Source organism: Lissotriton helveticus, chromosome 5_1 (genome assembly GCF_964261635.1).
Source record: "Lissotriton helveticus chromosome 5_1, aLisHel1.1, whole genome shotgun sequence".
NCBI classification, from domain to species: domain Eukaryota; kingdom Metazoa; phylum Chordata; class Amphibia; order Caudata; family Salamandridae; genus Lissotriton; species Lissotriton helveticus.
The window spans coordinates 1,543,634,417-1,543,706,505 of record NC_136065.1 but is presented as its reverse complement, the minus strand read 5'-3'; the positions used below and the strand labels follow the sequence as shown (position 1 = coordinate 1,543,706,505).

General features: G+C 47.9%; 1 protein-coding gene across 1 annotated transcript; it reads right to left on the bottom strand.

Moving 5' to 3' along the window:
* Positions 1–18,634: 18,634 nt before the first annotated feature.
* On the bottom strand, positions 18,635–67,311 carry LOC144755556 (uncharacterized). The gene is made up of 4 exons (XM_078644610.1): positions 67,158–67,311; positions 48,068–48,139; positions 45,702–45,726; positions 18,635–19,715 (listed from the first exon to the last, which is right to left on the bottom strand). The coding sequence occupies exons 2-4, from the start codon at positions 48,123–48,125 to the stop codon at positions 18,815–18,817; spliced, it is 984 nt and encodes a 327-aa protein (XP_078500736.1). The 5' UTR covers positions 48,126–48,139; positions 67,158–67,311; the 3' UTR covers positions 18,635–18,814.
* Between the last annotated feature and the right edge of the window lie 4,778 nt (positions 67,312–72,089).

The following is a 72,089-nucleotide window of genomic DNA, read 5'->3' as shown; positions in this document are numbered from 1 at the left end:
TTTATGTGGGCTCCCTGCTTACGAGCGCCGTCACTTGCAGCTTATCCAGAACCAAGCTGCTCGCCTTATCTACAGACTCCCTAAATCGAGTCATACCACCCCTCTGCTTAAAACTCTCCACTGGCTCCCCATTAGGGAACGCTCGCTCTTCAAAATGGGCTGTCTGATCTTTATGTCTCTGGCCGGCACTGCTCCAGCATTCATTAGAACTAAGATCAATGCTTATGTTCCAGCTAGAAATCTACGCTCCTCCTCCCAGTTACTTCTCCACGTCCCTCGCTTCCGCAAGAAGAAATCGAGTGGTTCCAGGTTCACTTGCCCCCCTCTTTTGGAATGCACTCCCTCTGGCAATTAGGTCCATTCCCTCCTATCTGGACTTTAGGTCAGCTCTGAAAACCCATCTTTTCTCCTCTGCCTATTCCTCTTAATCCCACACCCCCCTCCTTCCTCAGTTTCAGTTCCCTTCTGCAGCGCCAAGAAACCGTTTGGTAGTAGAGCGCTCTACAAAACCCTTCAACTTCAACTTCAACTTCATGGTAGATAGCCGTTTAACACATAAACTAATGCTATTTGACAAACTGATGAGGCCAGAGGTCCTAACTCTATAGCAGAGAATCGATATACTATATACATCTACAGTGTTCGTTATAAACATATGGTTCAAAAAGGACTCTTTCTTTCGGTGTCTGACTACAGGAGTACGAAACTCAGAGCCTACAAGCAAAAATCCAAATTCGCCGGCATTTGTGTACATACCTTTCCACTGATAGGTGAAATCGTATAGCCAACACACCCCGTACGATCCGGTCGGAGAACGCCGTATTGTTTGTTGTCCTATTTGAAGCCGGTTTATAAGCGGATGGAGGCGCGAAACACCTCCCTCGCTAGGCACTTTGACCCGGAAGTGATTTAACTCGGAACAGCCACAACATGGGGTTTAATGGTGGCTCCAGCCTCATGCCTGGACATTGCCCGTCCTCACCCTTGGAGCATGCAGCGAAGTTTACGAGTCACACATCCTCTGTTGCTTGTTTTACTGCCAGTCCCTGCAGGGCTTTTCTTCCCGTTTACAATCTGCCCTCCCTCCAGCACAAAGCAGGCCAGCTTGCGAGCGCGCTGACCTCTGACTCGGAGGTTACACATTGGTGCAATAATTACACACCATCACAGTGCGCTGCGGATGTTTTACATTTCCAGCTCGGTGAGGAACATCAAAGGGCAGCGGCGAGGGGCCTGGGGCTGGCCATGAGGTGGCACCGGTGATACCCATGCAGGGAAGGCGCAGGGGGTGAAGGAGCGCTGGGTGGCACTATGGCGTAGCTCACTCGGTCCGTGAGTGAGAGGGCTGCCCCGTGTCTCTTTCGGCTGGGCTCGCTCTCGACCTCTCTCGACAATGTGACATAACAGCCAGAACTGTCGACTTTGGAGTTAGGGAACCGGGTTCGAGCCTGGCGTCCGCTCAACATCCTGTGATTCTGGGCAAATCACTTGGGGAAATATTAACAAGGACATTATGTCTGCTTTTTTGGCTTTAAAAGCCAAAATAGCTGAGATAATCATTTCGCCCTATATACAAGTGGGTGCTAACATGCATTAGCGAACGTTAGTACCCTTTTACCCGACACCTCCTCTTGCATCTCTAATGAGATGCAAAGTGAGCGTCACTGGCCAGTACAACTTTGCAAAATATCGCTGATGTGCACATCGCGATATTTACAAGGCTGCCCCAGCATTTAAGCAGATGTTAGTTTTTGGTGAAAACCGCTGTTTTTGCTAAAAACTAACGTCTGCTAAAATGCAGACTTGCATATCCCTAACATTGGGGTGGATTATGCTGATACCACCCCAGGGAAAACTAGCAATGTTCCATTAAAAACTGTGATTTCCCCGCTATCGCTGGAATTTTTAGCGCCCTGGAGAAACACGTTGTTAATAACGTGCTACCAGGGCGATGAGGAAAATGCTACTTACCAGTATGCATCTGTTCTTGGCATGTAGGGCTGCTGACATTCATATCTTTGCATAGATCGCCGCCTAGTGTTGGGTCCGGATGATTGCACTTTGTTGTCTTGGAAGAGTCTTCGAAGTATCACGAGATAGGGGACTCCTCCCTTGGACCATAGTGCGCATGGGCATCCACTCCATCCTTAGATTTTTTTTCGCCATTGTGGCAAAGATGGAGTATAGTAGAGTAAAGATGGCCATGCAAAGAAAACCCTGAAGCTGCGACAGGCCCCGGGGAGGAGGGGAGGTGATATGAATGTCAGCAGCCCTACATGCCAAGAACAGATGCATACTGGTAAGTAGCATTTTCCGTTCGAGGCATGTGGGCTGCTGAATTCATATCTTTGCATAGACTGTATAGCAGTACCTCCTCTAGCGGTGGACGCCTGTCCCAGCTGCAGCAGTTTGAAAAAGAGTTTTGAGGACAGCTTGGCCTACAGCAGCTTGCTGCTGTGCTTGCACATCTACACAATAGTGTTTGGTGAAAGTGTGTATTGTAGTCCATGTGGCTGCCTTACAGATGTCTTCTAGTGGAATGTTTCCCAGGAAAGCCATGGATGCCCCCATTTTGCGCGTGGAGTGCGCTCTTGGGGGTACTGTTAGAGTGCATTTAGCTTTGTGGTAGCAAATTTGAATGCATTTAACTATTCATCTAGCTATTCCTGATTTAGAGATAGGGTTACCTTTATGTTGTGGTGAGAAAGCAACAAACTGTTGCTTTGTCTTTCTGAATGGTTTAGTTCTGTCAATGTAATATAACAGAGCTCTTCTTACATCTAGTGTGTGTAAGGCTCTTTCAGCTACTGACTGCGGGTTTTGGAAGAAAACGGGCAGTTCAATGGACTGATTGATATGGAAAGTGGAAATGACCTTTGGCATGAATTTAGGGTTAGTACGTAGTACCACCTTATTTGCATGTATTTGCATGTAAGGTTCCTGAATAGTTAAAGCCTGTAACTCACTTACTCGTCTGAGTGAAGTGATGGCAATTAAAAAAGCCACCTTCCATGTCAGAAATTGCAGTTCACATGAGTGGAGTGGTTTAAAAGGAGGTCCCATAAGTCTGGTAAGTACTATATTTAAATTCCAGACCGGTGAAGGTGGATGTTTTGGGAGGGATTATCCATTTGAGCCCTTCCATGAAAGCCTTGATTGCTGGAACTCTGAACAGAGACATGTGTTGTCTGTTTTGGAGGTAAGCTGCTATAGCTGCAAGAGGAAGTCTTATTGAAGAGTATGCTAGATTGCATCTTTGAAGATGCAACAGGTAACAGATAATGTTTTGTATTGAAGCGTCTATTGATTTGGTTATTGTTGCAATAAATTACAAATCTTTTCCATTTGGCTGCATAGCATGCTCTAGTGGTTGGGCGTCTTGCCTCTTTGATAATGTTCATGCAATCAGGAGGCAAATTGAGATATCCAAATTCTAAGACTTCAGGAGCCAGATCACTAGGTTCAGTTGATTGGGATCTGGGTCCCTGATTTCTCCATGGTTCTGAGTTAGGAGATGTGGCGATAGACGCAGTCTTTGGTGTGGAACCACGGAGAGTTCTAGTAATGTTGTGTACCATGGTTGTCTGGCCCATGTTGGAGCAACCAGGATCAGTGTCAGAGACTGCTGACGCAGTTTGCGTGCCACTAGCGGAATCAGTGGGGCTGGTGGAAAAGCGTACACAAATCTACCTGACCAGTTTATCCATATCGCATTGCCCTGTGACAACGGATGTGGGAACCTGGTGGCAAAGTACTGGCATTTGGAGTTTTCGTTTGTGGCAAACAAATCTATTTCTGGATGCCCCCATTCTTGGAAGAATGGTTGGAGAGCTTGAGGATGAATCTCCCATTCGTGTATCTGTTGGCTGTGTCTGCTTAACAGATCCGCTATTTGATTGTCTTTCCCTGGCAGGTGTTGTGCTAGGAGAAAGATGTTCTTTGGAATTGCCCACCTCCATATGCTCTGCGCTAAGAGGGAAAGCTGTAGAGAGTGAGTCCCTCCCTGTTTTTGGATGTAATACATGGCTGTCATGTTGTCCATCCGGATCAACACTGCTTTGTTGTATATGTGGTTTTGGAACGCTTTCAGTGCCAGAAAAACCTCTAGCAACTCTAAGTGGTTGATATGCAGTGTCTTTTGCTTGGCTGTCCAGAGTCCCTGGACTGTGTATTGATGTAGGTGGGCTCCCCATCCTGTCAGTGATGCGTCCGCTGTCAATACTACTTGTGGAACTGGCTCTTGGAACAGTCACCCCTTGGAAAGGTTTTGAGGATTCCACCAATGCGCAACTGTCTACCAACACTAGGTCTTTTAGTTGTCCTTGAGCCTGGTTCCACTGCCTTGCTAGGCATTCTTGTAATGGACGCATTTGAAGTGTGGCATGTGGGACAATGAATATGCAGGAGGCCATCATGCCTATGAGTTGCATGAACACTCGAGCTGGTAGGGAGTGTTGTGGCTGAAACCTTTGGATTAGTGTCTGCATGTTGGCTATTCTGACTGGATTGGGATATGCCTTTGCTACTGATGTATCTATTGTAGCTCCCAGATATTGTTGTATGTGGGAGGGTTGCAGATGAGATTTTGGGTAATTTATTGAGAAACCCAGACTGTGAAGCAGCTGGAGGGTTTGAGACGTATGACTTGTACATTGGATGTCTGACTTGGCTTTTATGAGCCAATCGTCAAGATAGGGAAACACGTGGATGTGTTGCCGCCTGAGGTGTGCTGCCACTACAGCTAGGCACTTGGTGAACACCCTTGGAGCTGTAGTTACTCCAAAGGGGAGAACTTTGAATTGATAGTGTTGTTCTTGTATTGTGAACCTGAGATATTTCCGGTGAGCTGGGTGTATAGGAATGTGGAAGTATGCGTGTTTGAGGTCTAATGTGGCAAGGAAGTCGCCCTGCTGAAGCAGTGGGAGAACTTGTTGTAAGGTTATCATATGGAAGTGCTCTGATAGTATGTATTGGTTCAGAGGTCTGAGGTCCAAAATGGATCTGAGCGACCAGTCCTTTTTGGGAATTAGGAAGTATAGAGAATATAATCCTGTTCCTTAGTGTTGAAAAGGGACTGGCTCTATGGCGCCCTTTTGTAGCATGGATTGGACCTCTTGCTGTAACAGTGTTATGTGCTCTTTGGACATAGGACGGTGTTTGGGTGGTATGTTGGGTGGAGTAGAAGTGCGTTCCAGGCAATAACCATACTGGATAATTTGTCTCACCCACCTGTCTGTGGTAATTGCGTTCCAGACAGGTAGGAACTGATTGATTCTGCCTCCGACAGGTGTTGTGTTTTCTGGAGAGAGTGTGGTGAAGTCACTGTTTGGTGACAGTGGAGGTTCTGGTGTTATTGCCTCCACATCCTCTGCCCTTATTATTGTTTCCTCTGTAACCTCCTCTATTGGAGCCTTTGTTAAAAGTGCTCTGGGTATTGGACTTGAAGGTGGAGGAGCTTTGTAAAGTGCTGCCCCTTCCTGCACCTCTATATAAGGAGCGACAAAAGGAGCCCCGGTGTTGTTGGAACTGAAGCGCCCCCATTGATTTGGCAGTTTCAGTGTCTTTTTTCATTTTATCTAAAATGGTGTCAACTGCAGGGCCAAACAGAAAGTCTTTGTTTACTGGCTGATTGAGGATGGTGGATTGCACCTCATTCTTAAATCCAGAAATGCGTAACCATGTGTGTCTGCACAGTAGAACGCTGGTGTTGATAGACCTGGCCGAAGTATCGGCTGCGTCTAGCGTGCATTTGATGGAGGCGTTTGTTATGAATTTGCCTTCCTGAATGAGGTTGTTGGCCTGCGCCTTAAAGGGTTCTGGTAGGTGTTGCATTAGAGTTTCAAGTCGGTCGTAGTGTGCTCTATCATATCTCGCTAATAGAGCTTGTGTATTAGCGATTCTCCAAGAATTCGCAGCTTGTGAAGCTACTCTTTTTTCTGATGCTTCTAAAATTTTAGATTCTTTATCAGGAGGGGGGAGCGTCTCCTGTTGTTTGCGAATTGGCTCGTTTACGAGCGTTTGCAACGCAATGACTAAAGAATCTAAAGGCAACTGTTGTTTTATATAAGTAGGGTCTGCTGGTGCTGCCTTATATTTTTTCTCTATTCTTGGATTGAGCACTCGTGCCCTAGCAGGATCTTTAAAGATATCTGGCGCGTGCTTGAGGACCCCTTTAAGCATTGGAAGAGTTTTGACATTTTTCTCAGAAGTGGGGAAGGTGTCGAACAAGAAATCTTCCTCTATAGGGTCAGTGTGCATATCTACCTTGTGATATTTAGCTGCCCTATCTATAAGCTGATTAAACATGATTGTGTCGTCTGTAGGTGATGGTTTTGTTGGGTATGGGGAAGTATCTGGGATGGGCTGTTGCTCGTCATCATCTTGGTCATCCCATGTGTTATCTTGTTGATCAGGATCCCCAGTGTCATCATAATTGTATTGAGGATCTTCCCCCATGTCCTCTCCCTCATTGTGATCAGAGTGTGTGGGAGAGTAAGGAACGAAAGGCATATCAGGTAGGAAAGGAGGAGGAGTGAAAGGCCTTGAGGGAGATGTGCCAAAGTCTTTTTTCTTTGGAGGAACTGGAGAAGGAGTGTCTTGTGGTAAAGGCCTCTTCTTCCGGTGGTAGACTATGACGTGTCCTGTATCTGGATCGATATATAATTTAGCTTGCTCCTCGGACACTGGATGTGGGTGGAGTAGTTCTTCCTCGACAGTCCGTGGCTTTGGCGTCGAGGGTTTAGGTTTATGAACCTTTTTTGGAGTCTGTGGCTCGGTGCTTTTTGGTGTCGGAGCTCCTTTGGGCTCGACAGCTGATTTAGGTTCGATAACCTTTCTTGGTTCGACGCGTTCCTTGGCTTTAGAGTCTTTCTTTGGATCGGCGGCCTTTTTAGGCTCAGCGACTTGTTTTGGATCGACCGGGGCTTTTGGTTCAGTACGTTTTTTGTCCGAAGCCTGGTGTTTCTTTGGGTCGATTGTCTTTTTTGTGTGTTCGGCAGCCTTTTTAGGTTCGTCTGTATCAGTTGGATCGACGACCTCTTTCGGTTGTACGATTTTCTTCGGTTCCGATGTCTTCGGTTCCGATGGTTTTTTGGGCTCGACGATTGTATTTGGTGCTAAGCCTTTTGGTATCGAGTGTTTTTGCGGCGTGACGCTCTCCGGTACCGAGGGTTTCGGTGCCGATGGTCTTTCGGCGTCAACAGCTTTCTTAGGCTGTACACCCTTTGGATCGACGACCTTACTCGTTGGGTCGATGATCTTCGGTCGGGCCACCTCTTTTGGTTGTGCGCCTTTCGGGTCTACCAGTCTTTTTGGTTCGATGACCTTTGGCTGGAGAACTCTTTTTGGCTCGATGACTCTCTTCGGGCCTGGGTTAACTGAAGGCGTTTGTTTGTGCTTCGGAGCCGGGCCGAAAGGTGGGGTCTCCGAAGGAATGTCTCAATCTTGGCTAAGGCCTTTCGGCGATGCTTCGACCGGAGCCTTCTTTGTTGGGCTGAGTGGAGTGGGGGGCTGGGTACTCACAGGTTTTTGCCCCGGTGTGATCTGCCCATCGGAGTCCGATTGGTCCTCAACGGTGACGATCTCGAGATCGGAGTCGGCAGCTTCGGGAAGCTCTTGGTCGTCCTCGAAGATATTCTCTGGTTCCGGTGCCGACTTCTGCATCTCTCGCCTGGCAGCCTGTCGATTCCGGATAGTTTTCTTGGATTGAAATTGGGCACACGCCGGGCAGTCCTCTTCTTCGTGTTCAGGTGACAAACACTTGTTGCATACTGTGTGTTTGTCAGTATGTGGGAACTTTGAGTGGCATTGTGGGCACCTTTTAAAAGGACTCCTTTCCATCAACGGAAGTCACGCGTGGTGTCGATAAGGCCCAACGGTCCGCGTCGACGACCGGATAAAGATGAAAATCTGGATGGAGTCGAGGGGTACCGAGCGAAAACAATACCGTCGAGTTCGAAGGCCTTTTGGCCTTAGGGAGTAGTTAGTTTCGATTCCGAGCTGGAGTGTAGGAAATAGCATCCGAACCCAATGGCGGAAAAAAACAATCTAAGGATGGAGTGGATGCCCATGCGCACTATGGTCCAAGGGAGGAGTCACCTATCTTGTGATACTTCGAAGACTCTTCCAAGACAACAAAGTGCAATCATCCGGACCCAACACTAGGCAGCGATCTATGCAAATATATGAATTCAGCAGCCCACATGCCTCGAACATTCCAGAAATAGACTGAGAAAAATAAAAAAGCGCTGAGCGCGCTTTGCGTTATTTATCGCCGTCCCTTGATGATATGCCCCTTAATCTCCCCATGCCTACCAAAAAAGGAATGTATCCTTGTGTAATGCAAGAACGGTAGGAATCGAATGTACTGGATTCAGAGACCTAGCTTGTGTGATGGTCACTGATCAGATTATGTCAGTACAACCCAATGAGAAAGAAAAATTTCTTTCTAGTGTCCCCTCACTCACCGGGGTTTCCCCACGGTGACATGCTTAATCATTGGGGCCATCCCAGTTCTCTACGAAAAGGGGCGTGCTGCGACTAGCGAACTACGTAGGAGCACTTTTTTTTTTCCTGGGAATAGGAAGGTTTTTTTTTTTACAACTCTTTATTCGTGACTGTGACTAGTATTACATTTTACATACAATCAATGTACATTCGGTCAGTCTTTTCACCTTTTCTTAACTGTAACTGTCGGCGTATTAACATTCATACATTTCCAGTACATCTTATCTTATAACTTCCAAATTATCTTTCCGCTTCAGCATTTTTCCTTTGCATGTAAATTACAGTATCGCATGTGTGTTAACTGTCTCCTAACTCCCTCCCTCCCCCCTCCCCGTCTCCTGGCCGTACCCTGTGTATACTCTGCATTCTCGGTATACTGACTTTATTCTGTTCAGAGAATGTTCAGCCTCATGGCTTGGTTAACCTGTGTATCGTGCCTGTGCCTTTACATTCGCTATCACGCTGCATTCCGTAAGTGCAATCATGTGTTGGTTCTCTGTGACAACTCTAGTTCTACACCCTCCATCTCTATCAACATTCGGTCCCATTCTAGTGCTATAGGGTATTTACGTTGTCCCTTCTCCTCCTCCCTACGTAGGACCGCAGATTCCGCTTTGCCCCATTTTACCAAATCAGAGCGCCATATTTCTACATTCGGGGGCCTAGCCGATTTCCACCTCATAGTGATGACCCTGAGTGCCAACAAGAGTGCTAAGTCTAATAGTTTCAGTTGTGCTTTGCCGGCCTTGGGTCTCTTCCTGTGTCCTATCAGGCAGGGTAGTGCCCCCTCAGGTATCTGCATAGCTGTGACAGTGTGTAGTGTGTTTCTGATCGTCACCCAGTAGTTGCGTATTCTCGGGCACGTCCACATCATATGGAGGATGCCAGCTTCGTCCTCCTGACATCTAGGCCAGTTGTGGGGGGAATCAGGGAACATCCTGTGGAGTCTTTGGGGGGTGAGATACGCCCTGTGTAAAACCATGGCCTTTATGAATTTGAATTTAACGTTTCTGGACACTCTCCGGTGGTGTCCTAGGATAGTCTTCCATTCCCTGTCCGTTATGGCCTCCCCTGTTTCCATAACCCAGGCCTCCCTGAGTGTGGTGAGGGGCAAAGCTGCGTGTTCCCTTATGCCCAAATAGAGCCATCTTACTAGGTGTCCCCCTGCCCCCATATAATGAAGGAGATGTACCAGTTCATGTTGTTCTGGCTTGGTGCGTTGTGGAGCCCATGTGCGTCGTACATAGTGGGTCACCGAGGCATGTAGAAGGTACATTCGTAATGGGGCTCCCGTAGACTGTGCAAAGGAGGCATGATCCAGTAGGGTGTCGTCCCCGAACAGGTCCCCCACTCTATCCACCCCCGCGTCCGTCCAGGGCTGTAACCTGAGTTGTGTCAGACTTCCCTGTGGCGTCGGGAGCTCCAGGAGGGGAATGTTGCCTGCATAGGGAATGGACCCAGCTGTGTACGCCAATGCCTTTCGCCAGCACCGCGAAGCAGTGAGTAGTAGGGGGTGGCAATCTCTGGGGATCTTGGCAGTGGGTAGCAGAAGGGAGTGTAGTTCTCCGCGTGACAGTTTGTCTGCCGTGAAAGCAATCTCGTGCAGGTTCCTGCCTGCCACCCAGCGTGGCAGCCATTGGAGTTGGCTTGCATAATAATAACCTCGTAAGTCTGGCACTCCTACGCCTCCCTGTCTGGTATTCAACTGTAGTTTCTTAAGGCTTATTCGGCGTCTTCCCGAACCCCATATGAGGGTGACCAATAACGTGTTCAGTGTGGCAAAAATTTGCTGTGGGAGTAGAACCGGTAAGTTTACAAAGTAGTACAGTATCCGGGGAAGTAGGACCATCTTTGAAATCGCCACCCTTCCCATGACAGACAGGGGCAGGGATGTCCAGAAGTTCACACTACCTTGAAGACCATTGATTGCCCTCCGTACGTTACCCTCAATCTGGTCTTCCTGACTTCGGTATGCATTAATGCCCAGGTATTTAAATGTGTTCGGCGCTATTTGGATCTCATAGGTACCAAACTGTTCATGGGAAGGTCGTTGTCCTTCCCGGAAGTAAAAGCCTAGGGACTTCACCGGGTTTATGGCCAAGCCAGAGATATTCTCGAAGCGTTCAAAAATAGTTGCTAAGTGTGAATGATCTCCCTGCAGATCTCGGAGGAACACTAATATATCGTCGGCATATATGGAGATCAAATTATGGGTTCCTCCAACCAGTATGCCCGCCTCCGCCGCTCTAGCTCGGAGCGCGATCGCCAGAGGCTCAAGTGTGAGCACGAACAGTAACGGCGACAGCGGGCATCCCTGCCGGGTGCCCCTATGGACGTCATAGCTGTTCGAGGTACACCTGCCCGTACGTGCTCTAGCTGTTGGGTTCGTATACAGCAAACGGATCCACTTCACCAGGGCATCCGGGAAGCCGAAGCGTCGTAGGGCTTCAAACATAAAGTCCCACGTCAGGGAGTCAAATGCTTGCCGGAGGTCCAGGGCAGTGCAGCCGGCGTGTGGTAGATCCTGTGGCGTGGCCGACATAAGGGCGTGGAGTCGTCTTGTGTTCTGGGAGGTGCTCCTCTTTGGGAGAAAGCCACATTGGTCTGTATGAATCAAGCCTGGGAGATGGGCTTGTATACGCAGGGCGATAGCTTTGCTAAGGATTTGTATTCCGTGGGGAGCATGGAGAGGGGTCTATAGTTACTGACATCGAGGATGTCCCTGCCGGGTTTTGGAATAGAGATTACCAAAGCCTGCATGGTCGTGGCAGGTAAATGACCGACTTCGTAAGCAGTTTTGTATATTTTCTCTAGGACGGGTGCTAGCGTGTCAGAGTAAGTTTGATAAAATTCTCCAGGCAGTCCGTCCATGCCAGGGGTTTTGGCCCGGTTGAGTATGTGGATAGCTATTTTTATTTCCTGCTGCGTTATGGGACTGGCTAGGGAAGCCTGTACCTCCCGGCTCAGGGTAGGGATCGTTAGTCCCCTTAGGAATTCCGTCATATCATCCCCAGCGCCCTCGGGGGGGGGGGCATATAGCCGTTCCAGATGAACCTTAAACACAGTGTTAATTTCCAGTTGTGTGTTTACCTCCCTGCCTGTTACATCCCGGATGCTCGTAATTACGGGGATATCAGGAGTGTCCCGGATCAGACGAGCTAGTAGGGCCCCGGATCTATCCGCTTCCGCCTGCTGGCGTCTCAGATAGTCTCCATAATCTGTAACCCTCAAGGTTTCCAGGAGTTCTGCGTGTTCAATATTGCATGATAGTAAATCTCCTTTGCGCCCAGGTTCTATTCCCACCGCCGTCTCTAGCTCCCTCAGGCGGTTCTCCCCATCGCAGAGTTTTCCATGGATTTCTTGTCGGGCCCCCACCAATCTGCCAATCGACTCTTCCCTTATCACAGCCTTCATAGCGTCCCACACTATCAGGTTCGAAGACGTGGATTCCCAGTTTTCCCTGAAATAATTATTTAACGTGTCAGAAAGGTGTGTGCGGAATGGACCATCTTCTAGCAGTGAGGGGTTGAGCCTCCAGGTGGGCACTGGTGAGGGTATCTTTCCCCAGTGTATGTCAAGTGTTAGAGGTCTGTGGTCCGAAAATGTTTTAGCGAGGTAGTCTGAGGACGTACATTTGGCCGTTAAGGAGTTAGTACAAATAAATCTGTCTAGGCGGGTGTGTAGGTTATGCATTGGGGAGTAGTATGAATACTCCTTATGTGTTGGGTGTAATGCACGCCATACATCTGTCAGTCCCCACCCCTGAAGCCACGTCCCAAAGGAGTCAGACAGTTTGTGTACCCCTGTCGCCTGGAGGGGAGGGTGCGATCTGTCCAGGTCCACATCCAGTATCATGTTCCAATCTCCCCCCAATATCCAGGGGACGTCTACCCAGTCCGTCAGGGCCCGTCCCACAGTTGCAAGGAACCTGTCCTGATCAAAGTTCGGGGCGTAGATACTACCCAAGACTACCATTGTACCGTCGAGCGTGCCCCTCACCAGGATATAACGTCCTTGGTCGTCCATCCTCCTCTCTAGTGCCACTAAAGGGGTACCATATCGCACCCAAATTGTGGACCCTCTGGAGAAGGCGGAGTACGTTGTGGAGAATACAGTACCTCTCCATCTTTTCCGCAATGTGTTTATCTCGGACTGTGTTAGGTGGGATTCCTGTAGGAATACTATGTGCGCTTGTTGGCGAATCGAAAAGCCGTGTATTCTGTGACGTTTTTGTACTGCCCCTAGCCCACGCATATTCCAGGTAACCAGCCTATATTTCCCTTTCATGTCAGCCATATCCAAATACAGGTGTCATAATGGGTATCTGTCCATGTTGCAACGTGTATATTATCTGTGCTAGCCAGGAGACGGTTCCCACCCCTTCCCAAACACGAACTCTAGAGGCGCAGCCCCGGAACTGTGCTGTGCCGAACAATAAAATGCAAAACGTAACCAAACAATCTACGGTGCATATGCTTTTGGGGGGTCGGCTAAGCATGGGACGTGTCCGGAGAGCCATACTTGTCTGCGCTGCCGGCTCAACGGTACCGCCGGGAGAGTTATTATACAATCAACCATTACCAGTAGCCATTGTAGTTTTGGGGGGGGGGCATATTCTTGTCCCCACCATGTTGTGCCTCTGTGCTTCACAAGAGTGCGGGGTGTGAAGACCAGCACCTGCCGTCAGTATACAGCAAACATAATTTAGGTACATCGAACCTCAGCATACCAATAGTTCAACGTGATCATTAATCCCCTCTGTGGGTCCCACCACCCCCTCTGGGCCCCAGCTGTGTGATCATTATAAAATAGAAAGGATATCATAATGTCTTGAAATCTCAGGTCTCTTCCATTTCCGGAGTTATTCCTGGTCATTGTCTAGAAGTTCATCTGCCGCTCTAGATGTTACTGTCGGGAACAATACCATACTGTGGTCCGAGTGCACTGTGCTGTCTTCAGTGTCCGTATTGATTGTCCCATGTTCCTCTCTAAAAGAGCCCACCATTGCGATTGCATCTTCCTGTCCTTTCTTCTGTTGAGAGGCATTAGGTTTACGCCGGTTTGGTTCCGTATTCCGTGCACTGGACATGTCCCCGGTGTGATCTGATCCATCCTTGGATCGTTGACCGATGAGCCTTGGGTCGGTTCCGGGTTCTCTTCGATGTCCATCACTTCCAACCACTCCTCCACGTCTGTGGGGCTCTCAAAGAAGTGAATTTTATTGTCATGAATCACCTTGAGGCGGGCAGGGAATAACAGGGCGTAGCGGAGTTTGGTCCTCTGTAGTTTCTTTTTAACCTCATAGTAGGAGGACCTCTGTTTCTGCACCAGGTTGGTATAGTCGTGGTACAATGAGATACGTTTGTTTTCATACTCGATGAGGGATTTTATTCGGGCCTGTCGAAGCAGCACGTCTCTGTCGCGATAATTTAGGATTTTGACAATCAGCGGCCGTGGTGGTAGTCCCGGTCTCGGTTGGCCAGTGGGGATCCTGTGTGCTCTCTCCACACAGAAGAATGGAGACAGGCCTTCCGTGGCTACGTTGTCTCGAAACCACTGCTCCATGAATTCCGTCGCATGGGTACCCTCACTGCGTTCCGGAAGTCCAATGACGCGAATGTTATTGCGTCTATTGCGGCCTTCGGCATCCTCCACCCGTTCCATAAGAGATTTTCCTTGGTGTTGAATTTGTTGGACGGAGTCTGTGTGTTCCGCCACCGTCGGGGTGAAGTCCATCAGCGTTGTCCCGTGCTCTTTAACTTTGTCCACCAGTTTGTCGTGGTCGGCTTTTAACAGTGAGAGATTAGTGGTAAGGGTGCCCATCTGTGTCTCCATCGCGTTCCTGGAGTCCCTGATTTCCTTGAGTATCAGATCCAATTTATCCATTTGCTGTTGATCCGAGATGGTAGAGTTCAGTGTCAGTGGTGTGGATCTTCCCGGGCCTGTCTCCAGAGAAGGTCCCGCAGTTGTCCCCTCTTTGCCGTCCACAGCTTTCATGCCCTTCGGACCATAGTTCTTGTCTGTGGGCTCACACAATGTCCAGGACTATGACGCAGGGCGGGCGCCCGTCACCTCCTATACCACTTCCACTCGAGGTCTCGTCACAGCATTGCTTTTCCTCAAGTCTTTTCGGTGGGTAAACAGCCCCTCGGCAGGGGTCCAGTCAGGCCTCCCCTCTGCGTGAGCTTGCAGGCTGCACTCACCACCCTTCACCTCAAAAGGGGCACCAGGAACCAGCCCGAGGGGTGTGTAGCCAACCTTCACGACTCCTCATTCTAGGTCGAGCGGTTATGCGCCTCCCGCCCAGGGCGGCAATTGCGATCCCCTTCGCGCCCGGGCCCGCCACTTAGGCCTGTTCATGTGTTCCCGTTAGGTGTGACTTCGGTCCTCCTTACCTCCGTACCCCTGACGTGGCGCCACTCAGGGCTAGTGGCCTCTATTTCTTCTTTCACCCAGGGTAGTGGCAGTGACTTTCCCTGCGCCCCTGCCCCCCACCTCAGGTCGTCGGCGCATGTCCAGCTACGCCGTCTCAGCCTCGAGTTCTATCAGGGTCAGTGGGGGAGGAAGGGGGGGGAGGGAAGGCGGAGGGGGCCAGGTCTGTTCCCCCACCGCGTCGCCGTGCCTCTCTCTCACCCGCCGCTGCTCCACCGGGTCTCCGGTCCGGAATGCAGGCGCGGCCCGGGGCCTCCCTCAGTCAGCTCTCACCTCGTCAGGCCAGATCGTCCTCCGGAGCGTCTGCTCCCAGGCTAGCAAGATCCCGTCGCTGGAGTGCAGGATGGATCAGTCTCGCACACCCCCGTCTCCGACTGCAGCAGGGGAACAGGTTAGTCAAATGCGCCGCAGCAGTCTCCTGGCGCCGCGCCGGACCGCGTCCAGCAATCCGGATATGGCCCACACTCGAGGTCCCGGCTTGCAGCATGGGGCTAGGCCTCGGGCATCTCCTCTCTGTCCGCCACAGAACCCCGACTCCTGAGGCCCTCAAACTTTCGCCGAGTCGACCGGAGCACCACAGCAACAGATGCCAACCGTTATCAGCGCAGGGCAGCCCCGTATCACGGCAGTCAGGGTGTCTCTTCTCCCGGCGGCACCGGAGCTCTAGCAGACTCCGTCCGCCATGTTGGCCTGCTAGCCACGCCCTCTCCTACGCAGGAGCACTTAATTGTGAAAGACTATGTGTGGTGTAGGTGAGATAGTGATAGAGTGGGTGTGAGTGATTAAAAATACTGTGCTAGTGGGCCTCAACAAAAAAAGATAGGTATATTAAAAGGGGGTTTGCCACTGCAATTTAACCTTTAATGAGGACTAAATCAGTGTGCGGTCAACATGTTTCAAGCTCCCCAGGCTTTTCATCAGGACCATACAGGGACCAGCCCTGTATTTACCACTCCTATAAATCCTTATTTAGGATGTGCAAGTTCAATCAAGATCATTCAACGCTGTTAATCTAAAAACATGCGTGTTATACATACGTTTGTACTGTTTCGTTTTTATGTATTGGTGCCTATTAGCACTGCATGGTCTCTGGTAGGGGGCAGGATCGCCTTATGGAAACATTGTTCCTGCACGGCGAAACCGCACCGAATTACCTAGTTGTTACCCCTCCGGACTGCATTTTGTCTTTGTGTAATGCAACTGGTGCTCACATAAAGCTCTCTAATACCTTAAGATTTTAAAAATGAAATAAAAAATAAACAGGGGAAGGAATCCGGAATGGGCCTGGGCTTTTTGTTGTGTGTTATACACAGGAACCATGCCTCAGTGTAATGGGGTAGACGCATTTACATACGTTGGGTACCTTTTGTAATCATACAGGCAAGCTAAAACAAACATTGGCACAATCAATTGCGATGTCCTTTGATAGAGAAAATATTTACCCAAGCTTTACGACACTCCATCTCACTACCAAATCAGTTTATATACTCCCACCTCCCCACCCCGGAAGTGGTGACAGGCGTTGTGTTTCATTACCAACCACCTCTAAACAGCTGGAGAACAGCATCAGGCCCAGCAAGCACCTGTGTTTACAACAACCACAAAAACAAGCATTGGCATAGCTAATAGATCGAGCCTTTGGGACCTTAGCCATGCAACAGCTGATGTTGTTGCACCAAGGATATTGTGCTGGATAACTAAACAGTTATAAGGTCCCAAAGGCGAGACCTATTGGCTGTGCCAATGCTTGTTACGACGTTCCTGTTGCAATAAGCTCTTCACCTTATTTACAAGTTGGTATTGAGAATAAGGCCCCCTTACACGCAGTGCGAAAGGGAAGTGCAAAGGGTGTCATGGTGGGCGTTCCGCCACAACACCCATTGCTTTTTGATACAGCGCCCTATTTACAAGGGTCGCATAATTAGAATGCAGCGCCAAAAATAAGACCATAGAAAGCCTGGCGAAAACCAGGAGAAATGATTAATTTCTCCTAGTTTTTGCTGTTTCTTTGTGTGCTGCATTCTGCAGCATTCTGCAGCACAAGGAGATACAGCAAATTGCCATGCATGATTGTTTATGTGTAGGAAGTTGTCCCTTCCTACACATAAGCAATCATTAAAAAATGACGATTGCAACTTCAATGTGTGCTTCACAAAGTAGCACAGATAGAAGTTACCAATCGCGATTACTGATTGTTTATGTGCAGGAAGTGGGACGTTCCTGCAAAATCTTTCCCCTCAACGAAGGTACCCTTGCACGATGATGCAAGGGTGCCTACGTTGGCGCTAGACAGCAAAATTTAGTGCCAGCGCTAGGGGAAATGCAGGGGTGCGCCGCATTCTTGTGAATACGGTGCATCCCTGCGTTTTCAAAATGGAAGAGCGCGGCATTAGCAATTTTAGCTCAACGCCGCGCTGCGCCAAATTTCTTGCAAATATGCCCCTAAGTTTGAAGGCTGTGCAGCTGCTGAACAGCTGATGCAAATTAGTCTACCGGAGCCTCAGATGAGATAAAGCTAACATTCTCCTACATCACAGCCAAGACCTGGAACGAGCTCCCGGTTAACGTCAGATGCTCCCCAACCATACACATTTTCAGAAAGGACATCAAGACCTGGCACTTCGACTGATCCGGAACTGCTCCCTCCCGCCCTCACACCCATCACCTCCCCAACGCCTTGAGACCCTCACGGGTGAGTAGTGCGCTCTACAAAACCCTGATTTCTTGATTGATTGATTGACTTATTAAAAATCCAACTTTAATTGAATTGTATTTTTAGTAATTATTAAAATAATTGTTTAATTATGTTTTTAGCTGACCCTTAACTGGAGATAGCAAGGTGAATATTTTAATCTGTGATCTGCTTTTCTGTATATGTCTATGTAGCCAGGCCTGCCACAGCGAAAAAAGCTTTTGGGGCCTTGTCACTGTTGGGAGAGAGTGTCAGTTCTACATGTCCCACTATTAAGTACCATGCATCCTACCTTGTGGGCTTCAAGGCCTACATAGGGGTAACTTAATTCATATTTAAATGGGAGGTCTTTGCCTGCCTAAAAGGGTTATTTTGACAGGTTGTAATGAAGGTATTACACTGCTGCAGTCAGGCTACAGTGGTAGGCTGTAAGCCATGTTTTGTAGACCCCCTCTGTGGATGGCATAATTGGTGCTGCAGTTCACAAGAAGCATTTAACTCTCAGGCCCTGAGTGCCTTTCCTTCATGATGTATTAGGGACTTGTAGGCAAGATAATATGTCAGTTAGGAATAAGCCAATGTTAACATGTTTTAAAGGGGAGCAAAGGCCCTTTACTCTTGGTAAGATGTTTTAAAACCAGCAGGAATATAGTCCAGAAAAAGGGAAAGAATCTGAGGTGACCAAACAGAAAAGGCAGATTTGATCAACGGAATAATTCCCCAAACCTGAAGATCGTCAATCTTAAAGTAAGAAATGAAAAAGAGTCAACAGGATGAGCTAAACAACAGCATTGAATAGAATATACTGATGCAAATCATGTGACAAGTCTTCGTTAATGTTTTTTACAGAAAAAGCAGAACAGCAGCAAAAGTATCTTGCAAAATCAGACATAACCAAAGTTCAGTTTGGTTACAATGCAGTCCTCACTGTTCTGTCAGCATTCGAACCATCTAGACTAAAATATGCAAAAGAATCAACGGGATGAGCTAAACAACAACATAGAATAGAATTATACAGATTTATTTCCGGGAATTATCAATATATATCGCGTGACCAGTCTTCATTAATGTTTTTTACAGAACAAAAACAAGCAGCAAAAGTATTCTGCAAAATCAGACCTAACAAAATTTCAGTTTGGTTACAATGCAGTCCTCACTGTTCTGTCAGCATTCGAACCATCTGGACTAATTTGAAAGAACCTGGTCTAAACTTTGGATGACCTCCTCGATGTTGGAGGCCACGTTGCGTATGTTTTCTGCCAGTTCTGATCTGGCCCCTTCATTGAGATGTGTGATTCCGTTGTATAGCTCTTTTGAGTTCTGGTAGAGGTAGGCTGCCGTACTAGCTGCCTGGGCGGCCTGTATCACCCTCGACGTCCGGCTCACTTTTGTTGATAGTGCAGTTTCTTCTTTAAAATCTCCACCTTTGGTGGGTTGGGAGGCAGGATCCGGCATTTCTTTGGGTGATGCAAAAAACTTGTCTTTGGTTGATTCTATGAGTCCAGATTTCTTTGCCGCAGTGACAACAAAGCTGACAAGTTTACGATTGAGGTCCATGTGGTTCCTCTTAATCTTAGCTGGTAGAAAGTGGGGAAATCTGGTTTTAATTTCAATGAGTTTCTTCTGGAAGATTATGCCATGATGTTCCTCTTCCTCTTCCAGAAACATGAATCTTGCCTGAATTATGAGATACATGTCTGATATTTCCTTCAAATCCTGTTCACACAAGTCCAAGATTTTGTTTGCAAGAATCCCGTTCTTCATTTCTTCTTCCTGTTCCTTTGACGAGGCAGTGTATTGGCAGTAACTGCCTAGCAAGGAAATGGCTTCTCCAGTTAAGCTGGTCAGTGGTGAGGCCTCCTTGAACACTTCCAATGCTATCCCAGTGGCGGTTATGAGGCCACCACCAACCGCTACCCCAGATCCAACGACTTGACCCGTAGTGACCTCCTGATGAACTTTGTCAATTTCAGCTGCAACAACTCGGAGGCTGGCTGCATGCTTTGTCAAAGAAACTTTCTTTATAGACACAGCATGGTTGAAATCCTCCAGCTGATCAGAAAACTTTTCTAGTTTTTTATACAACCTGGAAAAAATGAAAGAGTTAATAAAAAGTGTGCAACTTACAGACCACCACTAAAAATATAAAGGCATAATTTGCACCCTAGAATCTTACAGCGCAATTATAGAGAGTGGCGTACCTCTCCTGTTGAACAATTATATAGGCTACTTTCCATTCCTACATATATCCACAATAATCACAAATAAAGTTAACCTTGCAAAGCGATATGCTCAAAAGAGAAATGCTTGTACATCTGTAGAAAGCCCTGTTTCAATACCAACTCTTGCAAGCCCTTGGCGGCAACAGTAACGCCGCCTCACCAGTAAATAAAACATAAATCTTCCAGGTGAGCCTAGAGTTGATCTATGTTTTAATATAAACTACAATAAAATGAAATAGGGGGTGATCAGGGGCGTAACAGAGGCCCCCGCAGCCCCTGCTGTGCGGGGGGCCTCTAGCTCAAAGGGGCCCCCTCTGCACTGCACTCTGGTCGAAGAGCTCCTGATTGAGCCCGGAGGGGACCCCTCTAGTACCGTGCAGGGAGGCCCCCTCACTTTTCGTTATGCCAGTGGGGTTGATACGTGTCTTACGACATGCAAACCATCATCGGAAAACATAAATGCATTATTTGTATCTTAGAATGTGATGAATGGGCAATATTTGAGGGTGTGGATTAATGCTCCTGAATATTTTGACTAAGAAGACAGGTTATGTTCCTTTCTTACCTATCTCCATACTGATCACAAGTCAAGTTAAGCTTGCAAAAAGATTTTCTTATAGAAGAAATTTGTGCTGAAAAATATTCATCTTGGTAGATTTGTTGCAAGCTCTGTTTTATTCCTATGCTTGCAATCTCTTGAATGGATCATAAACTCTGTGATAGCAGCAAACTAAGGGAACCCATAGCATGTCCATTCTCCTGTACTAAATCAGTTGTCTGCACACCGCTTGCACAGAAGCCTAGAAACATGGGATTGTCTGTAAATGGTTGTGTTGAGATAAATGCAGTATCACTTTCATTTTAGATCTATACATTAGCAATAAGTCGATGAACAAATAATGACCTCAGAACCTTCAGTGTCAGTTTATGGAGCTCACACTCTGCAAACTTAGGGGCGAATGTACAAATTTCCATTTGCAAAAAGTAGTTGCAAATTGCACACAGACTTTTGGACACAGTCCTATGTACAATTAGATAAGTTAATCAAATACTGAATCATAGTGAGTCCGTGTTAGACATGTCATCCTTGTTGTCGTCTTCCTCCATACTTTTTTGCCTTCACCCCTCTTGTTTTCCTAATTTTTTTATTGGTTTTATGGCTCTGTGCACTTTACCACTGTTAACCAGTGCTAAAGTGCTCTTTCCCTAAAACATAGTACAATTGCCTTACATCTGACCGACATATTTGCTTATAAGTCCCTAGTATATGGTACTACGTGTACCCAGAGCGTATAAATTAAATGCTGTTAGTTGGCATTCAACACTCATTGTGCCACCCACTAAAGTAGCCTGTCAAAACATGTCAGCCTGTAGTACAGTTGTAGGACTGCCAATTCATCCCTAACCCTTAATTTTTAAGACCTATAAGTCACCCCTAACCTTCTCCCTAAACCACCCACAAAGCAGGCGCATTGCATTTGAAAGGTAAGACATGTTTTAAAGTTTTACATGTCCTGAAGGTTTCAATACTACAAGGCCTATCTCTCCCATTAAATAACATTGGGTTATCCTAATATATTTAATAAGTGCTAACTTTTGATTGGGACCAGATAGGAATGTCAAGTTTGAACATAATTAAATTATAATCTAAAATCCTCTTTAAAGGTAAAGTCAGATTTTAAGTCTGAATTCTGAAAATGCCACTTTTAGGAAGTTTGCACTTTCTTGTCCTTGCCATTTGGGGCCTACTGTCTGGATCCTGGATCACATAACTGTGGATAACTTGGCAATTGGCCTCTGTGTATTCCTCCCACAGACTGAGACAAAGGGGCACTAGATGCTAGCAGGGTGGGCCATCCTGCCAGGACTAGTGTACACCTTTTACCGGCCCCACTTACATTTCAGAGGGCTGCCTCCAACACACACACAAACGGACTTGACACCAGCCCTTTGTCTCCCTAGACTACTTGGAGCCTTGACAGGGGAAGACAAGAAGTTTCCAGAAAAGGATGTGGGGGCAGCCAGGATCTTACCGCCACTTAAAAGGATGCCACCAGGTATAAATATTGGACCTCCTGAACCACCCTTGAGTTCACTCCTGGACCTGTAGAAGACACCAGGAGGACTTCTTTGTTCCAGAGAGGAGTCATGCTGTTACCAGAGTACTACCCTGCTGCTAGAAGCCTGCCTTTCTGAAGGAGAAATGGACCATCTCCTTGTTCCCAGGTTACACGAGTGACTCTAATGATCAGTTGGCTGACCTCCTGTTCTGAGCTACAGGGACACAACAAGGTCCAAAGGACTCCCATCAACTGCTCAGCTGACCTGTTGACGTCCTGTAGAGTGAGTCCCTGAACCCCAGACATCAGTGTTTGCTCCTCTCCAAAGAAAGGTAAAACCATGAAGTTTTAGGCTCTTCATGACATCGAACTTGCCTGTTCGCACCGAGAGTCTCCGGCAGAGATGACCAGCAGCACAAGATCTGCACTTTGTCCTCCAGCAATGGCAGTGCGCAGTGACCGCCAATGCAGAGCTCCGACAAAGACCGTCTGAGACATCCGACTGGACATTCGTGCTAAAGTGACGACCGGCTGTAATGCCAGGCTTGCTCTTTGTGCAACAGTGACGACCATTCATCTCCTTTCTCCTAATGGCCTCCCCCACCGCGGACAGAACCCTGGACTTTGATAAGATAACTTTTTCAGGGTGGGACTAACCCAGTCCCTGTATGTGGAACGCTCTCCCTTGTGGTCAGCCTGAACTTGTGACTTTCCTCTCGTCTAGCACAACTAGATGACCGCAAATGGAGCTTTGTGCTTTTAGGCGCTATGCTTGCCTAAAACATTAAAATTGCATATCTCTGGTTTAAGTGATTGGACTTTTGTTGTTCTGGTTGTATTTTATTTATTAAAATGTATTCTACTTTTCTAAATTGGTGTGGGGCTTTTCCTGTGTGTATGACGCATCCTCGAAACAAAACTTTAAATTGTAGCCATGCACCTCCCCAGAATCACAACTGTGTGACGCATCCTCGACGCTGGACTTTGCATCACAGCGCAGAGTCCAGAAGAACCGCCGCTGTGTGAAGCATCCTCCACGCAGGATCCTGCAGCGGGCTGCAACCTGGATTTATGGAACTTTATTCAGCAGGACTAACATGGTCCCTGTATTCGGCCCATGGTCCGTCATGGTCAGCCTGAACTTGTGACTTTGTCTCGGTCTGCAGGATCAAATAGCCACAGTTGGCGCTTTGTGCTTTTAGGCAGTATTTGTTGTTTTTATCTCAAATTATGTTTCAAATTGCACTCAATTTTTCTAAATGATGTGGGATTTTTCTTGTGCTGTGTTTTAATTTTATCTCTGTTTGAAGTGCTGCATAAGTACTTTAGATGTTGCCTCTAGGTTAAGAGTGACTGCTTTTGGGCCAAGCTACCAGAGGGTTGAGCAAAGGTTAATTTAGTGACTTTTGTTGTTCTCCCTGACAAGGATTGGGTTAGCTGTTTCAGTAGGGTTTTCACTCCCCTCAATCAAAATCCCAGTTTTTTTAGAGTCAGAATCTGACCTACCTCATCAATATTCATGAAGTATGTCCTGAATTGTGCCTCACTGCATTTGGCTGCCATTAGAGGGATTGTGGCCTGCTTGGCTCACCAGACTACCAAGTCTGTGATTGCTTTTAAATGCGGTTAATTTTCATCAAGCGAAACAGAACTCAATTTTTTAAGGTAACTGTAAGGAGAGGCCTCTTTTTGAATGGTCACCCACCAGTTTTTTTGGGCTGATGCTGCTGGTATTTCGGCTCTGAGAGTGCATTGAGGCCTGCTAACCAGACCTCCTTGCCTGTGACCTTACCCATAAACAGGTATGTTACCCAGTTGGCTAAGCTAATTAACCTGTTGTTCCCTACTAAACACTACCCAGAGCATGTAGTTATAGGGCCCCCTCCAGTGTTTGCAGAACTGGTTGGGCCAAACGGGGGGTGGCACGAGTAAACCAAGACTTCCAGCTCGCCGTTTAAAGGCTGGAAAAGTAGTTTGAGCTGCTGGCCTGACTTTGCCATTTAAAGAAATGGCAAAGCCGTACTTCCTTTGGGAGAAATTACCATTAAAGGCTCTTTGCTCTTCCCTAACACTTCACTACCGGTCTCCCTTGCCCAGGTTAACTAGCACTACTAGTGCCGAGACACCTCAGTTGGAAGTAGTCATGCGCTTTTCAAGCTATCTATTATTACTATTATTATTATTATTATAAATGACGGCATTACACCCAGCCTAAGTGTTTTAGTGAAAACGTTTCTAAGTATAACATTTGTTGATTTTTGTCAATCCCAGTTCGCAGTTGAGTGAAATATTGTGATTTATTATACCTTGTAAATTCTCCATCTGCGGTACCCACTGATGGATCTTTTTCATTGTGGTGTCGAAAAATACATAGAAATGCACTCTATTTTTTATAACTGGGTGTCAGATTTCTTTGGGGTCATGTCAATTTCTTCTTCAATTGTTTTGGTGCTGTTTAAACACTTTCAACTTGTTCCTTAGTTAAGTCTTGCTGCTCAGAGCCTCAGCTATCCCAGTTTGAGCTAAAGGTCTGACATATGAAACCTATAGGGTCCTACAGGGGCTGGTGAGTGCATTACACAGTGAAGTTGCACGACCGCACCATATAATGCACTAAGTTCCCTCACAGTAACTTTCCTATTTTTTCTAAGATTCTTTAAGAGTAGGCAGTGAATCCCAGTGAACTTCTTTTTTCACATTCACAAAAGGGAAGGTGCTCAAGAGAACCCCTTCTATTTTGTGAATAAATGTATTACCACCCCAAGAGTCAGTAACTTTTCAGTGTTTTGCGACCAGAGGACAGTTGCAAAACATTGATACATGCCTTAATGAACCGCCCTTGTAAGCGACTCCCTAAGCACACCCCTTTAAAAATGGGATTTGTTATGGGGTTCTGAACCCATTTTGTGATTCAGTAATCTGTTACCGACTCGTAGAATGGATTTAGTGCATAACAAATAGTCGTTTTGAGGTAACAAACCCTGTGATGTTGTCAATAGTAGGCTATGCGACTGCAAAATAGCTTTTTGCCTCAGGGCAATGGTATCCTAAGTTTACGTACATGTAAAAGCTGTTCCTCCACACCTTTTCCTCCATCTCTGGATCCGAGGTGGCAGCGCTGTGACCGGTGGCTGAGTGGGATATGGGTATGTGAGTAGGTCGAATTGCATACGCGAGGAAGGGAACTAAAGTGTCTTTGTCCCCTAAAATAAGTGCCTGCGGAGCCCACAAATGACCCACTAGGGGCTCCCATGATGGTGACATTTCCATAATTGAAGCACGACACCACCAGGGCTTGGACCGCAAGGCAACCTCCGGGAGCGGCAGGATCAAGTTTACATCGTTTGTGGAGAATATTGTGTCCCTGGCGGATTTTACAGTGTGGGTGATCTGTGAGTATATTGATAAAAAGTGATCAAGCCAGAAGCCGAGGGACTTTACTTTATGATCAATGGGGAGTGAAGCCAGCATATTGGTGGATCTTAACACCTCCTTAGTTGGAATTCACAGCGGCTCCAGGTACAGATCAAACGCTTGAGAGAAGCCGCAGTGAGAGTGGTGGGGTCAGAGGTGCTGTGGTTGTTATAGAATGAGATGAACCAGTGCAACACTTTCATAGTGAGGAACACGCGGAACTCTAGAATGTGGACCACGGGGTGGTGGAAGATGACGGGTGTGAAGCCAGGAAGCCTATGGACACAGGCGCTGGCCTGGCTAATGTGGCGCTGGCGAAACCCACCATGTAGTTCTGTGCTGAGCTGCAGGGTGGATTGTTAGGGGCAAGGAGGTCCCTCTTAGTGATATCTTTAGGGGCGTATTTATGATGAAATTACTTTGGGTCATTGCTGCTACAGTGGTGTTGTAATTTTAGGTGGTTGGTTAGAGATTTTTCCTGATTTTGCACATTGGTTTTTATGAGATGATAGTGAGTTTGGTCCACCGGCTGCTTGCAGCAGGGGAGACAAGGTTCTGTTATTGTTTTGTTTCTTGTACTTATGAAATTCACTATATTTAGATTTTATCGTATTTGGTCTCCATCTTCTCTCTATCGTCCATTGAACCTTTCTTCTAAATGTCTGGCCAGAAGATGGTGGGGTCCCCCACTTGAGTGGTCTTCCCAGTGCTTCTGAAGGAAGGAGGCAGAGTTCTTGTTTCCAGTTTGGAGATTTGAGGAGAGGACTGCAGACATTTAAAGTGCCCCTCAGGATCTGTGTCAAAGGGTGTTTTTGGAATGCTCCTGTCTTGGCATCTGCAAGTTTGAGGCTTCTGAAGATATCTGTGCTCAACCAGCTGATGACGTGGTCAGGCCAGTCTACGTAAGCGACATGCATCAGGTAACTTTGGCATGGTTAGTAATTGTGTAATTGTGTAATCTAATATCTTGTGTTTGTGCATGTGCTGTTGAAGAGCTGTTTCAGGGTGTGTGTTTTAGCAGATTTGGTAGTCGTAATTAGACTCCGGTGTCTCTCAGATTCCCCCAGTTTAGGTTGAAATTGTTTCCTTATGCGTTTTGTCACAGAGTTTTACATATTTTGTGAATTCATTAAACAAGGCAATATGATTTCTTGGTGGATGAATTTATAAAATAAAACCACCTCCTTGTTCTAGGCCACTTTTAATACCTCAAGTGAGCTGAATGTATGGGCGAGTGTTATGGCGATGCAGCCTTAAACCACTGGCTACAGATGTTGGTTTGCTCCTGCATGTCGCATCTCCTAACATTACTTAAGAACAGACTTGCTGTAACATACTCAAGTCTGAAGAAAGGCTGTCCTGAAGAAGTTCTGTCATGGTGATGAAACATGTCAACATTTCAAGAGCAATAATAATAAGAAAGTGCCTGGAACCCTTATGTTTTTAAATGAGATGTTGTTGCCGTACAAGCATTACTGAATGAGGTCTCTGATTATAGTAACTTTATCGTTACGAGGGGACCCTCTAGACATATATAATGTTGCACTTATGAATAAAACCTGTAACATAACGAGCCACAGTATATATCTGGTTATTTAGCTTCTAGCTACACCATTTATAGATCTTAGAGGTGCCCATAGCATTGCTTAGAAGCGTATGTAGAGGAATCCTGGTGAAGGCAAGTCTATCCATCCACATACCGACACGTAGTATATCGCAGGGTACAGCCATGTTTTCATTTCTCTTTGATATGTATGTAAAGCGATTCAGTAACCTTCTGTGCTAATATGGAGTTGAGGCGCTGCCCTATGCAAACATGATGCGGCTATTACCACTGGGAAAGAGCCTTGGGCCATTCATGGGCGAATGACTTCTAATTTTTGAAGGACAAGACACAATTCTTGATCGTCACTGGAGTAAATCTCCGTTAGGTTAGGGAGCTGTAGTCCACCCAGCTAGGACCTGCTCTGTGTAGGGTTCAAGCCTGGTCACCCGCAGGGGGTTGGCTGCAAGGCCCTTAACCCTACACAGAGGTAAAGCCGAATGAGTTACCATTGTCTTTAGAGCTAGCGTGTCATCATACACTCCTCAGAAAAGTCTTCCTTTTACTGCTAATCTCTTTATTATTTTTCATGTTTTGGATTTGATGTGGGAGTGCGCAGTAGAGATTCATAGCATTCCTGCCAGAGAACCCTGGTAGATGTCATCAACTGAGCAAACAAGAACATTTTGTAGAAGTCAATATATCCAAATTAATGTGGACTAGAGAACGTGTTGAGAATCTGAAGAGGACACTGGATACAGGAGAGTAGCAGAGGCTTTGGGTATCAGTAGGAGGGCACAGATCCAGAGTGAGGTACCCGAGGATGCGGCAGTCCCGGGAAGAAGAAGAAAGAAAGAGAAAAGAGGTCCAAGAATGAATTTGTGTAAAAACCATCACAAGGGCAGAGGGACAATTGAGAATCCTTGCAGCTAGAAATCAATCAATCAATCAAAACATTTGTAAAACGTACTACTCACCCTTGGGGGCCTCAAGGCGCTGCTACTGATCAAATAGCCAGGTCTTGAGTAGTCTTCTGAAGGTCAGCAGGTCCTGGGTCTGCCGTAGGAGGATGGGGAGGGTGTTCCAGGTCTTGGTGGCGAGGTAGGAGAACGATCTGCCGCCGGAGGTCGCTCTTCGGATTCGGGCGATGGTGGCGAGGGCGAGGTCGGCAGAGCTAAGTTGGCGGTTGGGGGTATAGAATTGAGTCGTCTGTTGAGGTATGCTGGTCCGGTGTTGTGGAGTGCCTTGTGTTTGTGGGTGAGGAGCTTGAAGGTGATCCTCTTGATGACGGGGAGCCAGTGCAGGTCTCTCAGGTGAGGTGTGATGTGGCTGCAGCGAGGGATATCGAGGATCAGGCATGCAGAGGCGTTTTGAATGCGTTGAAGTCGTTTTGGAGTTGACTCCTGCGTAGAGGGAGTTTCCATAGTCCAACCTGCTGCTGACGAAGGCCTGGGTGACCGTTCTTCTTGTTTCAGTGGGGATCCACCTGTAGATATTGCGGAGCATGCAGAGGGTGTTGAAGATGGAGGACGAGACGGCATTGACCTGTCATGGAGAGAGTAGGAGAGAAGAGAAGTAGGGGCAGCCATACCAGAAGTAAGAGGATGTGGGTGAATAACCCTGGGAGCAAGGAGGGGACCCTCAGGAGATTCCAGGTCGAGAGAGTGACAACAGAGTGAACAGAGAGTTGAACAATAAATGTGGTGTTTATTGTGGACCTGATAAAGTTTAAACTTGGTGCAGAATTGCACAAGATGGTCTGAATGTCTCAGTTGACCCGGAAGGAGTTCTCAGAGGATGGAGGCGCAGCCTTGCCAGTTCTGAAGTTTTGGGCTCAGGTTTTTAATTATCCAGGTTTGCAGTATATTTGCCAACACCAGAGGATTAATGGATGAATGAAGGAAGAGAGGACGCTGGTGCTACAGTACTTAAAGCTGAATGCTATTTCATTCCATGTAAAGAATGACCAGTGTGGTGCAAGAACAGACCCCCGAGGAGCACCACAGATGAGAGGGAACTAACCCCGGTGTGCGAAGAGTTTACCACCGAACTTCGAGGGTCCGAACGCACTTGCCACCGCCTCGAAAAGGCCTGGAAGAACACCAAATCCACAGAAGCCTACAACAACTTCAGAGCCGCCACCAATGCCCACCAATAACTCATCAGAAAAACGAGGGAAAAAATCGATTGAAGACAGACTCTCCACTGACGCACACAACAGCAAAGATCTCTTCAACATCATCAAGGAGTTAGCCCAACCCACCAGCGAGTCCACTGACATCCCTACCTCACAAGACCTCTACGACAAACTCAGCACCTTTTTCCACTACAAAATCAAGAGCATCTATGACAACTTCGATGAAGACAACCAATACACTGAACCCTCACCAACCACCCCAACCCCCTGGAGCCAGCGATCAACAACTGGACAGCCCTCACCACCGAAGACACACTGAAGACGATGAAGTCAATCCACTCCAGGGCCCCCACAGACCTCTGCCCCCACATATTTTCAACAGAGCCGTCAACACCATCGCACCCATGCTCTGCCACACCATCAACCGCTCCCTGGAAACCGCCACATTCCCTGACGACTGGAAACACGCAGAGGTTACCCCCCTCCTGAAGGAACCCTCGGCGGACCCCACTGACCTAAAAAACTACAGACCCATCTCCCTGCTCCTGTTCCCAGCAAAAGTCATCGAGAAAGCCATCAACAGCCACCTCGCCACATTTATTGAAGAGCACAACATCCTCGACTCCTCCCAATTTGGCCTCAGACAAAAAGGAAAATGCTACTTACCAGTATGCATCTGTTCTTGGCATGTAGAGCTGCAGAGTTGTACACTTAGCATTAGATCGCCACCTGGTGTTGGGCTCGGATGATTGCATGTTGTTGTCTTCTTGGAAGAAGTCTTTGTAGTCACGAGATAGGTGACTCCTCCCTTGAGCAATAGTGTGCATGGGCATCGGCTCATCCTTAGATTGTTTTTCGCCATGATGGGAAATGATGGAGTTAGTAGAAGTAAAGAAAATATGTCCATGTGTGTGCATCTAAGTAAGATAAAACTGGAACAGATACAGGTCCCGGGGAGGCGAGAGGGCATGTACAACTCTGCAGCTCTACATGCCAAGAACAGATGCATACTGGTAAGTAGCATTTTCCATTCGAGGCATATGAGCTGCAGATTGTACACTTAGCATCGATTGTGCAGCAGTGTCTCCCCTAGCGGTTGTCACCTGTATCCGTTGCAGTTGTTTGAAAAAGAGTTTTAAGGACAGCTTGGCCTACTGCAGCTTGCTGCTTGGCTTGCACATCAACACAGTAGTGTTTAGTGAAGGTGTGTGTTGTAGACCATGTTGCTGCTTTGCATATGTCCTCTAGGGGGATGTTTCCCAAGAAAGCCATACAGGCTCCTAGTTTGCGTGTTGAGTGTGCTCTAGGATGAACTGTTAATGTACGTTTGCTTTTTGATAGCATATTTTTATACATTCTTACAATCCACCTTGCAATTCCACCATTAGAGATGGGGTTGACTTTGTGTGGTGGAGAGAAAGAAACAAACAGTTGTTTTGTTTTTCTAAAAGACTTAGTTCTATCTATATAGTAGAGAAGAGCTCTTTTAACATCTAATGTGTGTAGAGCCCTTTCTGCCACAGAGTCTGGGTTTTGGAAAAACACAGGTAACTCGACAGATTGGTTTAAATGAAAAGGAGTTATGACTTTTGGAAGGAATTTTGGATTAGCTCGTAAGACCACTTTGTTACGATGTAGTTGTAAAAAGGATTTTAGTATAGTAAATGCTTGTATCTCACTTACGGGAGGTAATAGCAATAAGGAAAGCTGTTTTCCATGTAAGGAATTGTAGTTCACAATTATGTAAAGGCTCGAAAGGGGGTCCCATGAGTCTTGTAAGAACAACGTTTAGGTTCCATACTGGAGAAGGTGGCAACCTGGGAGGAATGATTCTCTTTAACCCTTCCATAAATGCTTTAATTGCAGGCACTCTGAAAGGAGACAAATGTTGTCTATTTTGTAAATATGCTGCAATTGCTGCAAGATGTAAGCGTATGGATGAATATGCTAAGTTACACCTTTGTAAATGTAAAAGGTAACAAATGATATTCTGGATGGAAGCATCCAGGGCATCAATTTGGTTATTGTTGCTGTAAATGGCAAACCTCTTCCATTTAGCGGGATCAATAGGTGCCCAAAGCCAATGTTATCTTCTGGGGGAGAAGGTTTTGATGGGTATGACTGTGGGTCAGGAATGTAGGGTCTGGGAAAGGCTCATCTGTGTCTATCCCTCCTTCTAAACTATACTCATCATCACTTTCAGGTGAGTGTGGAGGTAACAGAGGAGAACGAGAAGGATACATTTGTGGTGAAATGTTTAGAGGAGCAGGAGATAAAGGAGAAGGAAGTATTGGTGAAGAAGGGTGCATAGGGGATGTGGCAGAGTCCTTCTTCGAGGCAGGGACCACAGGTGTGGGTGTGTCATCTGCCTTCCTCTTCTTGTGTGGTGTAGTGGACACGTGACCTGTCTTTGGGTCAATGTAGATCTTCTTTTGGAGAGGATCTGGCTGGAAGAGTTCTTCTCCTTGAGAAACCTTTCTCGGTGTCGATTTTTTCGGTACCGGACGAGGTTGCTGCTTGTCTTTAGCCTTAGGAGTAGTTACAGTGTCCTTTGGCGTAATTTTTGGCACCGAAGGTGTTGTTTTCGGTGTGGTAGGCTGTTTCGAGGGCTTTTGCGCATCGGAATCAGGCCTTGTCGGTTTCGGCATCGAAGACGATGTCTTCGGAGTGGAAGCTGGTCTCGTAGGCTTCGAGGTGTCGGTCGCTGGCTTCGTACCCTTGTCTTTAGAAGTCTACGGTTTCGGAGCCGAGACTTCTTTCGGTTTCGGTGCCGAGGGAGCTGGTGGGATCGGCACGTGTGGCTTGCTCGGAACCGAGCTACCGGAAGGCTTAGTTATTTTCTTCGGAGCCGGGCTCGATGGCGGGGCTGTCGAAGTGGATTTTCGGTTGCGACTGAGCCCCGGAGGCGGAGTGTTGACCTTTGCCTTCGATCATGGGTGCTGTGTGTGGTGCAGGGGCAGTAGTACTCACGCGCTGACCCGATGGTATGGAGTCATCTGAGTCATCTGCCTCTGATACGATCTGGAGATCATCTGAATCTTCTTCGGGAACGAGCAGAACCTCCTCGTCGAAGATATCCAACGGTTCCGGAGCTGATCTCTGCATGTCGTGTCGACGGGCCCTCCGATCTCGGATGGTTTTCTTGGATCGAAAGGACGCGCAGCCTGTACAGCTGGATTCGTCGTGTTCTGGCGATAAGCACAGGTTACAGACCTCGTGGTGGTCACTGTGTGGAAACTTTGCTCCACACCCGGGGTATTTCTTGAATGGCGTTCTTTCCATGTGGTGTAGGCCTCATGGCGTGGATAGGCCCAACGGCCCGCGTCGACGACCGGAATCGAGCTGATGGAGTCGAAACGTTGTTAGTCAATATCGAGAGTAGTTTGGAGAGTTTTGGGAAGTTTTTTGGGCTTCGAAGTGCTTGAAAAGTCTATTTCTAGCCAGAGCGGAAAACTTTCATCCGAACCCAGCGGCGGAAATAAACAATCTAAGGATGGAGCCGATGCCCATGCACACTATTGTCCAAGGGAGGAGTCACCTATCTCGTGACTACAAAGACTTCTTCCAAGAAGACAACAACATGCAATCATCCAAGCCAAACACCAGGTGGCGATCTAATGCTAAGTGTACAATCTGCAGCTCATATGCCTCGAACCCACAGTTCGGAAACCGCCCTCCTCGCTGCAACAGAAGACATCCGCACCCTACTGGACAAAGGAGAAACAGCAGCCCTCATCCTCCTCGACCTCTCAACGTTGTTCGACACAGTCTCTCACAGCACCCCTAATACGTAGACTCCGCGATGCAGGGATCCAAGGCAAGGTACTCAACTGGATCCACTCCTTCCTCTCCGGCAGAACACAGCGGGCCAGACTCCCACCCTTCCTTTCTGACCCTATACCTACCATCTGCGGAGTCCCCCAGGGGTCCTCCCTTAGCCCTACTCTCTTCAATGTCTACATGGCTCCGCTCACCCCATCGTCAGAACCTACGGACTCAACATTTTGTCATACGCAGACGACACCCAACTCATCCTCTCCCTATCCAACAAACCTAATATCGCCAGACACAATTTTCGAGAAGGCATGGAAGCAGTCGCAAAATGGATGAAAAACAGCTGCCTACAACTAAACACCAACAAAACAGAAGTACTCATCATGGGCCCAACGCATGGAACGACACCTGGTGGCCCCTGCACTCGGAATACTGCCCACCCCAACAGACCACGCACACAACCTGGTAATCATCCTGGACACCAGAGCTCAAAATGGACCACCAGATCAACTCCGTCTCGTCCTCCTGCTTCCACACCCTCCGCCTCCTACGTAAGACCTTCAAATGGATCCCCTCAAACACAGAAAGACCGCCACTCAAGCCCTGGTCACCAGCAGACTCGACTGGGCCCCGGAGGCGGAGTGTTGACCTTTGCCTTCGATCATGGGTGCTGTGTGTGGTGCAGGGGCAGTAGTACTCACGCGCTGACCCGATGGTATGGAGTCATCTGAGTCGTCTGTCTCTGATACGATCTGGAGATCATCGGAATCTTCTTCGGGAACGAGCGGAACCTCCTCCTCGAAGATATCCAACAGTTCCGGAGCTGATCTCTGCATGTCGTGTCGACGGGCCCTCCGATCTCGGATGGTTTTCTTGGATCGAAAGAGCGCGCAGCCTGTACAGCTGGAATCGTCGTGTTCTGGCAATAAGCACAGGTTACAGACCTCGTGGTGGTCACTGTGTGGAAACTTTGCTCCACACCCGGGGCATTTCTTGAATGGCGTCCTTTCCATGTGGTGTAGGCCTCACGGCGTGGATAGGCCCAACGGCGCGCGCCGACGACCTGTTGAAAATTAGTACGTTTTGGTGAACATTATCTGCGCCATCTTGCCTCTTCCCCTGATGCCACACTTTTGTCGTGCGCGCCCGCCATTTTAAGATGCCCCGATCAGAACGAACCCTTTTGCATGCCGCTGGCCCCTGACATAGCCCTTTGCCTTCGCTAAGCCTGCACGCTGACCACCCCCTGCTTGCACCTGCCTTGAGTCATAAACCCCTCTTCGGCGCTGCTCTGCCCCAGGCCCTCATCCTGTTCCCAGCGCGACACCTCCCTGCTTTCCTTTCATGATCTCCGGCCCTTAGATGCAAACCCCCTTTTTCCCTGTGTGCCCGTTTTGTCCTCCCCGTTCCCAAGCCGACACCCAGCTCTGCCGATACCATCCTTGCCCCTCCCCGTACAATAGAAAGCTTCCCCCATCAAAGAATCCCCGGGTTGATCAAAGCCCCCACCCCATGAGACCCGATCAAACCCCCCACATTCCGTGAATCGGCGGATTATCCAGCTGCGCGATGCTCATCACCTGTTGTGACTAGGGTGGGGACTTCAACTGTAAATGTGTATGGGAACGGGCCCAAAGGGGAGTTCCGAGAATGTCTTTTCCGTACATCAAAGCTTTAACATGTATGTGTAATCTACAATAAAGTCATAAATGTGTGTATAAGAGGCCAGGCCTCAGGAATACAGTTAGAGCACCTCAGAACGATACCTTCTGTCCGTTTCGTTGTGTTCTCCTCCGGAGAGAATAAAAAAACCTTGTTTCCTGCTTTCCAGTCTCCAGCGCCTGCCTCTTCATTTGATTTAATAACTAGAGGGTCACAGAGGCAATACCGCCGGGCAAATATCGATTGTCCCCGACCCGATTGAACTTTTTACAATTGGCGTCCCAAGCGTGGGGCCCATCAGCGACTCGTGGATCCAGTGGGAGAGGTCCCGACGACAGAGTGAACGACTGCAACGATCGGGAGAGCTCTTGCCCAATAGACCCTCGTCTGGCAGCCGATCATCCGAACTTCACTAGTTCCGAACAGACCTCTCTCGAGTGATCTACGGTCCTGACTGGGAACCATCAGGAGTGCCGTGAGAAATACGAGAAAAAGAGGACGATCGGGCGCTGGATTCGGAAGACAAGAAACTGTCCACATGGTCCGGGTAAGGTCGTGTTGCCACGACAAGTTGCGAAAAAATTTGTTTGATTGCTTGATTGTTCAAAAATACTAGTATTGCTCGTTTTATTTTTATTTTTTTTATTTTGGAGATTCACTGTCTGCAAACGGAGAAACAACAGGCTCTCTCTCTTTGCAAGCAGTGGAGGATAGGTAGGGTAGCAGCCGTGCTTGTTTTCTTTCTCCCCCACTTAATAATTGCTTGAAACTGAACTGTTGTTCGCAAAAATATTGTTTCCTGGAGATTCCCTGTCTGCAAACAGGGAAGTGACCACCCTTTTTGCAGATAGTGAAAAGGGTAGGTAACGCAGATCTTTGCGGACCTACTCATTCTCCCCATTGTTATTTATTGGTCTTTTGGTTTTTTGGTCCATGAGGTATTCACTGCCTGCAAACAACGTAGAATAGAAATATTCTGTCTAGTCTTTGCACCTAGTGATAAGATAGGCAGTGCTGACTTTTTAGTCCCTCGTTACGAGCCGTCATGTCTGTCTTCTCCCCACTGATAAATAGCCTGTTTAGCCCGGACCGGGTGTTAGAGGTGGACCATATAGCTCCACTAGAAGGCACCCCTAATAAGGACATATTCATAAACTATGGGTTAGTCACCATAGCTTATAATAAATTATGGCACAGGTATACCGAAGAGAGTCAAGACAAACAGTGGCCACTGGCAGGATCCTTTGACCTTGATAAAATAGAAACGTACAACGCCAATTATGCTCGACAGTCTCGGTATGTGGCGCAGAGAGGCTACGAAACGACAGAGAAAAGACGAGGACAAACCAAGTAGAGAAATATACCGACAGGACAACCCCAGGACACCGCTACCCACAACTTATCCCCCGACACTATGCAAAGGACGACCAGACTTAGGGTCAGACCAATGCGCTTTTTGTAGGTATGTCGGACACTGGAAAGCCCAATGCCCGACTCTACTGAGCGTGAGTAAAGGCAAAGGGCCGACAAGAACGACAGACCGACAGTACGAGAAAAGGCGCGAGACAAAGAAGAACCCGACTTACATAGACAGACCAGACAGAACTACCACGTTTGATTATGCCCGATGGCACAGATTTCGCCAGGAAAATCTCAGCGGCATGCTCAAGTTCTCCTAGGTCGGGCAATGTCAAGACGGGAACCCAGCCTCGTTTAAAATTCACAGACGGAAAGAGATAATTATGACCAATAACTGTTTTTATATTTGTCTTGGGTCTTTGTATGTCGTACTTGTACTGTCCCCCGTCTGAGTTTGTGTGTATGTAATGTACAAATCTGCGTCATCCCTCTACACGTGTTTCCGTGTTACTCGACCTCTGTTAGCAGAAACTTAGCATAAAAGCAACCTGGAAAGAAAGAAATGGTAAAACAAAATCCGTAGACCATTAATGAACTTGAACTTTTAATTTAACACAACAAACAAGGAATAATAACGATAAACTGTAGAAAATGAAAGTCAAACAGAACATTCGCCCCCCCCCCCATTCTGGAACCTTCCAAAGTAGGGCAGGGTTACGGCTACGCCCAACCAACGGCAACCCATATAAGGCGAGCCCGGCCGCCAACTCTTGGTCAGGAAATCTTAACGTATGGGGGAGCCGGAGGAGAGGCAGGAGCCCGCAGCCTGGGCATTTGCAGGTAGTCCTGCCACATGTCTCCTTGGCCGGCCGCAACGGGCCTGGAAAGACTAAGGTAGTCCCGCCACATGTCCAGAGGAGAACGAGGCACCTCTTCCTTTTCTCTTCCGTCACAGCCGCAGCAGCCCTGGACGGCGGGATGTCCTGCACGTACCTCCACAACAATTTGTCCAAGTTGGGCTGGGAGGGAGAGGCGACGCGGACGAGCCTCTCCCACCTCCACCGATAGGAGGTTTCCCAGCCCCCGGCCCGACGCCGAACACCCCCAGTCAGGCGATGGTGCCAATACTTCCACAGCACCGAACGTACAATGGTGGCACCCCAGTACTTGCGCAGCACCGAACGTACAATGGTGGCACCCCAGTACTTGCGCAGCACCGAACGTACAATGGTGGCACTTGGGGAACACCGGATGTGGAGAGACCTTCATGCGGGGCGATGAAAAGGAGCGGCATGGAGTGCACCGGGAGAAGGAGACGATGTGAACGAGTCTCCCTCGCCCCCCCAGGTGGGGGCATCACAGCTGCACCCCAGCTGAACGTCCCGCTTACACAAAACAGGGACCTCTTCCTTTCACTCCGAAGGATCTCTTCCATTCTTGCAAACTCGACGAGAGTGGCCCCTGTAGGGCCTCAAAATGGCGTCTGGATCCGCTGGAAGGCGGGCCCCGGCCACTAGAGTAACTTTGGCCAGCCATATAACTCGAACATTTGTCCCATGGAGCACGAGCCCCCATCTCCGACAGCATCTCCGCAGCCTTGAAGATCATACAAAGGTCCCCGGCGGAACCTTCGGCCTTTGCAGGTTTCCGGTAAGGGACGGCTGCCTTGATCGCCAACGAAACAAACATGACATTGCCACACCTTCTGTTAGCGTGAATTCTAGAACTGCCGAAAAGGACTCTGGTCCAAACTGCCAGTAATGGAAACATTTCCCCCTGATGCTGCTTCCGGACTGTGCCGGCCCCGCCCAAAATGGCGCTGGTATCAATCGGAACTTACGAACACCTCGTGGTGTTCCTTCGCACTAATATAAACTTGATGTTCTGAGATTTTATATGATCCTTTGTACACTTGGCTAGAAAAGACAAGGAGAACTCACACGACGAACAGTATGAAAGGATCCCCGTTACAAATGTTGATTACAAATGTACAATGTATTATATTTTTATAACTGATGTAAACCTCATTTACGACGCTCACGTACGGTATGCATATAGGAAAATAAATGCCCCCGAACCCCCAACCAATTTAGACGTTTTAGTTACTTACAAATGAACGAGTAAAACTTTCCGATGTTTTTATTGCTGCAAGCGAAACCCCCCACTGTATGCACTTTAGCCATTGCCACGACCGGCCAAATACGACCGCACCCTCATAATCCATATGCTGAAATGATTTTGCAAAATAAAGTCTTTGAAACTATGGACGGGTATTGCATGCTTTATTTTAAAAAAAATGTGGGATCGGTGGGAAAGTTTTTTTCTGTGCACCCTACTCTGCTCTCTCTTTAAGGTTAAAGGAAGATGGTTACCCAGCCCTGGAGGACGGATCGGATCAACAACACGACACTCCGCCTTCAAAGTACGCAACTGACCCATGAACTCTCGCGTAGAGGAAGACCTTGACTTCCAAGGATGGGTAAAACGAACGGTGTAAATGAGGGAATGTAAAAGGAGGGAGAAATAAAATAATGTAAATATTATAAAGTACCACGTTCCAAAGTATCAGGGGCCCAAGAACCGAAAAACCTTAGAACGCCACAGCGTTGAAAGAGGTTTAAGGACCCCGATAGTGAGATACATCCTTTTGACTAGATACCTCGCACTAGGCACCTCTGGTTTCCTTTTTACGTTTCCCCGCACACGACCTATATGAACACACTACCCCCCCCCCTCGACTCCAGAAACCATATCCCCAGGGACCCTGCCCCGAGGAGGAAAGACGAGTAAGAGGTAAGTAAAGGACTTATGAATCCATGTATTTGAATGTGCGCGAATGCTGTCTCCCACCCCCCCCCCCTTTTTTTTTTCCTCCCTCTGCAGGTTACATCAGAGATTACAGCCGAGGTGTGGCGAAGATCCGAAACCTTGCCATGTCTAATGCACGAAACGGACTAGCGCCGCAAGGTGGCGTCTAAGCATGCCTGCAGACTACTCACGTACCGAACAAACCCGAAAAATTAGCACAACCCTGATACAAAGTGATCACCCTTAAACCAGACCGGACGAATGAACCCATGTCACGTATGATGCGAAACTATGAGGTAATGTGTGTGTGTGACTGAGGCGTCGACCCAACTGGTCGAAGGACCGAGAATGCGAAAAGTGCGACAAAATGGTACCTCCTTTCTTCTTTCCTTCTTCTCAAGGCGCGTCCCCTCTACCCTGTCTAATGCTCAAACTGCATGATTACAAGATCCTAACGCAGACCCGCGAATGCCCTTTACTGTGTAATGCACTAAATAGCCTTTCTTGAATACACTGCCACCCTCTCTGTTGCACGTGTACTATTTAGCCTGCCGTTGCACTCTCACTCACTCTCTCTCTCTCTCTCTCTCTCTCTCTCTCTCTCTCTCTCTCTCTCTCTCTCTCTCTCTCTCTCTCACTCTCTCTCTCTCTCTCTCTCTCTCTCTCTCTCTCTATTTCTGCACTCCCACTCTTCCGAGTGGTTAGCCCCGAAATTGGCAGACTGCCACCCCTAGCACCCCACCTAATTGGCTTCAAATACCGTCAGTATTTGCACAAAAACTTGTCTTTAATACAATCACCCTGAGACCGCGTCGTTACCTCTCCTTTTCCGCTAGAGGTCAATGAACCCAGGTGGGGCCGTAAGGGAAAGGACAGGTAAGACGACAGAGGTTCCCTAATCTGACCCGAAATAAGGGAACTACATGTCAACGGCTCCTATAGTATAAAACAAGGACCTCAGAATACGCGACCCTCCCCTCCCCGAATTGTCGCAATACCCAAGCCAAAAAAAAAAAAAAATGATCACCCCCGTTACCTCCCCTGTATATGTCCCTGGTTGTTTCCCATAAAACCCCTGTCCTTCCTGATTAAGTAATCGGGCTGTAAAAGGTTACGTAGGATCCAGAATGATGTTTTACAAGGTTAACAGATTAGCCCAAGGTAAAGAAACAACCGAAATGAACCCCGTAGTAGTTTAAAAGCAGGATGCATCTATAGAAAGGAGATGTTTTAGTCATGTTCGTCTCTCAGCAAAATACCTGTGTAGTACCATGTTGATGACTCACAGTACCCTTTGTAAATGTAAAACTCTAGAGAACAGCATATCTTCGCCAGGTTCGTCTCACGAAGGTGGGTCACCATCAGATGAACTGTCGTGAACTAATTATGAAGGAAAGTCATAAGTAAATCCAACAGGCCCGTCACCGGTCATTTCATATGCCAGTTGTGAGAACGAGCATTTTCATTCTTTGCCTGGAGCTGGGAGAGAAATAGACTTTTTGATTATCTCCATCTGCAAATTTTCTAAAGACTGTCTTTTCAAACTTGTTTAAGGGTACTGCTGTTGGAGGAGAGAAGGACCGGATGTGGGAGCACGAGGCCTGACTGCAGACTAAGGAACACCTGCGACATTAGCCAAGGCGAGACCACGACAGAAAAGAGCTGCAGGACGAGGCACTGTTTTCGACAGCATGAAAAGAAAGGGTCGACCTGATGCCCCTGCTCGACGTCCAGTGCCTGTCGACAAGTCCCCGCTCTCTGAATTCTGTCACACGCCCGCCTATTTGAAGTCTCTCGTTCCCCTAGTTTGTTCCCAATTTGGCCTTGCTCCATCCCCCTTTTTCCTCTGACCTACCCTATGGACTGTTTTGAACGCTCTTCTTCCATCGGAACTTTCTGACAATCACCTCAAAGGACACAAGGCGAAAAGGACCTTACCGACCAAAAACGCGAGGAAAGGGTCGTGCCCTGCAACGCAGAACTTAGAACAGAGCTGGACTCGTAGCTCCACCGCCGGTGCTCAACAGCGCCAACGAAAGACCACAAAGAACAATGAGAACGCGTAAAACTTCGAACATTTGACATCCACAATCACCGTTTTTGCTATGCCTCATTTCTCTCCCAGCCGCCATTGTATTGATCCTGCTCCAATCCGAATCTGAAATATGTAATAACCTGCCAGTTCACGTTATGATATGTACTTGCTGCTCGCTACAGAACCGTTTTTTGTATTACATTCCTATGACTTTCCTGCTGAACAAGTTTATCAAAGTTTATCAAATAGGCCCACCCCCTAAAAACTAGAAATCTCAAAATGTATTGTTTACAATTTTTTTCATCTAGGGTTCCTACCGTTTTCCTTCTCATGCCCACCACAATAGACCCGAGTAGAAAATGAACCAGCAAGATGTCTTGAATATGTTAAAGGGAGGACTGTTGAAAATTAGTACGTTTTGGTGAACATTATCTGCGCCATCTTGCCTCTTCCCCTGATGCCACACTTTTGTCGTGCGCGCCCGCCATTTTAAGATGCCCCGATCAGAACGAACCCTTTTGCATGCCGCTGGCCCCTGACATAGCCCTTTGCCTTCGCTAAGCCTGCACGCTGACCACCCCCTGCTTGCACCTGCCTTGAGTCATAAACCCCTCTTCGGCGCTGCTCTGCCCCAGGCCCTCATCCTGTTCCCAGCGCGACACCTCCCTGCTTTCCTTTCATGATCTCCGGCCCTTAGATGCAAACCCCCTTTTTCCCCGTGTGCCCGTTTTGTCCTCCCCGTTCCCAAGCCGACACCCAGCTCTGCCGATACCATCCTTGCCCCTCCCCGTACAATAGAAAGCTTCCCCCATCAAAGAATCCCCGGGTTGATCAAAGCCCCCACCCCATGAGACCCGATCAAACCCCCCACATTCCGTGAATCGGCGGATTATCCAGCTGCGCGATGCTCATCACCTGTTGTGACTAGGGTGGGGACTTCAACTGTAAATGTGTATGGGAACGGGCCCAAAGGGGAGTTCCGAGAATGTCTTTTCCGTACATCAAAGCTTTAACATGTATGTGTAATCTACAATAAAGTCATAAATGTGTGTATAAGAGGCCAGGCCTCAGGAATACAGTTAGAGCACCTCAGAACGATACCTTCTGTCCGTTTCGTTGTGTTCTCCTCCGGAGAGAATAAAAAAACCTTGTTTCCTGCTTTCCAGTCTCCAGCGCCTGCCTCTTCATTTGATTTAATAACTAGAGGGTCACAGAGGCAATACCGCCGGGCAAATATCGATTGTCCCCGACCCGATTGAACTTTTTACAGACCAGACTGGAGCTGATGGAGTCGAAACGATGCTAGTCGATATCAAGAGTAGTTTGGAGAGTTTTGGGAAGTTTTTTGCGCTTCGGAGTGCTTTTAAAGTCTATTTCTAGCCGGAGCGGAAAACTTTCATCCGAACCTAGTGGCGGAAATAAACAATCTAAGGATGGAGCCGATGCCCATGCACATTATTGTCCAAGGGAGGAGTCACCTATCTCGTGACTACAAAAACTTCTTCCAAGAAGACAACAACATGCAATCATCCGAGCCCAACACCAGGGGGGATCTAATGCTAAGTGTACAATCTGTAGCTCATATGCCTCGAACCCACAGTTTGGAAACCGCCCTCCTCGCTGCAACAGACGACATCCGCACCCTACTGGACAAAGGAGAAACAGCAGTCCTCGTCCTCCTCGACCTCTCAGTGGTGTTCAACACAGTCTCTCACCGCACTCCTAATACGTAGACTCCACGATGCAGGGATCCAAGGCAAGGCACTCAACTGGATCCGCTCCTTCCTCTCTGGCAGAACGCAGTGGGTCAGACTCTCACCCTTCCTCTCTGACCCTATACCTACCATCTGCGGAGTCCCCCAGGGGTCCTCCCTTAGCCCTACTCTCTTCAATGTCTACATGGCTCCGCTCACCCCATCGTCAGAACCTATGGACTCAACATTTTGTCATACGCAGACGACACCTAACTCATCCTCTCCCTATCCATCAAACCCAATATCGCCAGACACAATTTTCGAGAAGGCATGGAAGCCATCTCAAAATGGATGAAAAACAGCTGTCTACAACTAAACACCAACAAAACAGAAGTATTCATCATGGGCCCAAACCCCAACACATGGAACGACACCTGGTGGCCCCTGCACTCGGAAGCCTGCCCACCCCAACATTCCACACACGCAACCTGGGAATCATCCTGGACACCTGAGCTCAAAATGGACCACCAGGTCAACTCCGTCTCGTCCTCCTGCTTCCACACACTCCGCCTCCTACGTAAGACCTTCAAATAGATCCCCCTCGAACACAGAAAGACTGCCACTCAAGCCCTGGTCACCAGCAGACTCGACTACGGCAACGCACTCTGCGCCGGAATAAACAAAAACCTCACCCGCAAGCTACAGAACATCCAGAACGCCACTGCAAGACTGGTCCTCGACCTGCCAAGACACTGCCACATCTCCCAGCACCTGCGCACATTCCACTGGCTCCCCATCAAAGCTAGAGTCACCTTCAAGATGCTCACCCATGCCCACAAGGCTCTCCACGACACTGGACCAGCATACCTGAAAAGCCGACTCAAATTCCACGCACCCCAGAGGACCCTAAGATCTGCCCAGCTCTCCTACGCAGTGGTCCCCCACACCAAAAAGACCAGATCGGGAGGCTGCTCCTTCTCCTTCCTCGCGGCCCGAGCCTAGAACGCCCTGCTGCTCCACTGCAGACAGACAACATCGCTCCCCATCTTTGCAAGAAACCTCAAACCTGGCTCTTCAACAGACCCCCCCCCTTGATGGACTGGAGCCTGCTCCCCCACCCAGCGCCTTGAGACCCTTACGGTTGAGTAGTCGTGCTTAACAAACACCTGATTGATTGATTGATTGATAGGAAGAAGAAGCCAGCTGAGAACCTCTCCTTAAACACTTGTGACTTTCACAGACCATAATAAACCTATGATGACTGAGAAATCCAGAAAGACCAGGGGGATGTGACTCGACATGCAGACATTGTCACCTGGATATGATCAGTATTATAACAGCAGCCTCTCCAAGAGCCCGACAGGCGAGGAGCTAGAAGCTTGTCCTAAGGTTGCCACACAGCTCTCAGACACTTATCCAACCCTGGCAGACTTGATGCAGGCGGCAGCTTGGCACGATGCCAGGAGACAACCACTCTAACAAGACCCCATTGATCCTTCGTGGAGTGAAAAGGTGTCGTTTTCACAGAGGGTTTTATAAGTCACGAACATGGTTTGCTGAAGAGTTGAAGGTTCTTTGTTGATGGAGTCTCGGAGAATGTTGTCTTCATCGCTTCAGTGACCTGGCTCAGCTGTTTTTCAGTCTGATGCCAACTTGGACCTACAATTATTCTGATGAGGAGTGGGTCTCGTGTACACAGGTTTCTTAGTTAATACTGTTTTGTTAGGAAAACAAACCAATGCCTTCATTGCGTTTAGCAGCAGACTAGATGCCATGTGGTTCAGTTGCGTAGAGCTCATTTTATGAATCTGCCATGGTTCTTGGAGTTGTTTTGGACATTTATTTGATTGGACATTGTAGTCTTCAGCAGAGGTGGCTTGTAGATCTCCCTGGCGCTGAGTGTTGTGTGTGTTTTGTTGCATTTCTAATCACTGAAGCCCTGAGGGTGCATCTTAGGGTTGTTTTTATTTTGATATGGTACATTGTGTTAAGAGCTTTCGCCAGGGCATCCTTAGAGGTCCTGGATGAAAGTTTCATGTGAGGTTTTGAACTGTGCCGCGTCATCCTGTGACCTCTCTGAAAGATCCCTGTGGAACAGTCCTGGGGGAGAGTGTGTCAGCAAGGGGGTGAGAGGGGCAGTACATGAACACCTGAATGGATCATGAAGTCCACTTCAGTGGGGTTGGGGCTCCACTTTCACCTCCTAGCAGATGGATTTGTGGCTTGTTATATGTGTGGGTGGAGAGAAGCTTCTCACAGGTTTTTCAGGATTCCACTGACCTGAAGGGACCAGAGCGGGAGTCAGACCGTCCCCCTCAGGTAAAGTGTCTGAGACAAACCTTGGCATCATGTCTTTGAGATCGGCCATAACCCTTCCTGCACTCTGGGACGGAGGCCACTGGTATCCACACGCAGTCTGGAGGAGAGCAGTTTAGGAGCAGCCTCATGGGAGCTCCACGGATTCTGCTGAGTACCTGACGTTGGGGTCTACTCTGGACCGGCCTCCAGTGGGGGTTGTGTCTTGTCGCTGAAACCTGCCAAACGTCCTGAGACCAGGAGCCTTGGTTTATACCCTTCATAGTTGAAGGATTGGCCACTCACGAAGGCCGAGATATAAGGCGTAGCCATACTCAAGGAGCGTGAATGAGGTAGCATAGAGAAGAGGAACCCAGTGACTGTGTGGGACGAGAATCCTTCTCAGTGTCCTTAGAAACATAAAGGAGCTTTAGCAACTTTCCTGAACCTGCACATTCCAGAGTTCCTGGCAGGGACAGAAAGGGCAGCAAGTGAGCTGGGCCAGAGGGTTTGGTTTGAGGCAAAAGAATAATCCCCAACCCGAAGAATTTGTGTTTTATCCCTGATTAATCTAAGGACATGTATTGCGTTCTATCCTGGACTGCAAGGAGGCAGTGCTGCAGGGAGAGCATGGGCGGTCACACGCCACCTCATGGAACCTGAGCAGGGTCTGGGTGCCAGCAGCATATGACACCTGCTTTACCTTTTCAAACTGATCTTTTACCCCCTTTATCGTTTTAGACTTTTTTGTATATACTTTACCTAACTGTGTTCCTGCTTTGTTCCTAATAGGGTCCCAGAGCCATAATACGTCTTCCTTAAGTGCATTTAGAGAGCCATAATAAGTCTTTCTTTGCAAGTGCTTTTAGAACGTTTGTAATTACATACATAAATTAATAAGTAAACATACAACCTGAGCATTAGGTTGACGTCTTGATGCCTTCTAATTAAAATATGGAAATACCATGTCCACAGTCTTGCTTTAGAGTGAGATCTGTTTTTCGGTGAGAAGTACTTTAGAGATCAGTATACTACAACAGCAGCTGCTGCAGAGCGCTCAGTGGTTTACCTGTTGTCCTGCTCCCAGCCATCACCTGAGGAAAGAAACATCAAGAGTTTAGCAGGAGGCAACTACACAACCAGCTAGTAACAGGCACGCGGGGTGGCTCCCTTTGCGACTCTTATTCTCCTCCGCCCTCCTTTCCTGGAACCCTAACCACCAGCCCCTCCTCTACAGCAATAGGGAGAATCATCAACGGGCCACCCAGGGGAAGAGGGTGTCACATCCTACCACAGTCAGCTATTCAAGGGTCTTCAAAGCTAGGGGGAGGGGGCAGTGAGCAGTACCACCACCCCTTCTTTTAGCCCTCATCCTTAATCCCAAAATATATACCATCCACAGTGCCCGCTCCCCCAGATCCACGTCCCACTAGGTGTTGGGCTCTCCCCAGACCTTCCTCCAAGCACATCTGATGGACCGGCCTCCTGTTCTCAGCGCGCTGCTGCTTCTTCCCAAGTCTTCCTGCTTAGCTATGGCCTTACATTTCTCTTCTTGCGTCCTGCAAACATGGTGACTTCCTTTTCACGAGAGAGCACACACAGACTGTTCACCACTTGACAAGAGCCCTCCCCACAAACCGGCCTTCCAGACTCTTCAACTTAGGCAAACTCTTTTCTGGCAGACCCAACTCCTGAACATCCCTTCTACCACTTCCAACAAAATCACCTAAAACTGCCTCACTAAAGAAGATGAACCTCTAGAAATCACCTCTAAAAGCTATTTTTCTACGAGTCAAAGCACGCATTGGCATAGTCAATCGGTCTGGTGTCTGCTGCTAGCCTTTTTGCTATGTCAGTACTTGTTTTGTTTAGCCGTTGTTTTGTAAAATATTGCCAGACCTCGCCAATATTAACAAAACAAACAAAAAATTAAATAATCCAAAATATTTTTGGGTGTCAGACAGCACGCATTGCCTCAGTAATCCCTGGCAGTGAAAGGAATTACTTTGCGTGTGGATGTGCTCCTGGTGAAAGGGCAGAATGCTGTGACTGAGAGTGAAGTCAGCCAATGGCGGAAGTGGGCGGATCCACTGCCCCATGCTGTATGCTGCAGTGAGCGGAAGAAAAATGTGATTGACACAACAGGTCAATGGATGGAGATGACTGGCTGAATGCCCCCAGAAGCAAATATATGATTTATATAATTTTACTAAATCAGAAAGTCTTGGCTAATGCCAGACCTAAAATGGAACCTGTCTATGTGCCCATACAAAAGAACAGATAATCTGTTGCAAAGCCTTGTTCACTACTAGCTTCGTCCTGTCGTACACAATGCAAACACAAACCCACAGGAATGTGAACTACAACTTCTATCATCTCCTCTATACCCAAACCAACCTAACCCTGATGGCCACCAAGGCAGTGACCACAAGGGATATGCCGACATGGACATACAATCCAACCATGCCAGGAAGTGAACACAAGCTGGGACATGCAAAGCCTCAAGATGAGACAGACCAGGGCACCCCTCTCACCACTCATCGATAAGTTGTCCCTGTCACTGAGGTGATGATCTTATGAAGGTGGAGATCTTCTCTTCCATCCAACGTTTCTTTTCTTCTCTGCACTTGAATCATCCCTGCACCCCCAGCTCATGAGACACAACTGTTCTCCCTGCCTACTGCCATGTACAGCCCTGCCCCCAGGTAGGTCTGTGCTACCTGAGCACCGCTAAACACATAAGGGCAGATTTACAAGAAGCTGACGCATCTGTATTGATGCGTCAGTTTCCCTGCTCCTGCTTGAAAAACCCTTGTGCCACCATTGATGGGCCGTATTTACAATACGGCGCTCTATGGCACAAAGATTGACACATGCGTCAGAAATTCTGACGCATCTGTTGGTGGAAAAGTCACGGATTGCTGGAGTCGTGTCGCAAGCATGATGCAACTCCAGCAATGCACAGGGAGGCCTATACCCAATACACTGCGTCACTCCTTATGCCTGCTTCAAGCAGGCGTATAATTTTGACGCACTCGCGTCCTAAACGTTATGTAGCGTAATCTTGTAGATTTCACTACCCTCACTTTTACGAGGCTTTCCTGCCTGGGAACGCCTACCCTGCATACATTATACCTGGTGCAGGTATAATGTCACGCAGGGCTTTACAAGGTGACGCATCTCCCTAGATGCGTCACGTTGTAAATTTGACTCATTTTTTACACCGCATTTGTGGCACAAAAGTGATACAACGGTAGCGCAAAAGTGTTGCTAGTGGCTTGTAAATCTGCCCCATGGAACTGAAACCACAGTCACAGGATTGACCTGTGGAAGGTGTGGGCAGAGTCCTTTTAGTCTGTGTCACTCATGCCTCTGATGGTTCTAGTGTGATGACATAGCTGCGTAAACATGAATCAATCTAGGAGTAAGTCTAACCTTGAACAAATCCAGCCACGGACGATCCCAGCAAAAGAAAACTGAAGAAGACTTCCATGGCAGTGACGCAACCTGTAGGAAGAAAGAAACCATGCTGAAAGATGGAATTCAGTGAGGAAAAGTTATATTTCATCCGTAGTCATTGTCAAAACCAAACATGGCCAAGCATGGGAGACATGTCTTCTCTAGAAGTAACATTCAGGGGCACACATTGGGCCACAGATAAAACTGGGAGGTCCCCTTGCAAAGAGTGGGTGCATACATAAGCATAACAGGTGTATTTATAAAGCGCACGATTACCCAAAGGTGTCCTGGCGCTGAATAACAGATGTTTATTGTTACCCAACTCAATGGTACTCATGTTATCGACCTCAAATGGATGAAAGGCTGAGTGGACCCACCAGGATTTGAACCTGTGACCATGAGGTCGAACACAGGCCCCTGCAGTGGCTGCTTTAGTCCACTGAGCCACCTGACCCGGCAGAGGTATATGTATACATATATTGTCACTGAAAAAAAGCAAAGGTTGAAGTGACGTTCTAGTTAGGCCTTGTAAACATATAAAACTACGTTTTAAAATGAAACACTGAGATTCACCAGTTATAGTTTACTGCATTAACTATACCTCGCACCCCCATCATGCACCGCTTATGACCTCACATATGACATCACCAATGTCATACACAGCACAGAGTTAGAGAGTGTACATGTGCAGATCCATAGTATGGAATAGCAATAGTCTGGAGTGTGAGAAGCTTTGTTCTGTTTCAGTAATCCCCCACACTTTTTGCCAGACTACTGATGCACTTTTTCTTGGTGTGCCCTAGGTCCCTGCCATTCAGGCTCCCAGGGCCTGTGCTCTTTCCCCAAAAGTAACCCAATTGGCATCTCTGGCCACATTTCAGCCCCTTGTAAATGGTACCACAGGTACCCAGGGCACTGTGACCAGGGAAGAACGCTAAGGGCTGCACCACTTATTGTGCCACCCTTAGAGGCCCTGCACCCTGACACTCACACACTGCATTTGCAGGCTGCATGTCTTGGTGCAGAACAAAGTGAAGAGTCGACATGGCACACATCCCTGTGTGAGTGTGGGGGGAAGACAGGTCCTTCTTCCTTGATGCCCTCACACACCCCGAGAGGTGTCATGCTTCATCAAAGGGGGGTTGCACCTCGTCAGGCCAGTGCTGCAATGCCTGAAGGGCTCCCAAAACCGGGGCTCTTTGTCAGGGATCATTTGAAGAAGAAGCTGTAAGGTGTGTGCAGTTGTGGGGGCTAGGAAGTGCATAGTGAGATGAAATAGGATAAAATAGGTGCAGAGCAGTCCTCTAGAATCAAATTGTAATAGAAAGGTAGCTCTCCCCTAACTAAAAGTAAGAGTGAGCCCCTGTGTGGATGATAATGTTCCTAAGGGGAGGTTTGTGTGTGGGAGGTCGACATGTTTCATGCCTAGTCTTGCCCCTAACGGGTCAATTGGCACTTCTTCCGGACCGTTTAAAGAAAAAATTAAATTTGTGCACTACTGCCTGGTATTCAGATAAGCGTTATAAATTACTAGGGGCAGTGGAAATGCCCTAGTTGACGTGTACTGGGGAGTTTAGTGGACCTGTTTGAAAGGGAACAAAAACAGGGGGCCGGGGAATGGGGCGGGGGGTTGGATAAAGCAATATGAGTTACTCATTGTAGCAAACACATTTAAGCATGAAAAAGATATGCTTGTATGCTTGTAGAATATAGGAACAATGAATACCGTAAGTGTTGAGGATAGTAGTGTTGAAGCATAGTGGTCACGTGGTTGCCAGAGTGCTTCTAAGGGCACTTCAAATGTAAGAGAGAAGTTTATTGTGACTGTAACGAGGGAAAAATTGGCATGCACAGCGATAAGAGGGATCTAACGCTTACAAGACGAGAACAGCTGCTCGCTCAGTGAGATAGGGAACAAACATAAGTGCTTGGGTAATTGTAGTAGTGATCTGCAGGCAGGAACGCTAGAAAGGCTACGGTGGGGTCCAGGCACTGAGGGTCACTGAGACGTAGATAGGTAGTAGCCTGATGGGTGCTTGCTTAGTGCTCGTGTCGAGTCAACTGATCGGTACGGGGGACCCTAGTATGGGGTGTCCTGTAAGGTATCGGCCACTGAGGTGCTTGGGGGCATTTCAGAAGGCCTGCGTAATAACATCAATTTACAAGGCTGCGGAAATAGCACACCTCGGTTTGCTATTTCTGGACTGGACAACCATCACGAACATGAAACACCAACTCATGAAGATCATCATGCACGGGGCGATCATGACAGAATATCTACGTGTCAACATAGCACCCAATGGACTTATTGTCAGCAACACCCCAAGGATTTTCCTTGAGGACAAACAGTTCAAGGAGGAATGGTCCTTGGTGGCGTGGAAATGCACCAGGGACCTCTTGATACTCAGCATCAAAATGGCCAAAAGATTAGCTGATTAATTGATACTATGGATCTCCATCGCAGAGGGCAACCTAAAAGCCAGCATCCCTCATGCTGCATTTAAAGCCAAACTGGCGGAATTAACCAAGGAAATCAACGATAACAAGGACTACTTGATGAGAAACAAAATCAGCAAACCCCAGTAGGACATCACATGTTTCAGCAAAGAAAAAATATATCCCTACCTGAAGGATGATTACAAACCCTCGGGAGATGATTACTCCTCAGATGACAGCACAGGCTCGCGCCAGAGAACCTACTCTCAGGGAGCAACTCCAGCACGGAAAATCAAGGAAGTTACCAACACAACCAACATAACCAACAACGAAGAATACCACTGAACCCTATGTACGGCTATGGTCCATCACCCTACCAAGGCCCTACTCTGTTCCAAGGACCACCATTGTGGCACTACCCTCAGTACCAGAATGACCACCACCACTCTTCCCCCCGTTCAGCCACAACCTTTTTTAGGCAGAGGCTGGGGCAAAGGGCGTGGCAGAAGAAGACAAGGCACGCAGAATCAACCCAGACAAGTACAGTGGCAAGACCAGACACAGCTGAATCCGTCACACACGGAACCGAGGAGCAACCAAGACAAGAGAAACTAATTGTGAACCTCTCCAATCGACCCCTCACTGCCACAGAAACCAATATCCTCAAGAAAGGGTTAGGCTTTGTCCCGATCCCCAAAGTGGACCACTTTCGCACTACGTGCGAAATCCAAAACCTGTTCAAGAAGATATGCCTAAAGGCCTACTTTGGTGACCAACCTGAGGTAGCATCACCGACACCGGCCTACGCCAACCTTCTACTTTTAGTCCTACCTCCAATATGGTACCACCAGAGGTCTTGACCTTTGAGCGTGCTGTCCTCAAAGAACTCACGGAGAAGCGTCTGGTGCCTAGATTCTGTAATATCACGAATTCTAAAGCCACAGCCATCAAAGTACTATCTAATGATGCCACAATAACGATAAAGGAAGCAGACAAAGGGGGAGCCATTGTCATCATGGCCACCACAGACTACCGGACGGAATGTTTACGCCAACTGGAAAATACCCAGTACTATACTCCCCTTACCCAGGATCCAACCTCACGTCTGCAGACCAGAATACTATCCATGGTCACAGCAGCCCTCAATCAAGGGTGGATCACCAAAAACGAGGCAGAATTTCTTAACAACCAGAACCCCAGACTACCCTACTTTTACATCTTGCCCAAAATTCACAAGGGGGTGAATCCACCCCCTGGGAGACCTATAGTTTCGGGCATAGGGTCAGTCTTGGAACCTTTGTCCAACCGTTGGTTCGCCGAAACCCCCCTTTCTCCAGGACACTAGGGATGTTTTAAAACTCATTGAAACTACCAATACGGAGGGCCTCCTTCCTGATGTACTATTGACACTAGATGTGGAGACCCTCTACACCAACATCCCGCAAATCAACACACCAGAGGTGGTAGAAGAAATCCTACAGGGAATATCTTGGACCACACCTACCCCCATCAGTTTTGTGATGGAATGTGCCCACATCGCACTCACTGTATTTTTTTTCAGTTTGAGGACAAGCTGTTTTACCAGACAGAGGGCACATCAATGGGCAGCACCTTCGCCCCAAGTGTGGCATGTCTTTACATGTCAGACTTTGAGGCAAGGCATGTGCTCACGGATTCCAACCCCTTCACGAATAACATTCTCCTCTGGAAGCGTTATATCGATGATATATTGATATTGTGGAGAGGGAACAGGGACACCATCCATGAATTCCTCCTTTGGATCAACAACCTCAACCCGTATCTCAATTTCATAGTTAACTGCTTGGAACAGAAACTGCTCTTCCTTGATCTCATGATCATAAAAAAAAACTAACAAGCTGGAGACAGTCCCCTGCTGTCCCCTGCTGTACCAAAGTTTTCACCCCAGGGCACTGAGGGAGAATTTACCCTATGGGCAATTCCTGCGTATTCGTAGGAATTTCAGCACCATTGATGATTACATAAAACAAATCTCTGAACTTAGCACCAATCTTGTCAAGAGACAGTACCCCCCTCGAATCGTGTACAATGCTCAAAAGAGAGCTCGGTACACCGACCGTCACGTGTGTCACCACCTTTACACCGAAATCCAACTTGTTAAAGAATTGTTAACAAGCACTGGAGAATTTTTGAGACCGGAGAACTAACCCTCAGCAAACCACGTTTCGCCTTTAAAAGGACAGCTAACATAAAAGACCTACTGGTCAACACAAGACCAACAAGCATTTACAATGCAATGGTCTCTGCATTGTTAAAGTTAGAGCTATTGGCATTTCTCATGACATTATTTTTATTTATGTTTTTGTTTTTAAAAGCCACCCACCCACACACACATACAGAGCCACCTACACAGAGCCACCCACACAGAGCCACACACACACAGAGCCACACACACACAGAGCCATACACACACACAGAGCCATACACACACAGCTTCAGGTTCCAAGAGAACGTACAGTCTTTGGAATTCCTAAATGTGCCACACAAAAACTGCTGGCTTGAAAGAGAGTCCTCTGCAGAACCCACTGGAGGGTGCTGGTTTCTGAGGAAAGAAGAGATGTTTGTGGTATCGACAAAGTGCTGCCAAAGAATAGATGCCCAAATTATAATGCAGGATGCTTAGGGTCAATGGACACTGACTAAAGGCTTGACAGTGTCCACTTGGTCTTTGAGCTGCCAAGGATGAGCAATCAGATCAGTGTCAGGACCAATATGTGTGTAGTATTTCATTGCATGTGCCCAGGAGTAAATCCACAGCGGTATGTACTGTCCCTTTAGGCTTGCTGGAGTAGTCTTTTGTAGGTGCGGGAGAAGCCGATTGAGTGGGACAAGTGGTGTTGGTAAACAAGAAGGGGATGGAGCACATCTACAGGCATTATCATGGAGCACTAAGTGCTGCACTACATACATTGTCAGGAGGAAAGATAGGAACAACCACACTGGTGTACAACATCCACTCACAGAACCCAAAAGAAATCTGGTAACAGCATCCTTCCTGCACTGGGGCCTAAAGATAGCTAACAAAGTAAGGAGGACTACAAAACTAGCTGCTGCTAGTCAGCTGTGGAACACAACCCTTACCTGTCTGCCATTAAAACCAGGTTTCGTGAGAGGGGAATAGCTAGGGAAGATGAGTAGCAGATGAAGTGCCAGTACCATCAGACTGTGAAAGAGCGGGAGCTTGTCGTCATCCCTGCAAATCTGCTGTCAAGGCCTGCTTCTCCAAGATCTGAATCTTCATGGAGGATGTCAGAGAAACATAATTCTAGGAATGATCAGGGCAACATCCCAATAGGTGATCTTAGAGGTAAATTCAGAAATGGCTGGTTCCTTCCAGTGTATCAAGTGATTGGGCCTTTAGTGGGTTTTTGTGGGATTCGAAAGAGCAATGTAACGATGTAAAGCCTCTAGAATAAACTGATAAGACAATGTGTCTACCGCTGGCCTTTCCAATAAAGTCCTAGAAAGCATGCTCAAAATCGCTCTGAATATTGAGGGAGCATACTCACAAACTCCACCAAGGAACCACTCTCCATGAACCAAGTTTATAGCAAATGCATTCTCATGCACTTCATAGAAATTACCATGAGTGTAATGTTCCCAAATGCTGCAAATATATAGAAAGAGGAATACACGCCAACTCTTCTGCTCCAAGGGAATGGCTAAAGCCAATGTCCAATGGCACAAGGACTTTAAAGCGAGTATTGGAAAAGGTAACAGTGTTTGTAAAAGCTTCTTCGCTATTTGAAGTGTGCTTTATGCATTGGTGAGGGAATGAATGGGAGAGTGTGTGCACTGATGATGAATGAACAAGCATGGAAATGCATTGATGGCAAGATGAACTAGTGAGAATGTAAATGAATGCAGGGACAACAGCAGTGTGGAGGGGCCAGGTGAGCATGGTGGGATTAGATCAGTGTAGATAGGGCAGTGTATGGTCGACAGTTTGAGTGCTGGGTGAGTGACTGAGCGCAAGGATGGAAAAGTGAGGGGATAGATGGGCTGCTGGACTAGTGGGTGAGAGCATGAATGGATGAGCATGGTCTAATAAGTACAACTCCCTGGGGTCTACCTTGTCCAGCTTTCTGGTGGTGATATTGCTATAGGGAGCACACAACGAGAACCTGTGCAAAAGTATAGTCACCCAAGTACAAAGGGTGCTACAAGGAAACAAACACCCAACTAGTAGCATTAAAACACATGCACAAGACTAAGTAATTCAAATCAGAAGTACAGCAGTCTCCTGAGGCAGACGTGCATGAAACTAGATCCCCCAACAATAGTACCCATCAGCAGGGACACAAGGGACTAGGAACCACACAATATCAAGGGGCCATTTGGAGATGTGGGCCATGATGTATATTAAAAATAACAATATCATGGTCTGCTGGCCTTCAGCATAGCCAATTAACTAATTCTAGAAGTACCAATGTTGTAATCAATCTCCAAAAGTGGCACTTGGTTGTAGCATGCAAGTAAATGTTGGTTGTCACCAGAATGTCTATTAAACTTCACAAATTGCTTGTAATCAAGTGGTTGCCAAAGAGAACAACGTTTTTTCTGCTAATGAAAATTGATGCTATCCTTAAGCAAAAAACCTCTAGAACCCCTAGGAGAGGCAACAAAGCAGCTCCAATGGGGTGAAAAAAATAAACAAGAGAAAGGGCTGTGAGGTGTTCTGTACTCTGGTGAGGATGTAACCACTGCATCATCAATAGAATGCTGACAATGGAATGGAGAGACGGATTCCAGTTGGAGATATTACGAAGAGCTGACCTTTGAGAAGCTTCTGGTGTGGATGAGGTCTCAGTTTTTTGTGAACCTAATAAAAGGGTTTTGGACTTTTGCTGCTTGTGTAAAAGACTCAGTGGTATCCTAACAGATTACTTATACCCTATCACCAATGTCGAATACACCTGCACAAAAGCAATTCTGGCTGCAGAGATGCCACACAATAGCAAGAAAAACAGACACCTTAGTACCCACAGCATCAACCTACAGAAACCATGCCCTGGTGTGTCAACAAAATTCAAACCCAGGGCAGAGAGGAAACTACAAACAAAAAGCCAGAAAACGTCACTTGCTGGTTTTAACGCTATATTAAACTATTTAATGATGTTTTGCTAAATTTCATGGAAGTTAATAAAACGAAATTACTATTAGTCAAGCAAGATACGACAAACCACTTTTTTTGCGATTTTAACACAAAGTCATACCTCCTACATGACTGCTACGCAACATACCAGCAAAAGAGAGGCCAGGAAAGAAAATGTCTCTGTGATACATTTTTGGGTCACAATTGTCTCCTGTATGTGAAAATAACGCAAAATGGCATAATGCAAAATTGAGAAGTTTTGCCTATTTCGCGTAATGCAAAATTCAGGAATTTTGCCAAAGGAATTTCAATTTTGCCCAGGCTTAGCTTACTTAACACCATTGTTAAATTATTAATTCCCATACAAACTTTTAAGTTTATGGGACTTTCCAAGAGGTGCCCGCTAAATGCCAATAGATTAGCTCTCCAATTATCCAATTTTGGAACAATAACACTTTCCACCACGTTTTGAGCGAATGCGTAGAAACTGCAGACAAAAAATGATAGAGGCAATTACAATGTGGCATTACACACCACTAAGAAAAGTTGAGGACAAGCTGCTCGAGTGAAAGTAAGATCTAATTTTAAGGGAAGCACTAACCAACAAGCATTGCCAATTTCAATCATTTTGATTCCTCTATACTGAGAAGGATTTCAGCAAGCTTCACTAACATGCAAAATAAGTGCAGCACGAACAGGTAAAAATCAGGTGGCGATAGCAGCAGCTCAAGATTGTACGGAAATAGTTTATAAAAAGCCGACTACGTACAATTTGGGCAGCACAGAAATGGCAGGCAGAAGTGCACACTTATTCAGACACAGAATAGTTACTCAAGTGCGAACTCCCCTTGCATACAAAGATTATTAAATGCCTATGATGTGGAACTGCCGGCATCCACAGAGAGAGGGAAAAGAGAAGGGAAATAAGAAAAAGAGTGGAGGGTAGGAAAACGAACGAGGGGGCCGGAGAGCAAGCACAACGAGGGGGGGTAGGGGCAGAAAAGCAAGCACAACGAGCAAGCACAAACCCCTTACCTGCCTTATCCAAGCTATGGGCCGCGACCAGGAGAGACTCCGCGCCGGCTCCAGAGGGACGCGTGCTGCACTCGCTGCCCCTCTTCCTTTCACTCCCTCTCCGGTGCGTAACATGGCGGCCGGCCTGAGGAGCGGGAGAGGGAGGGAGGGAGCTGTGTAGAGAGGAGGCAGAGCCTGCTCACGCTGCCTGCACACGCCAGTCGGCCTTCTGATTGGTTAATAAGAAACATCAATCAGAGAGCTGACTTGGGCGTGCAGGCAGCGTGATGAGGGACTGCTCTCTGCCAATGACGTCAGGGAGAGAAAGAACACCAAAAACATACCCCCGAATCCCGTCTTGAACTGAGTGACGCCCCTCTCCTTCAATGGCTGGCCTCCATTTAGGAAGCCAGCCAATGGAGAAGAGGGGCGAGTTCAAGCCCCCATACATAAAAAACATAAAATCTCGCCAGCGAGACTGCGCAAGCGCAGCCATCGCTAGGCCGAGACCTAAAAAAGCAAACTTCCAGGGCCCCCAATACTCTTTGGGATCTACCACCTGTCACTGGCCACCATCCCTGTGGTCAGTGCGTAGTCTGCCCATTCACCCAGGCCACTAAAAGTATTTCACTGACCAACAGCTGGAGGTGGACCCAAAACAAACACATGAATTGCAATACACAAAATTGCATCTACCTAATAACATGCCCCTGCCAACTCTATTATATAGGGATGACCATACATGCAGTAAAAACTAGGATCACCGAACACAGGAGCAATGTTCGATGCAAAAAACACTAACACTAAAATGCGTACACATTTCGTGGAATCCAACCATTTGCCAAATGACTTACATTGGACTGTCAGTGAGGCTTTTCCTACTATTACCAAGGAGGCCCTCTTCAGAAAGGAACACTGCTGGGTGTTCAAACTGAGGTCACACATCAGGGGCCTCAATGACAATACCCCCTGGGCAGAACTGAACCACTAGGGTTACTGGTCTCCATACCACCTGGACCCAAATACCCCCTCATAAGCAAGTCCCTGTTCACTTACCTACCTTGCCTTTACATTCATCTCAAATTCGCTTTCTAAACCCCACCAAGCATACACTAAGATAGTAGGTACCCAATCTTGCCTACTGGTTGCCCCTACCTTAGTGTTACAAAACAATTGCTGAGCCTTAATGTTCACTTTCGTTTCCCTGACATGACTGTCTTTGTTCTTGTTTGCGACCAATGCTCCTGATGAGTTCCTCCTCCAGATCCTTCTCCCAATGTGATCTCGCCAATCACGCCGTCACAGCCATTCTTGAAGTGTCTTGGTCCCCCCACCTTAGTGATCATAGGGGTTAATTAATTCCTGCCCCCTAGATGCTACCATTGTCCTTAAACTGGGTGCAATAACCATAACTCCTTGTCTCTGAAATCTTTTTACCACAGCATGCAATCCCCCTGACGAGATCCATCTAACAGCGCCGCCACCTCCATACTAGACGTGCTCCTTGTTCCCCCAATTACTCTCACACATTACACAAGCATTGCCTCGCGCCCAATGTAGTTTTCTTCCGGCACCTCCACTTGGAAGTGCTATTGGTTCCCCCTAATGTACTTTCACTATACATGTACATTACACAAGCATTGTCTCGCGCTCAATGAAGTATCCAGTCGTCACCCCCACATTTATTTCCCCTCACGCACTCTCACTATTAGTGATCATAGGTGGCATCTACTATACTCCTACTGTGTATCACACAAGCATTGTCTAATGCTCAATAAAGTTATCCACACACAAACCTACACCCAGGATGTCCGCCCATCCAAGTACAGGTCTAGTGTTATGCATAAATACTGGCAACCCGGAAGTGACTATTACGGGGCCCTGGAGCTAGGGTAGGAGGATGGCAAGTTGCTTCTCCACACCCGTGAGTATGTCGTTACGGCGGTCTCCCGCTCTCACTACCGGTAAGCCTCATTACTGCCAAGAAACTATTCTTGTATGCACCTATTATCCCTTGCAGACTACCGGAGCAACGTGGTGCTCTGACCATCCCCATCAGCCTCTTGACGGTGTACTAGGGGTGAGTTTTGGTTGTTGCCAGCGAGTTTGTGTATGATTTACAGTATGCGTGTTTGTTCACTCCCCTCCATGCACGCATCCAAAGACTAGCGCTTGCATGCACACCATGTTCCACCATTCCAACGACTTGGTTAATAATTGTCATTTCAGCGTAATTTATATGCTGCAGAGGTCTGCCTGTACTGAGACCGTGTGGGACACCTTATGAGCAGGGTATCCTTCGTCCCGTTCAGCAGTCTTAATTGAGCACCAAAAACGTCTTCTCCCCCCCCCCGCATCAATCAGGCAATCGGTCAACCCACTTATGACTTACCACTCCCCTGCACGAGCGCACCTCCATTAAGAGTACTGGCGCTAGCACGCACACCACGGTTTGCTATTTCTGCAACCTGGCACATTGATGTTATTACGATGCCTTCTGAAATGCTGCCAAGCACCTCATTGGCCGATACCTTACAGGACACCCCATACTAGGGTCCCCTGTACCGATCAGTTGACTCGACACGAGCACTAAGCAAGCACCCATCAGGCTACTACCTATCTACGTCTCAGTCACCCTCAGTGCCTGGACCCCACCATAGCCTTTTAGCGTTCCTGCCTGCAGATTACTACTACAATTACCCAAGCACTTATGGTTGTTCCCTATCTCACTGAGCGAGCAGCTGTTCTCACCTTGTAAGCGTTAGATCCCTCTTATCGCTGTGCATGCCAATTTTTCCCTCATTACAGTCACAATAAACTTCCCTCTTACATTTGAAGTGCCCTTAGTAGCGCTCTGGCAACCACATGACCACTATGCCTCAGCACTACTATCCTCAACACTTACGGTATGCATTGTTCCTATATGCTACAAGCATATCTTTTTCATGCTTAAATGCTTCATGTGTTTGCTACAATGAGCAACCCATATTGCTTTATCCAACCCCTGCCCCATCCCCTGCCCCCCATGTTTTTGTTCCCTTTCAAACAGGTCCACTAAATTCCCCAGTACACGTCAACTAGGACATTTCTACCGCCCCTGGTAATTTATAACGATATCTGAATACCAGGCGGTAGTGCGCGAATTTCACTTTTTCTTTAAATGGTCCTGAAGAAGTGCCAATTGGCCCGTTAGGGGCAAGACTAGGCACGAAACTTGTCGACCTTCCACACATAAACCGCCCCTTAGGAACATTATCATCCACACAGGGGCTCACTCTTGTTTTTAGTTAGGGGAGAGCTACCTCTCTATTAAAATTTGATTCTAGAGGACTGCTCTACACCTATTTGATCCTATTTCATCTCACACAGGGGCACCAACACGACCATCCCTCAGGCCCTCCCTTCCGGCCCCCCTCCCCTCCCTTGGCTAAGCTTTCGCCACGTGCATGAAACGGAGATAATCTCGCTAATCTCGACCTCCAAACCATCAGCTCACATCTCAGACCCCATTCCCCCCTCACTTGTCAAAAAAATGAAGCTCACCTTAGCACCTATCTGGGGCAAAATTATAAACAGCTCCCTACAAAGCGGAGTGGTCCCTGACTGTCTAAAAATGGGACAAGTCACCCCTTTGCTGAAAAAACCCGGCCTCGACTCTACTGGCTTGAACAATTTCAGACCGATATCTAACCTCCCTCTACTCGCCAAAACACTGGAACGCTGCGTTCTCCTCCAACTAACTCATCACCTGGATAACATCAATCTCCTGGACCCCCTCCAATCTGGCTTCAGACAAGGTCGTAGCACAGAAACCGCAATGCTGAACATCATAGACGACATTCACGGTTCTCTTGACGCTGACAAGTGCTGCCTCCTCATACTCCTTGATCTCTCCGCAGCGTTCGACACGGTGGACCACAAGCTCCTCATCAAAACTCTGCAAATAGGAGCTGGCCTCGGCGAGGTAGTTCTTGACTGGTTTTCTTCCTTTCTCCATAACCGCTCACAAATAATAAAACTGAAGAACTACACTTCTGAAACACAGCAAGTCAACAAGGGTGTCCCCCAAGGATCAGTACTTTCTCCTCAGCTCTTCAACATCTATATGGAACCGCTCGCCAAACTACTCAGGAATGCCAACATCCTCTTCCACCTCTACGCGGATGACACGCAGATCTACCTGGAAACCTCTTCACCTAACGACATCCATAGACTAAATGCTGTCTTAAAAGATGTTCAAGATTGGCTGACAAAAAACCACCTGAAACTCAATCCCGACAAGACCGAAACCCTTCTCATCTCTAACAAAGAAGACAACCCTCAAGTCACCGAGTGGCTGAAGTCGATCGATGCTCTTAAAGGCTCACTCACGCCAACTGACTCCGTCAAATCTCTGGGTTTCACCCTAGACCCCAAACTAACCTTGACAAACCACATTAAGAACTCGGCAAAAAGTGCTTTCTTCAACCTCAGACTGCTGAACAAAATCAAACCTTTCATTCCAAACAAGGATCTTAAACTAGCCACACAATCTCTAGTTCTATCTAGACTGGACTATGGGAATTCAATCCTTACAGGTATCCCCAAATCACACTTGGCGCCACTAAAAACAACACTACATGCGGCAGCAAGAATGATCACAGGATGCAAAAAATTCGACCACATCTCCCCAGCACTTAAAGAACTCGAATGGCTTCCGGTGGAAATGCGTAACACCTTCAGAACGGCCTGCCTAACCACAAGGCCCTCCACACCGGTAAACCAGAATACCTGGCAACCAAGCTCAAAAAAGCAGGTCAAAGCAGATATCTGAGAAGCTCCAACTCCCTGCTGCTCATCCTTCCAAAAACCAGAAAGAAGAAAACTGCGGACTGCTCCTTCACTGGAAATGCCCCTAAAATATGGAACTCTATCCCTCCGCATATCAGAACTCTCCCGTCCTATGCGGAATTCAAGAACCAACTCAAATCCTTGTTCCTCATCCGCTCCCTAGGTCCCAGATAACTAAGATCTCCCACTGAACTATGTGTTATCTATGTATCCTTATACCAAAAGTCCCACTTTACGAACTTTCCCTCCCCCAATATTGTCTTTCGAGGACTGCCTCTACCTGTTACATGTATTTTTGTTCACCCTGTCACGCCTGTTACTGTAAAGCGCTCTGCTACCTTCGGGTCTTGTTAGCGCTATAGAAAACTTCTAAATAAATAAATAATAAATAAACACTACCTAGCCCCCGCACCTGCACGCACCTTTTGGCTTCTTCTTCAAAAGATCTCCGACAAAGAGCCTTCGTGCAGGACCTCATAACCCAGCTCTCAGTCCCCCTCTTTTGAAAAAAAAAACATCCCTGCGTGCCATGCCCACAACCCACTGCCGTGGCATAGATTAGTCACCCCTCTAGCTGGGCGCCCTATGCCAGTGGTGTGGGTACAGGTGCATGAGCCCTGTACCCCTACAGTACCCAGTGCCATTCCTGGGCCCTGTAAGTGCAGGGCTGCCTTTAAGAGTAATGGTGCTGGGAGTTTGTCATTACAAACTCCACAGCACCATAATGACTACACTGAAAACTGAGTAGTTTGGTATCAAACTTCTCTGCACATTAAACCCACACTGATGCCAGTGTGAGATTTAATGAAAAACGCACACAGAGGGCATCTTAGAGATGCCCCCTGAAAAACGACCAGCCTCTGGTCGGTTCCCTGACTGGTACACACCAGCCTGCCACCACAAGAAATGTTTCTGGACCCCTAGAGTGGGAGCCTTTGCTCCGTGAGCCCAGGAACAAGCCCCTCCCTGGACTGAGGTGTTTACACCTTCCCCAGACCAGGAAGAGCCATCCGTGGCAGGGGAAGCTTCAAAGGCCTTGCAGCCTTTGTAATGCGACCCCCAGTCTTTCCTGTTATCAAAAGCAGGCCCCCTTCCTGTCTATCCTCCTTTTCGGCGGGAAGACAGGTGGGAAAAACTAGCCAGCCCAGAAGGTGTGCCCACCTCTGTCAATTCCACCCCTAAGGTGGGGGAGGCAAGGTGAAGCCCATTCTTCAGTGCCCCCCATCTTGCAGGTGAGCACATCAAGGGTGTAGTCACCCTAAGGTCAGTAGCCCATTGGCTACTGACCCCTAGGCCCCTAAACGCCCCTAAATACAGTATTTAGGGGGCAGCCTGGAACCAAGAAAGCAGATTCTTGAAACCTAAGAAGAACAAGCATTGGAAATGCAGTAGGTCTCGCAATTGCTTCAGTTAGGGCTATTGGCATTGTAAATGGCAATGTCCTTTATCTATGTGTTATGGAGTGTTATTCAGACTGGTTAAAGGGGTGTCTGACGGGGTTGAAAGGAGAAAGGTTGGCCTGCCAATACATATGCAAAATGGCGCCTATGTCTCAAAGTACACAGTAGAATGTCATGTGTGGAAATGGACCGCTGTAATTCACAATTAAATTATAGCTCCACTCAGGGCAAAAATGAACTTCCTTTTCTGTTTCATTTCTTTAGGATTCTATGTGCGCCATAAATTAAAGGTACAAAGAGCAATCACACCTAATAGGCGGATGGAAGGAATTAGTCGCTGCATATTTTATTTTTCTTCAGTCTGGTAATGAGACTGTCATTGGCGTTTATTGGGGTTTAACTTTAAATAGGAGCTTAGGGCAGAAGCTTCAATTCAAGATAGTCACAGCTGGGAGCTTAATAGGGAGTTATACAATGCGAGGAGCCCGGTCCCAAAGGTGGGGGATGATAAAGTGAGTGCGAGAGGGTCTCACATTAGAGTCCGTTTAGGGATCGTACATTTCTTCAAACACTTTGTTTTCTGTGCTTTTTTGGAGCACACACCCAATATACGCCATGAGTTTCTAACTAAACTCATGGCGTTTGTGATGGAACTTATCATGGCTCCTGAAATATAAAATACAAGGATTACTGTTTTCATTGCTGGTGTTCGATTAGATTGGAATATACTCTGGGTGAAGCCTGTGCCAAGAGTGACTTAAAGTGGAAAGCCTATACTCTGACAACTATAGAGCTGATTACATTGGAAATCTGCCTTGAGGAAGCCCGCAAGGGGCGAAATGAGCGTCGGCTGTGAAGCACTTTATTTTAAAAGAAATAAAAAACAAATTTTCCTACACAACGCGACTCCCTTGGATTGAGAAGGACTGTCTGTGCAAGGATAAGAATCGAAGAAAAGTGCAGAGGGAACAAGGATAAAAGTGACTTTATGTGATGTGCGCTGGTGTATGTGTTCTCTGTTGATGTGACACTCTGCAACACTGTTGGTGAGCAGATTCTCTATTTCTAATGCTTGAGGTGGATAAGCATTTTACACCAAGGCTGCACTAAATAATTGAACTTCATATATAGGTTAATAGTTTTTTTTTCAAAGGAAAGAGACATGTTTTGATGTGCAGATCTGGTATAGCAAATGCGCCTTTTTTGTGTTGTTTAAATAAAAAAAAAATTACAGGCCCCTTTTTTTCTATTTCTTTACTTTGCAGCAATCGCGGCACCCGAGCTTTACCTTTCACCATGTAAAAGTAAAGTGCGGGTGGCACAATTGCTGCAAAAGTAAAGAAATAGAAAAAATCTATTTATTTACTTTTTCAACAATCGCGACACTAGCACTTTAGCTTAACGTGGCTAAAGGTAAAGCGCGGGTGCCGCCAATGTGAAAAATAATTAAAAAAACAAGCGCGGGTGCAAGTTACAAAACAAAATCACAGCTATTGCAATTATTGAAGCTACCTCTATGTTTAACAACTAAACACATATGGTAATTAAAAAAGTGCTCATCCAGGAATTAAAGGAGATAGTATCATGCCGCAAGAAAAGAATCCAGTCCGGGTGGGCGGAGCCAAAAGTGGACAGGGCGGTAAAAGGAGGGACTAACAAGCCTCCTTTACAATAGAAAGCCAGCGTTTAGCCTAAGCTATGACGCAAGCCAATGGGAAGAAGGGGCGTGGCTTCAAGTCCTCTTTGGAAACCGTATTGATTCCAAAATGTGTGCTCCAGCGCTAGGTCTGCGAGACCTAAAAAGGACGAAAGAAGATGCCCAGCAGAGGAGACTGCAGAGAACAACTGACATGGCCCCTGCCCTACCCGCCCGTCTGCAGTTTCCAGAAATCCTGTGCCAAAAATCGTCTTGTCCTGCAGCCAGCGACCTCCAGAACGCCTGGGAGGACTGACTGCCTTCAACAAAGACCAGATCTCCTGTGGACAGCAGCCCTGTTCAAAAGAAACTCCGAAAACAGACTCTGGGCCTGCTGAGGACAAAGAAACCTGACTCTTGGAACTACCACTGCACTTGCCGCCTACAGCCCAAGTTCGAGTGGCCCACCGGTCCCAGTGAGGTCCCCCAGCGCTCCAGAGTCCGAGTCCACCGTGGGTTGACCCCTCCAGGACTCCCTGACATTGCCTGCAGCCTCCGCACGGAGACCCCCCAACCACTAGAGGATGGGCGAGGGGGGGTCGAAGTGGGGGGATCTGAGTGGCACGAGTGAGGGAGGGGTCGGAGTGGAGGAGTCTGAAGGGCACGGGTGAGGGATGGGTTAGAGTGGGGGGAGTCTAAGGGGCACGGGTGAGGGAGGGGTCGGAGTGGGGGAGTCTGAGGGGCACGGGTGAGGGAGGGGTCGGAATGGGGGATATGAGTGGCACAGGTTAGGGAGGTGTCGGGTGGGGGATCTGAGCGGCACGGGTGAAGGAGGGTCGGAGAGGGGGAGTCTGATGGGCACGGGTGAGGAAGGGGTCAGAGTGAGGGAGGCTGGGGGGCATGGGTGAGGGAGGGGTCAGAGTGAAGAAATCTGAGTGGCACGGGTGAGGGAGGGGTCGGAGTGGAGGAGTCTGAGGGGCACGGGTGAGGGAAGGGTCAGAGTGGGGGAGTCTGAGGGGCATGGGTGAGGGAGGGGTCGGAGTGGGGGAGTCTGAGCGGCACGGATGAGGGAGGGGTCAGAGTGGGGGAGCCTGAGGGGCACGGGTGAGGGAGGGGTCAGAGTGGGGGAATCTGAGGGGCACAGGTGAGGGAGGGGTAGTGGTGGGTGAGTCTGAGGGGCACGGGTGAGGGAGGGTCACACCGCCCACTCTCCTTCATTCATTGGTGCAATCATTCTCACCCTCCTGATTGCATGTTCTTAGTGATATCTGCCTACGTGTTATTTGGTTTGTGTAATCTATGAATCCTAGAACTCAACTCAAGCAGAAGACGTGATCTGACTGCGTGTCTATTTCTACAGCCTCAACATAAAGAGAACGTGTGATCCTGCTCTTTTTGCCCCCACACTCACTCCCCTGCTCTCACACTCACTCACATCACCCCCACACTCCCTCCCCTGCCCCCACACTCACTCCCCCGCCCCCACACTCACTCTCCCACCCCCACACTCACTCACTCCCCTCACACTCACCCACCACATTCACCTGCCCCCACACTCACTCACCCCTCCACACTCACTCACCCCCCACACTCACTCACCCCACCCCTACACTCACTCCCCGCCCCCACACTCACTCCCCCGCCCCCACAGTCACTCCCCAGCCCCCACACTCACTCATCTCGCCCCCACATTTACTCACCCCGCCCCCACACCCATTAAACCCGCTCCAACACTCACTCCCCCGCCCCCACAGTTCTCATACTTGTTTACTGCACTTCAGCCCTGAGGTGAGGGAGTATAAAGAGACCTCAGTCCTCCTAGAGGGCGACCGGCCCCTTAAAGGAAACTAACTGACGAGCCCCAGGCTGTCTCACTGGGGAAGAGACAGCCAGAAAGAGAGAGACAGCCGGGTACACTGAGAGACATCTGGGCAAACCGAGAGACAACTGGACACATACAGAGAGACACCTGGGCACACTGGGAGACAGCTGGAAGCACTGAGACACATCTGGGCACACTGAGACACATCTGGGCACACTGAGAGACATCTGGGCACACTGAGAGACAGCTGGAAGCACTGAGACACATCTGGGCACACTGAGACACATCTGGGCACACTGAGAGACATCTGGGCACACTGAGAGACATCTGGGCACACTGAGAGACATCTGGAAGCACTGAGACACATCTGGGCACACTGAGACACATCTGGGCACACTGAGAGACATCTGGGCACACTGAGAGACAGCTGGAAGCACTGGGACACATCTGGGCACACTGAGACACATCTGGGCACACTGAGAGACATCTGGGCACACTGAGAGACATCTGGGCACACTGAGAGACAGCTGGGAGCACTGAGACACATCTGGGCACACTGAGACACATCTGGGCACACTGAGAGACATCTGGGCACACTGAGAGACAGCTGGAAGCACTGAGACACATCTGGGCACACTGAGACACATCTGGGCACACTGAGAGACATCTGGGCAAACCGAGAGACAGCTGGGCACACTGAGAGACAGCTGGACGCACTGAGACACCGCTGGGCACACAGAGAGATAGCTGGAAGCACTGAGAGACAGCTAGAGTGACCCACACACGCCCCTCACCTCTCCTGGGGTCAGTGCCTGGGGGGCCTCGGACGTCAGATCCTCTCCTCTGCCCCGGGCCTCAGTACTGCCCTTTATACGCTCCTGTCCTTTTCCTGTTTCGGTTTCGTTTCCCTCCCTGGAGCTGCAGAGCAGAGTTTCACTTTCCTGGAAGGCATCGTGCGGGGGCGGGGCCAGGAGGAGGAGGGGGGTGAGGTGTCTGCCGGAGAGAGCAGGGTGCGCCCAGGGGTGCGCTGAGACTACATCGACTGCAGCTGAGAGCGGGGAAGGTTCAAAGGTGCACACTTTTATTATTTTATTTCATGCGGTTTTATATAGCGCGGACTTTACCCAAAGGTGTCAGAGCGCTTCACAATAGGAACATAACTGATACATGAGAATATTACAAGTGAACAAATTACAAAAGCAAACGTTTCATGACATGAGGCAAAAGTGACAATCGTGAGCAAACAAAATACAAGAGTTAGAAAACGGTGCATTACAGGAGGAAAAAGTGACGTGTGCAGGTTACAAAAGCGTACAAAGTACAAGTAGAGGTATAATACTGCAATAAATGGAGTACACTCAAACACAAGAACAAATGTTACGTAGGCAATGGTGGCACTTGAGCAAGTATCGAAAGCAAACAAAATGTAAGAGGTAGCAAACAGTGTGTTACAAGAGAAAAGTGACGTGTGATGTTACAAAAGAGTACCAAACACAGGTAAAAGGGTAGTACTGGAATAAATGGCAGACTCTCAAACCACAAGAACACACTGGGAAGGCACTTCCATAGTCATGGAGAATACAGATTTTCTATACTAAAAGTTCTTCCTTCAGATAATAGAGAGGGCATGAATTAACTTTGGAAGTGTCTTTGAAGGAGGAGAACTTTGAGGTCAGTTTTGAAGGCCTGGGAGGAGGCGGTGGTCCGGAGCTGCGGCGGAAGGGAGTTCCAGATTCTCACTGCGTTGCCTGAAAAGGATTGGGCCATCGATCTTTCCTTCTTGAACGTGGGAGGTTCAAGCAGTAGATTTTCCGCATTTCGTGATGGTCTCGAGCCTCCAGAGAGTTTCAGTTTATTCGCCAGGTAGCGAGGAGAGGGGGAGTGCAAGGCTTTGTGGGTGATGCAGGCAGTCTTGTAGATAGATCTTGCCTCGATGGGAAGCCAGCAGAGGGTGGATAACATGGGTGTGATGTGGTCGCTTCTTTTGGCCCCATAAATGAAACGAGCTGCTGAATGGAGAACAGACTTAAGGGGTGACAGGTGGGATTTGGGGAGGCCAGTAAGAAGAGAATTGCCGTAGTCCAGTCTGGAGAGGACCAGCGATTGGACCAGGGTTTTAAGGTCATGGTCATTTTAAGGAAGAAGCGACGAATCCCCCAAAGAAGGCGCAGATGGTAATGAGCAGACTTTGCAATTGAATTAATGTGGGAGAGTAGATTGAGTTTTGTGTTGAGTATGACACCAAGGAATTGTGAGCTGTCGACAATGATGGGTTTATTTTTCTGTGTACTCATCTGGTCCATCCATGATTGAACTGGTGGAGGAGAAAGTGAGGAGGAGAGGAGGAGGAATTCAGTTTTGGAGGGATTCAGAATCAGTTGATGTGTTGACATCCAGTTTTGAATGGAGTCCAGAGTAGAGCTTTGGACGGAGAGATCGTGAGTGGAGGCAACCTTGAGGTAGATTTGAGTGTCGTCTGCATAGAGATGATAGTGGACCCCGGATTTACTTAGGAGATTTCCCAGTGGTTCCAAATAGAGATTGAACAATGTGGGTGCAAGTATAGAGCCTTGAGGAACACCTTGACCCACCGCCAAAGGAGTTGAAAGACTGTCCGCTATTTTGATAATTTGGGATCTATCAGAGAGGAAGGAAGCAAACTTTTTAAGCACAGTGCCCTCCATGCCCATTCTCTGTTGAAGAGTGTTGAGGAGGGTGTTGTTTCGCAACACATCTTTCTGTGATCTTCGCAAGAAAGGGTAGGTTAGTGATGGGGCGGAAGTTGTTGAGGTCATTCGCATCAGCAGTGGGTTTTTTAACCCGTTCCATGCTCGTGACGGAACCGCTCCGTCACGAGCCTCGGGTGGGCTGTGCTGGTGATGGAGCGGTTCCGTCATGCCCCGCTCGCCGTGCCTGCACGGCGCTGATTTCACGCCTATTGAGCGGGCGGGGCCATGACGGAACCCCTCCGTCACAAGCACAGCCCACCCGAGGCTCGTGACCGAGCGGTTCCGTCACGAGTACGGGAGCGCCGCACGGCCCCCCTAGCGCTGCGGTGGAATAGCCGCCACAGCTAAGGGGTTAAGCAGAGGGGTGACCTGCCCAGTTTTGAAGGGAACAGGAAGGGAGCCTTGGCAAAGGGAGAGGGTGACCAGAGTGGTCTAATAGGGAAGAGAATGGGTATAGAAGTCAATGGCAATGGCACTAGGGATGGGGTCAAGAGAATGGTTGGAGGGCTTTGTTTCGAGGATGCACTTGAGGAGGACATCTTTAGAGATGGGCTCGAAGTTCTGCCAAATGGTTAGTGATTTGCGCTCCTCTGGAGGGGTAGGATGAGCGACCTGATCCACAAGTGATTTCACTTTTTCGTCAAAGAATACAGCGAAATCCGCAGCTTTTTTTGTAGAATCCTCCAACTTGGAAGTTGGGGGAGAGCAGTTAGTATTCTTGATGAGATCAAATAGTTTTTTGGGTCTATTTTTGGCTGAGTCAAGGAGGGATCTGAAGTGTGAAGCTTTCCCAAGGAAGATGTGCTTGATGTACTTGGATCTTGCTGAATGAACCGTGGCCAAATTATCGGTGGAGGGCGCTTGCCTCCATTGTTTCTCCAGGAGTCTTAGGTGCTTCCTTTCTTCATAGAGAGATTTGTTGAACCAAGGTGCTGAATGGGCCTTTTTTTTTTTTGCTTTGGAGAGGAGCGATGTTATTGATTTCGACTGCAAGGACCGAGAGGCATTGGGAGGTGAGATCGTCAACATCTAGGTTCGGGTCTAGCCTTGGAAGTGACAGCAAAGCTGATTCACAGAGGGAAACGGTGTCAATATTTTTAGTGTCACGAAACCAGGAGGTAGACCTCTTAGGTTGGCCAAGAGTTATATAGTGTGCTAGGTGAAGAGAGAATGGGATGAGGAGGTGGTGAGACCAGTCTACGTGAATTTGGGTAGCGATAGAAAGCATGCCTGCTTTAGAAATAACAAGGTCCAGGATTGAGCCCTTAGAGTGTGTTGATTCTGTGCAGTGTTGGATAAGATCATTTGTAGAGAGGAAGGTGGCCGGCAAGTTTGCGGAAGAGTCTTGCAGAGAGCCCCGGTGGAAATTGAAGTCACCCACAAAGGTCTGATTGGCACTTTGCGAGTATTGGTCGCTGATGAAGTCAGTGAGTTCCTCCATAAAAGAAGGGCCGCTGCCAGGTGGGCGGTAAATGACATGGAATCTGAGGGGTGAGCGGTGGTGTAGTTGAAGCTCAAGAGATAGACATTCAAAAGTGCGGAAGGCGCTGATGGGAGAAGCCTTAAGTTGAAGGGAGTTTCTAAAGATGACTGCAACACCTCCTACAACTTTGATAGGTCTGTCATTCCTAAAAATAGAATAGCCCGTGGGTAATAGGAGATCAAATATAGAGTGAGAGGTATCGTTGAACCAGGTCTTTGTTAGGAAGAACATGTCAATATTGTGATGGGTGATAGTATCAGAGATTTCGAGTTTGTATTTTATTGCAGATCTGCAGTTGTGGAGCAGACATCGCAGCTCTGTCGAGACTGTTTTGGTGACGGGGCACTTGGGCTAAGAAGGGTGATAGGGATATTGTACTTATACATGGGTGCACGGGAGGGTTTAGGTGGATGCTTGGTTCTGACAGAAGAGATGGTCGGAATAGTGTAGATAGTTGGGTTGCTCGGAGATGCAAGTTGAAGAAGGGTGGCATTCAACGGCTTGTGTGAAAGGAGTTGAGGGGAATGGGAAAGTGGAAATCTTTGAGCTTAAAAGTGAAATGGAAGCTACAAGCTGGGAGATGGAGGTGATAAGGGAGCCTAGCTTATTTTCAAGAGAGAGTAGGGCAGAGCACGGAAGGTTGGGTGTATCGATGGCAAAAGGAGGGGGTGAAATTGGTGGTGGAAGGCAGGGAGAGGTGGGGGACAGGAGGAGAGTTGGGGTATAGAGTTCATAGGTGGGGAAAGATGGAGGTTGAGAGCGGGGGTTGGTGTATCAGAAGTGAAGGGAGAGTTGTCTTTGTTGGCGTTGCACGAAGGAAAGGAATTAAGGACATATTTAGGGGGAGATGGGTGCGGATCAAGGCGGTGGAGGAGAGGGAGAGGGGAGGACTGTGACGTGTCATAGGAGTGTAGGGGGTTTGGGAGGAAAAGAGGGGAGGTGGTTGGAGAGGTCCTGTTGGCTAGGAGAGGTGGCTGTGAGGGAACGGGCATCTGGCGGAGTGCCAGACCAATCAATGGGATGATGTATTACATGGGGCTTTAACTGAAAACGAGTGGAGAGATGGTTTGGGTGAAGATGAACTGTTGAAGAGAATCATGACATGGGTAGCTTCGGGTTGGGCTGGTGTCAAGAATGTATTTCAAGATGCCAAATCATATGCACAAATATGAACTGAACTGATATGTGAGAATGATTTCTTACTTAGATTAGGTCAAATGGTTGTGCTGACTTCTTTGAGGAGAACATTTTTACAACTAGCCCAAGAGGGTCATATAGGTATTTGTTCTATGAAACGAAGATTGTGTGAAGATTTTTGGTGGCCTGGCGTTGATAAAGCCATAAACACTTTTGCTAGGGATTGTGGACCATCTAGATTGAGTGATGACTCTCAGGTTACGGTTCCATCTCCCATCTTACCTGTAGATGCCCCTAATGTTCCTTGGTGAAAAGGATACTACAGGTCCCACAAGTGTTTTGGGTGACAATTTCAAATATGTCATAGTACTAATAGG

Bases quoted from the DNA above. Each gene is read 5' to 3' on its own strand.
- LOC144755556 (XM_078644610.1), bottom strand. From the start codon at position 48,125: ATGGAAGTCTTCTTCAGTTTTCTTTTGCTGGGATCGTCCGTGGCTGGA. The intron at 45,727-48,067 runs GTTAGACTTACT...TTCTTTCCTCAG, and splicing joins CGTGGCTGGATTTGTTCAAG to GTGATGGCTGGGAGCAGGAC. The intron at 19,716-45,701 runs GTAAACCACTGA...CATTTTTTCCAG, and splicing joins GGCTGGGAGCAGGACAACAG to GTTGTATAAAAAACTAGAAA.